Consider the following 72,089-nt stretch of genomic DNA (forward strand, 5'->3'; position numbering starts at 1 on the left):
AAATTGTTCTTGGTCTCTATCAGTTTTTGGCAGTAACAAATTCTTTACTAACCTGTCCTGCTTTTCTCACTCAAACTCCAGGTATAGGGCACTTTAAGTATCTTGGTTAAGTCAGTCTGACCTTTAAATTTTGCTTTCCTTATTTCTTCAAACCATTGGCCGGTTACTCCTTTCAACCATAATTTATCTGGATTTGTCTTCTTGACTTCCCTAAAATTGAAATCAGAGAAAAAAAGGTTGAACCTGTTACTTAAGCTAAATATTCTTTCCAGAAATATGAACAATTTCTATCATCCATGTTACCTTCATTATGCGTTTCAATAATTCTCATGTTTCTGTAGATGTAGGACATCAGATCAGAATAGCTCATGCTCACTAGTACAGTACTATCATCCAGAAAGTATCAGAAAACTGATATGTTGATTTTCAAATAACTTTCAGGGCTTTTGTTCCAAAAAGTAGACCATAAGTGACGTGACATTTTTTTTTTTTTTGAGGGGAAGGGAGAAGGAGAAACAGTTGTAGTCACAATGTTATCAAATATCTGTGGAATATTTTTCATATCAGAATTATGGTGTGCTCCTCCACTATCAGATGCACACATCAGTACCATGAGGCTAATAAAATCACTCCCAAACCATGATGGGCCATTTGCACTTCCTTGTTCCAGCACAGTTATGATACACTGCAAAACCATAGGTTTATAATAATACTAGCTGAAGTGCCCGGTGGGGGGAAGAGAGCGCGCGACCGGGGGGGGGGGGGGGAAAGAGAGCCAAACACCCCAGAGCGCGCTGCCCGGCGAAGAATGCGACCTGCTCGGGCTGCGGGCAAAAGGGACACTACGCCAGCGTCTGCAAGGCCAAAACCACCCCGAACGCCAGCAGCGCCGCGTGTGGGCCGGGCAAGCCGCCATCTTGGGCCCCCAACAGCGCCGCGTGTGGGCCGTCATCTTGGGCCTCCCCAGCCATGTGCGAACCACCGCAGCAGCAGCCATCTTGGACGACTCCAGCCACATGGGAATCTTGGACACCAGCCGGGACGCAGCAGACCGCCAACCCCCCCCCCCCCCCCATCTGATACCCGCAGCGACACACCGACCCCTACGCTGGCCTCTGTTACGCTGGACCAAACGAGACCGCACCAACTAGCTCGGTCCAAAATGGACGTTAAGGTAAACGGCCATGCAATAAACTGCCTTTTTGACTCCGGGAGCACAGAGAGCTTCATCCACCCCGACACGGTGCGGCGTTGCTCTCTCCCAGTCCTGCCTGCGCACCAGCGGATTTCTATGGCCTCCGAGTCCCAGTCAGCGGACATTGGCGGGTACTGCGTGGTGACACTAGTAGTAGACGGGACTGTGTTCAATAATTTTAAACTCCTGGTCCTGCCCGACCTCTGCGCTGCCGTCCTACTGGGGTTGGATTTCCAGTGCCACCTCAAAAGCGTTACGATGGCGTACGGTGGCCCCCTCCCCCCACTCACAGTCCGCAGCCAGCAGCCTCCAAATTGCCCGCCGCGCACCAGATGCAACCTCTCCACACTCAGAGTCCCACCCCCCCACTGTTTGCTAACCTCACCCCCGACTGTAAGCCCATCGCCACAAAGAGCAGGCGATACAGTGCCGGGGACAGGGTTTTCATCAAAACCGAAGTGGAGCGGATCCTGAAGGAGGGGATTAGAGGGCAGCTCCAGCCCCTGGCGAGCCCAGGTTGTGGTCGTTAAGACCGGCGAGAAACAACGCCTGGTCATCGACTACAGCCAAACAATAAACCGCTACACCCTGCTGGACGCCTGCCCACTCCCCCGCATAGCTGACATGGTCAACCAGATCGCGCAGTATCACGTCTTTTCGACCATTGACCTGAAATCAGCGTACCACCAGCTCCCCATCCGCCCTGAAGACCGCCAGTATACTGCTTTTGAGGCAAACGGCCGCCTCTATCACTTCCTTAGGGTTCCCTTCGGCGTTACCAACGGGGTCTCCGTCTTCCAAAGGGAGATGGACCGGATGGTCGATCAAAACGCGCTGCAGGCCACTTTCCCTTACCTAGACAATGTGACCATCTGCGGCCATGACTTGCAGGACCATGACACAAACCTCGAAAAATTCCTCCGCACCGCCCAACACCTGAACCTGACATAGAACACGGAGAAGTGCATATTCCGCACAGACCGCCTCGCCATCCTTGGCTGTGTTGTGGAACACGGGGTCATCGGTCCCGACCCGGACCGGATGCGTCCCCTTATGGAACTCCCACTGCCCCACTGCCTAAAAGCCCTGAAGAGGTGCCTAGGGTTTTTTTCCTACTACGCCCAGTGGGTCCCCTACTATGCAGACAAAGCCCATCCGCTGATCAAATCCACCTCTTTTCCCCTGACGGCAGAGGCCCGCTTGGCCTTCCACCGTATCAAGGAGGACATTGCCAAAGCCACCATGCACGCAGTGGACGAATCTATCCCCTTCTAGGTGGAAAGCGATGCGTCCGACTTCGCCCTGGCCGCCACCCTTAATCAGGCGGGGAGACCTGTGGCATTCTTCTCACGAACCCTCCAGGGCCCGGAGACCAGACACTCCGCGGTCGAGAAGGAGGCCCAGGCTATTGTGGAGGCTGTGCGTCATTGGAGGCACTACCTGGCCAGAAAACGATTTACCCTGCTCACTGACCAGCGTTCAGTTGCTTTTATGTTCAACAACAAGCAGAGGGGGAAAATCAAAAATGACAAGATCTTGAGGTGGAGAATCGAACTTTCCACCTACAACTATGAGATCTTGTACCGGCCTGGGAAGCTCAATGAACCCCCAGATGCCCTATCGCGTGGCACCTGCGCCAGCGCGCATTTCGATAGGCTGAGGGCCCGCCACAATGACCTCTGCCACCCGGGGGTCGCCAGGTTCTTCCACTTCATCAAGGCCCGCAGCCTGCCTTACTCCATCGAGGAGGTCAGGACCATGACCAAGAACTGCCAAGTCTGCGCTGAGTGCAAACCGCACTTTTATAGTCCAGACAGAGCCCACCTGATAAAAGCCACCCGCCCTTTCGAACGCCTGAGCGTCGATTTTAAAGGGCCTCTCCCCTCCTCCGACCGCAATGTGTACTTCCTCAACATCACTAACGAGTACTCCAGTTTCCCGTTCGCTATCCCCTGCCCGGACATGACCAGTGCCACGGTCATTAAATGTCTGAACAGCCTCTTCACCCTGTTCGGTTTCCCCAGCTATATCCATAGCGACCGGGGCTCATCGTTTATGAGTGACGAACTCCGCCAGTACCTGCTCGCTAGGGGTATAGCCACAAGCAGGACCACCAGTTACAACCCCCGGGGGAACGGACAGGTGGAAAGAGAGAATGCAACAGTTTGGAAGGCCGCCCTACTAGCCTTAAAGTCTAGGGGCCTTCCGACCTCCCGCTGGCAGGAGGTGCTCCCCGATGCACTCCACGCGATTCGGTCACTGCTCTGCACTGCCACCAATGCCACCCCTCACGAGAAAATGTTTGTCTTCCCAAGGAAGTCCACATCGGGGACATCGTTACCACCATGGCTGACGTCCCCAGGGCCGGTACTACTGAGAAGACATGTGAGGGCCAATAAAACGGACCCCCTGGTCGAGGGTCGACCTCCTCCACGCCAACCCCCAGTACGCTTACATTGCGTACCCGGACGGGCGGGAGGACACAGTCTCCATACGAGACCTCGCACCCTCGGGGACCGCTGTAGGACGGGAGGACACAGTCTCCATACGAGACCTCGCACCCTCGGGGACCGCTGTAACCCACTACCCATTACCACCCCCCCCCCCCACGACCCGATATCCAACCCCAGCAGCCGGCTCGCCTTGGACAGTCACCCACGAGGACTACACTCCCGGTTGCCAGGGTAACCGTCGACGCTCAGCAAGCCCCGCCCCCCCAGCCGAGCCAGAGAGAGACGCCGCGTCTCAGCTCCTGCTGCGCGCGCACCCTAGCGGCGCTGGGCTGAGGCTCGGCCCTCCAGCCTTCGAGTGGGGCCGGGAGGTGCCTAGCTCGGGCGCGGGTGCGGAGGAGACGCCGAGGCTTCTAGGCCTACCTGGAAAAACGGGGAAGGTAGGAAAATTAATGAGATTAGATAAGTTAATTACTTTCTAAATCATTTTCTTTTAAAAAACAATATGTGTTTTAAAAGCAACGTTTTTTTTTAAAGACGCAGAAAGCGGGAAAAAGGAAAAGTTTGGAATCAAGATGGCGGCGACTCACCTCGGTTCAGAACGATAAGGCCCGGCCACACACGCACCGATTGGCCCGGTGGCACACGCCAGCAACACGGCGTACGATTGGTCGAGCTCGAGGTCACTGTCGCTAATGAAGGTTTTTGGGGTACCGCGAGCGCGATTTTAGTCCGGCCGACACGTAAAGACGCTTCAAACCGTCTCGGATGAGAGATTGAGAGATATAGATATAGATACAGAACATATAGCTTTTCTATTACCTGCATGAAAGATTCAGCACAAGGCTTTTGTGAGATTAAACTCTAATTATGCACCTACAGTGCATCTTAAATTTAAACAGTAGTTTATAACCTATGATTTACAACTATTGTGCACTTCTTAATGGATCTTCCGTTTCAAGAATGGTAGCACACAAACATGTGGGTGGGAATTTTAACACAGGCAAGGAAGGGGCTCAGCACCGATCGACCTGTCAGAGAGCAGCAGCGGGAGGCCTGGACAATTTTAACAGCTGGGCTTCATTAACATGCAACTACCCACCCAAAACGGGAGGGTAATCGATGGGACGTGGTGGCCAGTCTCAAGATATGTGCGAGGATGGTCAGCGGTTTGTGAAGGGAAGGGGCGTGTCCAGGCAGGCTACACAATGGGATGGTGCTGCAGTTTAAAAAAAAATCACTTCCCACCTTAGGTTAAAACAGCTGCGTTTTGTAACTTGGGGATTTATATTCTGCCGCTATTGCTGGGCTTTGATGGCAGGATGTGAGAGTTAACAGACATTGCCAGACACGAGATAAAGTGAGCAATGTGTTGTGGGAAAAATAAGTGAAGCTGCATCAAGGAAATAAGATAGCAAAATACTGCAGATGCTGGCAATCCGAAATAACAACAGAAAACGCTGGAAAAACTCAGCAGGCCCGAGCTTCTGGTCGCCTGTCATTTCAATTCACCGCTCCATTCCCACTCAGACCTCACCATCCGCGGCCTCTTGCATTGTTCCACGGAAGCTCAGCGTAAGCTCGAGGAACAGCACCTCATCTTTCGATTAGGAACTTTACAGCCTTCCGGACTCAAAATAGAGTTCAACAATCTCAGATCCCAACCTCGGCCCCCATTATATTTTTATATATTTTTTATCCACACCTTTGGTTTGTGCCTTTTCCCTTTTTTTTCTCTCCCACACGGCAGCTGTCTTTCACTCTGCCAGCGCATTTCACACTTCATCTAGAGCCGTCTTTTGTCTCTTTACCTGTCCTATTACCATCTCGTCTCAGCTTGAATATCTCTTAATGTCTCTTCACCTCTCAGACCTTCCCTTTTGTTCTTTCATCCCCTCCCATTTCCCAGCCCCCAAACTGGCCTTTTCATCCCCTGCTTTTTTCTCAGTTCTGAAGAAGGGTTTCGACCTGAAACGTTAACTCGGTTTCTCTCTCTACGGATGTTGCCTGGCCTGCCGAGTTTTTCCAGCTTTTTCTGTTGTTATCAAGGAAATAATGTTTTCCAGCTATCGCTAAGAGTCTCATTGTCGTCTATGCACCGTAACCAACTTGGACTCCCAGAGCAGTCAGAGGAGAAGTTCATACCTCAATAAGATGAAATGTTGATAGGAATTATTGTTATTAATTTTTATTAATTATTCTAAATGATATGCCATTGGCTGTAAAGTGCTTTGGCACATCCAGTGGTTGTGAAAGGCACTATATAAATGTAAGTCATTCTTTCTTTTTAAGTTTGTTACCAGCCATAGTTTATGCACAGCTGTCAAGTTAACAAGTTTTAGCCTGCACATTTAAAATCAATTTTTATTTTCAGATACAGAGGGAAGTATGGGTTAAAATATAGTAGTTCTCAGAGACTCGTGTAAATATACAGCTCATGTTTATTCAGTTCTGCTCCAGGATTTCCTCCAGTGTGAAAGGAGGACTCTGTATATAAAGCTAAATTTCAAAATGTAGCAACTACTTTTAGTAAAGTCCTGTTAAGTGACAATTAGGAGTTAGTGTCGAATGTCCCTTTGAGTAAAGAATTAGCATTGTGGCTTCTTTAGGGTGGGTGTGGGGCAAAAATGAGAGTCCCACATTCAGTTGCCAGCAGCAAAGGAAGAAAATGGCTTAGGTATTAGGATTTTACCACTTTTTTAAAACTATACCTGCTGTGGCCTTTTAAATTCACTTCTGCCTTCAATTTAAGCAATGTTGGATGCTTGTTTTATACGGGCTGATTAATTTGCAGTGCAAAAATAAACACTAGAGATGAAAAATGGGTTGTATGATGTCACGTCATTACTGCCTCATGTGCACACCCACCGTCCCACAGAAGTGATGCTGGAAAGACAAAGGAATGGATGGCAATCCAGTTTAACGGGTCCCCACCCCATTTTCTGTCCCCGCCTGTTGATGTGGTGTGTGAAAAATCTTGCAATAATCAAATATAATTCTACCCTGCTGTGTACAATCTATCTGTTACGTGTATTCCTCTGTATCTGCATCTCCTTCACTAATTTGTTCTCTTGCCACACAAACAGACTGTCTGACTAGCTCTGTGGCATTGTTTTACAGCACTGCATGATTAACAGAAGAGCAGTAGCCATCTGCAAGAGAAAAATGGGATTTACATCCTGCTCAGCGTTCTAACCTGAGCTTTGGACTGTGACCAGCTGGATTGGAGTCCTTTTTGTAGTGTATGTGCCTTTAAGAGCCCCAGGTGTGCTGTAATGCCGGTAATTGCCACTCGGGCTATATAAGCCTGTATATTGTGTATATCCGTTAGAACCCCCCCCCAGTAAACACCTATGAACCAACTCCTGTCTTCAGTGTCTTTATCAACACACGGACACTACAGTGGCGACGAAGTGGAAACGGACTTACCTGCAATTCGGCAGCACCTCAAGGACATTGATTCCTCGGGCGTCCAGAAGACTCAAGGAAGTGAGAGAAGCTGGTGGCAGGTACTGCGCTAATCTTTCCTGGGCGTCAGGCTGGGGCTCCAGCGGCTGGCTCTACAGCTGAGACAGGCAAGCAATAACGGACTGGGAGGAAGCACTCGGGAGACGGCCGGCGCGGCAAGCAGGTCAGCGTTCAGACCTGGAGAAAGAGTCCGGCGGGAACGAGTCTCCAACTGTAAATAAATAAATAAATAAATAAATAAATAAATAAATAAATAAATAAAGAACGGAAACCGCGGGAAACAGCATTGTCATCGGCAGCAACGGCGGGAAAGCACCATATCTTTTCTGAAATGCCCAAGTCTGGCAATATTGATGCTTTTGATAGCGAAATAGAAGATTGGACCACATACGTGGAAAGAGTAGAGGTATATTGCACTGCAAATGGAATAGAAGATGAAAAAAAAGCTTCAGTACTGCTGAACCTAATGGGCGCAAAGGCATACGGGCTGTTACGAAATTTAATCACTCCAGCCAAACCAAAGGACAAGAATTTTAAAGAAATTGTTGATACCCTGCAGGAGCTCTTAAATCCAACACCGCTCCGAAGACCAGAAGAGCGATAGCGACTCTGAAAACAAGAGACTAAGCTGTCTCAAATTACATAATGTACTTGCCAAAGATGATTACCAAACCATTTGGGTTACCCTCACGATAGCAGGGTCCCCAGTTAAAATGGAGCTAGATACAGGATCAGCTCTAACCGTAATAAATCGACGGGATTACGAGAGGCTATTTTCGCATATACCTCTAAAAGACACATCCATTATCTTAAAAACATATACGGGGCAGAAAGTATACCCCAAAGGAAAAATAAGGGTGCCTGTTGTATACAACGGCAAAGAAATACAAAAGTTGTACTTATACATTCTACAAGATGGTGGTCCACCGTTGTTGGGACGTGAATGGATCAGAAAGATACGTTTAGACTGGCACTCCATTCAGGCACTGACGGTGACCAGTAAGAAAAAAAACAATGATGACATCATGCCTGAACGATTAAAAGACATCTTGGCCAACGCCAAAGAAGTGTTTCAAGAGAAACTAGGAACCTTGAAAGGCATCACCGCCTCAATAAAAGTGGAAGATGCAGCAATTCCAAAATTTTTTAAGGCAAGACTGGTGCCATACGCAATTCGTCCAGCAGTCGAGGCAGAGCTGGAGAATTTGGAAAAGGCAGGCGTATTATCCAAAATAGATTGGAGCGAGTGGGCAACACCCATCGTTCCAGTCATGAAAAAAGCATTGAATTGAATAATGATAAATCTGAAGAACAGAGAAAAATTTGCATCTGTGGAGACTTCAAGGTGACAGTAAACCCGGTCCTTCACACAGTACAGTATCCTCTTCAAGGATAGAAGATATTTTTGCCTCACTATCTGGAGGGAAACGTTTCACCAAAATTGACTTGGCACAGGCATATCTACAGATGGAGGTTGAGGAGGCCTCTAAAACGTATCTCACGATAAACACACACAAAGACCTGTACCAGTACAATCGACTGGTTTTTGGAGTTGCCAGATAGCTGGAGCTGATGCGAAGAGCTATGGAGCAAGTCCTGCAAGGGATTCCGGGGACTCAATGCTACCTAGACGACATCCTTGTAACAGGAGAAAACGACAACGAGCACCTTGCCGATTTGGAGCAGGTGCTCGCTAGGCTGAAAGAACGGGGCCTACGAGCAAATCGCCCCAAGTGCGAATTTTTCCAAAATCAGATATCATATCGTGGCCACATAATTAATAATGAAGGGTTGCATAAATCACCTGAAAAAACTGAAGCGGTCATAAAAGCCCCAGCACCTGAAAATGTTTCACAATTAAGGTCGTTCCTGGGATTAATAAATGACTATCATAAATTTTTACCGAACTTATCAACTATTCTACACCCTCTTAATGATCTTCTAGACAGGAGTGATTTGGAAATGGAACGAAGACTGTAAACGTGCCTTCCATAAATGCAAAGACTTAATCACATCCGGAGAAGTTTTGGCTCATTACAACCCATCACTGCCAATCAGACTGGCATGCAATGCATCCCCTTACGGCATAGGAGCAGTATTATCCCATAAATTTCCTGATGGCTCAGAACGGCCGATAGCTTTTGCGTCACGCTCATTAAACTCAGCTGAGTGTAACTATGCCCAAATCGATAGGGAAGCACTCAGCCTGGTGTGGGGAGTGAAGAAATTCAACCATTACCTACACGGACAAAAATTTACCTTGTTGACTGACCATCAATCCCTCATCTCCATATTCAACCCTAAAAAGGGTGTTCCCATCATGACAGCGCAAAGGCTACAGAGGTGGTCCCTTTTTCTAGGGGCACACCAATACAACATAGAATACAAAGGATCAAAACAGCATGGGAATGCTGACGGGTTATCGCGCCTACTGTTGCCAATGGTAGAAGAGGCACCTACAGTAGACCCAGTAGAGATGTTCCACTCTACCATAGTGGAATGTCTACCAGTAACAAATTCTGCCATTGAAAGGGAGACGAGAAATGACTCGACTCTCTCACGGGTCTACGATTTAACAGTGAAGGGATGGCCAGCACATGGCGAACCACTGTTGCCAGCATTCTCGCAAAGAAGAGAACAGCTGTCAGTGTGCCGAGGAACCTTGATGTGTGGATCCAGAGTGGTGATTCCACCCAAACTCCAGGATAAAGTGCTAAAGGAGCTTCACGAGGGGCATCTGGGTGGAGTGAAAATGAAGAACCTAGCTAGGGCGTTTGTATGGTGGTCAGGTATCGATGGAGACATCGAAGAAATGACCAAGAGCTGCCTAGGATGCCAGAAGGTCCAAAACGCTCCACCACAAGCCCCTCTACATCCATGGGAGTGGCCCTCATCTCCCTGGCAAAGGGTACATTTCGACTTTGCTGGTCCATTTATGGACTCAATGTTCTTAATCGCGGTTGATGCACACTCCAAGTGGCCGGAGGTAATAAAGATGTCCTCCACCACCACGGAAAAAACCATCACAGTATTAAGGACCATATTTGCCAGGAATGGGCTGCCGGAACAGATATGTTCTGATAATGGACCGCAATTTGTGTCCGAAGAATTCAGAAAGTTCTTAAAAAAGAATGGGGTTAAGCACTACACGTCCGCCCCATACCATCCCGCCACCAATGGATTGGCTGAAAGGTTTGTCCAGACCTTCAAGAAGGCCATAAAGGCCATGGGTAATGAAGACATAAAACTTCAGCACAAGGTGGATAACTTCTTATTCGCATACAGGAATGCAACATATATGGTTACCAACCAAACTCCCGCCATGATGTTCTTCAATAGAACCCTAAGATGCCGGCTGGATTTGGTCAAGCCCAACATCAGAAGGGACGTAGTGAACCGGCAGTTTCAAGGCATGAATGAAAGGCCAACTAGAACCTTCCAGATAGGTCAACAAGTTTTGGCCCGGGGCTACCGTACCGAGAAATGGCAGCCTGGAACTATCTGCACACGACTAGGACCACTGATGTATACCGTGGACATCGAAGAAAGCATAATAAGGCGCCATGCTGACCAAATCATAAAGTCATCCGAAAAGGGACAACCTACACCACAACTCTATACGTCTAACGATGAAGTAGAGATACCCATATCTACCTCCGATCCGGTGATACTGGAACCCAATACTGGCATTCAAGCCGAAATCAGCCTTGCCAACAGAACCTACTACACCACCAGAAACTACTACACCCCCGAGGCGTTATCCGGACCGAGTCAGGAAGCCTCCTGAGACTGACTTATAATTAATTAACTACAGCAATGTGTATATTAATTTTCTTATAACATGTAATTAATAATTACTTAAAATATGATGTACTGGTTAGCTAAAAGGGGAGGAATTGTAGTGTATGTGCCTTTAAGAGCCCCAGGTGTGCTGTAATGCCGGTAATTGCCACTCGGGCTATATAAGCCTGTATATTGTGTATATCCGTTAGAACCCCCCCCGGACTTTGCTTAGTAAACACTTATGAACCAACTCCTGTCTTCAGTGTCTTTATCAACACACGGACACTACACTTTTCACCATTGTCACCATTTTCTCAAAATGTAAAAATTGCTTTTTACGGCAAGTATAGTATAATTTACAGAAAGAAATTTGCAAAATGACAACTCTGCCACATAAAATAATTGGCAAATGAGCACTGTTCTATCATGCAAAATTTGCATTCTTAATGTTTTAAATAGAGGAAATCATTCTTATGGTAATCAAACCTCCGAATACCGTAAGATTGTACAAATAAAGAATACTGTTACAGAATATAAAAGGAGACTGGAACTAAACAAAAAAAGACAAAAAAACTAAGATAAAGTCCTCACCCAGTCCCATGAGACAATGGGAAACAAAAACTCAATTCTTCATTCATTCTCCTGAAAAAATCTCCCGAGTCCTGAATGTGATTCTTAAAACCAGCACAGTCCACCACATGAAATATACTTTTTCCAGGAATTGCACAAAAACAAATGAATGAACATAATGAAGTACAGAATGAGAAGGATTCAAATTTCTCCCCGTCTTGAGACAATCCAGTGAGGTTCGAGGACATTAACACATTACTCGGTGCTGACTAGCTGCATTCTGCAAATGGCACCTTTTGTTCCAGCAGCACAGGAGCTGTCATTTTCCACAGAACATTCGAGGTACCATGCCAAATGTCATAACTTCAGAGGCTGCACCCCCATAGTTCATCTCACCCATATAAAATGAATTCATGACGGATAAATGGACCTGGACTGCTGCTTTGAATCCCTCCAATCAGATTTCCGCACCTGCCACAGTACTCAAAGTCACAAATGGCATCCTATGTGCCTGTGACCATGGTAAACTATCCCTCCTCGTCCTTCTTGACTTGTCTGCAGCTTTTGACACGGTTGACCACACCATCCTCCTTCAACGCCTCTCCTCCATTGTCCAGCTGGGTGGGACTGCACTCGCCTGGCTCCATTATCTATCCAATTGTAGCCAAAGAATCACCTGCAATGGCTTCTCTTCTCTCTCCTGCGCTGTTACCTCTGGAGGCACCCAAAGAATCTATCCTTGGCCCCCTCCTATTTCTCATCTACATGCTACCCCTCGGCGACATAATCCGAAAACACATCAGGTTCCACATGGATGCTGACGACACACAGCTCAAACTCACCACCACCTCTCTCGACCCCGCCACTGTCTCTAATTTGTCACACTGCTTTCCGACATCCAGTACTGGATGAGCAGATATTTCCTCCAACTAAATATTGGGAAGACCGAAGCCATTGTCTTCAGTTCCCATCACCAACTTTGTTCCTGAACCACCAACTCCATCCCTCTCCCTGGCAACTGTCCGAGGCTGAACCAGACCATTTGCAACCATGGTGTCTTATTTGACCCAGAGATGAGTTTCCAACCACATATCCGCACCATCACCAAGACCGCCTGCTTCCATCTCCATAATGTCGCCCAACTCCTCCATGCTTTTGTTACCTCTAGACTCGACTATTCCAACACTCTCCTGGCCGGCCTCCGATCTTCCACTGTCCATAAAATTGGGCTCATCCAAAACTCTGCTGCTTGTATCCTAACTGGCAACAAGTCCAGTTCACACATTGCCCCTGTGCACAATGACTTACATTGGCTCCCGGTCTGATAACACCTCAACTTTAAAATTCTTATCCTTGTTTTCAAATCCCTCCATAGCCTCACCCCTCCCTATCTCTAATCTTCTCCAGCCTTACAACCCTCCGATATCTCTGCGCTCCTTAAATTCTGACCTCTTGCGCACTGACCCAATTTTAATCGCTCCACCATTGGCAGCTCCACTTGTGCGTTCAGCTGTCTGGGCCCTAATTTCTGGAATTCCCTCCCTAAACCTCCCCACCTCTCTCTCCTCCTTTAAGATGCTCCTTAAAATCTACCTCTTTTACCAAGCTATTGGTCATCTCTCAAGATCTCGTGGCTCGGTGTCAAATTTTATTCGATAACACTCCTGTGAAATGCCATGGGACATTTTACTACATTAAAGGTGCTATATAAATGCAAGTTGTTGTTAAAGTAGCTTTGTTTCTGTTGCTGCTATTTCTCTATTTCAGCTGTAAATACTTTCATACTTTTATCCATTGGCCTTTATGCTGAAATCTTCAGTTTGCAAAGCCACATTTTCTTGAAATCTTCCCACTTGCTACTGCAGTAAAAGTTCTACCTAACCAGGTCGATAGAATGAGAATCCCTTTGGTTATTTCATTGCACAAGTGGGCAACATCTACCAGGTCAGGAAACTCCTCAAATGGTATGTTTGTTGGTATTAATACCCAAGGACCAGTGTTTACAGACTCCTACCTGTTTATGTTAGAAGACCTAACTCAGACAGTCACTGAACTGTTCCAACTGCTGCAGACAAATTTACTGACAACCTCAAGGACTGCAATGGCTCTTTCCCTACCTGTGAAGGTCACGTGGCATTGACATGTGCAACAGGTTTCTTCCAGACCACCTCAAAAGATACCGCACAATTATGCCAATCTGCCTGTATAAAGCAAATGATTGACTAAGGTGTTACCATGTTTACCAAGGGAAATACCTTAATCACTTTCCACCATGGAATCAGCCATTTTGTTTCTTTAGCTTGGGAGCCGAACCTGCAACTGATTACCTACTTTCCAAAAGGATTGTCGTCATGGGACTAGTTGTTCCTGGGCGTTCAGCTTACAGGGAAACACTTTTTAAAAGTGCAATGTCAATGAATGAATGGACAGAAATACTTTAGGAAAGGAAGCACTGATTTCCACTGGTCTTGGAGATAAACAAAGAGTCGCATTCAAAATGTAATTAACAAAAATGTTGAACTATTCTGTTCTCCTTTAGCATGTTTATACACAAATGGTTATCAATATCTTAACTCACTATTTGCAGATTATGTTGTAAAAAAAAGAAATAGAATGCATGTTGGACTTATCAGTCAATACCAAAGTTGTTAGCATAGGACTCTGCACACCCTCAAGATAAACACTAAGCAAAGATCGAGAAGGTTCACACACCAAAAACTCACTGGTCTCTCACACTGCATTTACATGACAGCAATGTCACCAACAGCAGCTTGACTTCAGCACCATAAGATAAATGAGGCAGCATAACTGTCTAAGGTGCTGAGACCCACCAAATGAAATGTTTTAAAATCAGCATTTCTGGAGGCAGCAGCACGGTGGTGAAAATGCAAACACTGCCTCCAGCAATACAGGCCGTCATTTCTGGCCTCTACAGAGGCAATGCAGCTTCCTAGTTATGAGCCTGTATGAATCTTCCTTGGCCATTGGGGACTGAAGGCCAGAAATGAAGTTGTGAAGCATAATTTTCAAACAACTGGGCATTGGGAGCCTAGGGTATTCATATTCTTGAAACAGTTCCATAAATCAAAAGACATCACAAAATATGCAATTTAAACAAAACCCACTATTAGACACATCTGCTTACAAAATGTAATGGGGTTAAGTTTCCTCACTTCTTTAACTGGTGTAACCTGGAAGGGGGGGGGGGGGGCGCAGTGAAGGAAAATCAGGTAGGGAGCCATTCCACCATCTCCTCCGCCCTCCCCCCCCCCCCCCCCCCCCCAACAGCGAGCTTCTCTGCTAAAAGTGACATTGGGTGCCTAATACATCTGCCCAAACACGGGCAGGTGTACTATAACGGGACTCAAATGGCAGAATCATGTCATAAATATGTATTTCCCATCATTTGCCACCTAGCAACATGGGCGTAGTCGTTATATCCCTGGCAACCAGCGAAATTCGTGCACTGCAAGGGGAGCAAAAGCTGCCTCCTCTTCCAATTTCCCCTCCATGCATGGAAGTAATTTACTTTTCTTTAACAATTCACCACGGCTGAGACGTAGAACTCAGTATGGGGGGGGGGGGGGGGGGACACAAACCTGGCACTCAATTTACAATTTACAATTTTTTTTTACAATTTAAATCGCTTTATTGGCATGATAAGTTACATCTTATGTTGCCAAAGCATCAAAATACATTTATGGTTTAGCACATAAACGCAGTTCTATTCATACAGTGTATAAACAGGTATATCCCTGAGTGTATAAATATACATTCGCATTGTTTATATATATTTTTTTCTTAGTTTACTGGTTGTCCCTCTGTTCATGGCAAGCTGTAACATAGTGCGCCGCCAGTGTTATACAGCTTCTCTCCTCTCCCAGTAGGAATGGGAGTTTTTGGTTGTCATTCAGATTTCTGAAATCAGGGCATATTTGTGAGAATTTTTGGTAGAAATTCTCCCTGATGCCCTGATATTTTCCACAAGCTGTGAGGAAGTGCATCTCTGTCTCCACCACTCCCTGACTGCAGTGAGAGCATATCCTGTCCTCTCTTGGCAGCCTGGTCTGCCTGTGTCTGCCTTTTTCGATCGCTAGGCTATGTTCGCTAAGTCTGTACCTTGTCAAGGTTCTTCTCAGTTTGTTATCCTTTACCATGGTCAGGTAATCAGCTATGTTGTATTGTCTGTTTAGGGCCAAGTAGCAATTGAGTTTGCTTTGGGTTTTTGTTGTTTCTGCCCAATATGTCAGATATTTTTCCTTTTGCTTAGCGACGATTGTGTTGGGTCGAATTCTTTGTGTTACCCTGTCACTGTCCTGGGGCTGGTTATTGTTAGTATTGTTAGTAGTAATGGTCCGATATGTTATTATTGGTAGAGAAATGTTTTCCTAAAGCAAATCACATAACGATTACTTTTTTCTTTAAAGTTGCACGACCCGCATTCCGGAAACGGCGGCTGAAGTAGGGAGAACACTCACTGGAGGAGTTCCTGAAGCGAGAGTCAGTGCATCCAACAGCTGTCATTCTGGGTGTGGAGACTCGCTTTGCGCAGCCACAGCTACTCCTCTGAAGGTATGCGGAGACGGGCTCCAACTCTCTGTTAACACGCACCTTCAGTAAACATGCAACTCGGACCGAAGATGCTTGGATTGGTGAGATTATTCACGTTGTTAATACTGCCTGTATTCATATAATTTTTTTTACAACAACGTTTGTTAGTTTGGCAACGCCCTAAGATTAATTTCCTTTCTAATTGTGTACTGTAATAGTTTGGAACAATGATAAGTCTTCCCGACGGCAACGTTTTCTGACGGTAACTTTCAACAGCTATGGGTGATTCTGCTCCATACTCTCGGCGCTTTTAAACAGTTCCTTTCTGAGCCGTTTTATATTTTGTTAAATTTTGGCCCTACAGTATTCCAATAACGCCCTATCCTTTATTATTTTCGCTCCACCCCAACACGGATGTTCTAATGCAACTAAAGCTTCCTATCAATTGACTTTGTTACAAATTAAATACCACGGTGGAACTATGCCAGTAGTGAACTGTATTACCATAAAAACACATATTGCGCTTCTACTTTAATCATTCACATTTCGTGTATCGAAGCGAACAAGATCACTCAATTTCGAAATGAGAGTACGGGAATATTAAAAATTCCTTCTCGGGCAAAAGTAATCAATATAGCATTGTATTAGTAGTGTTTACATCATGCTAAAAATAAACCATTCACGACTTTGCTTTACACAGCTACAATCAGAAGCACAGTTCCACAAGCCTGGAGTCTCGGGCAGCGCGGTCAATGTCAGCTTTGGCACCTCCCCAACACTGACCAGTAATAGAAGCAGCACAGGGACTACATACTTCAACCTCTCATCATTTATCCTCCGAACCTCCTTATCCCGCTCCAGCACCTCCAGGACCGCGCTCACTTCTTCATTGTTCAAAAAGCTCAGATCCACTGAGTGCTTTGATTTTGACGTCCTTGGGTAAAACATTGGCGCTCTCTGTTGCAAGTCTCAGCGCCGGCTGAAAGTGCCCAGCTCTCCGGGGAACAGTGACGCCGCATGACAGGAGCCCCCTCGCAGCCAGTCACCGAGGCGGCCCGCGCCGTTACCGGGGAAACGTGCGATGATTGGCGTGGCGCAAGCACTCGATTGGTGCAGCTCTCAGACAGCCACCAATCAGCTCAGAGAAAAGCTGGGGCTTGACTCACCTTGACAAGGTGAGCTCGATTGTGCAAAGGAGGAACTTGCAGATGTAAAACAAGAGCAAAATACTGCGGATGCTGGAAATCTGAAACAGAAAATGCTGGAAACATTCAGCAGGTCAGGCAGCATGGTGGAGAGAGACAGAGTTAACGTTTCAGGTCGATGACCCTTCCTCAGAAATGGAAAAAGTTGGAGAAGTAACCAAGTACTTCAACTTTTTCCAGCCTGACCTGCTGAGTTTCCAGCATTTTCTGTTGTCGTTGCAGAAATAAAACTTCATTTTGTGGTCGGAGGAAATGCAAATTTAAATAGCTGTTAAACTGCAGATGTACATAAAACGGTGGTGTACATATTGCCCAAGAATGCATAGAATTACATAGAATTTTACAGTACAGAAACAGGCCATTCGGCCCAACAGGTCCATGCCAGATTTTATGCTCCACAGGATTTTCCTTTCATCGTAATTCATCCCTCCCAATCAACATAACCTATTCCTTTCTCTCTCATGTATGTATCTAGCTTCCCGTTAAATGCTAATTGCCTCAACCATTCCATGTGGCAGTGAATTCCATATTCTCACCGCTCTATTGAAATTCATTTGCCATTTACACACCTATTCTGCAAGTTTGTTAATGCCTTCTTGTATTTTGTCGCAATCTTCCTCAGTATTAACTATAACCAATTTGGTGTCATCCGCAAATTTTGAAATTGTACTTCAATTCCCGAGTCCAAATCATTTATGTAAATGGTAAACAACATAGGTCCCTGTGGAAAACCACATCCTACTGTCTGCCAGTCTGAGTAATTACCTTTAGTCCCAACTCTGTTTTCTGTTTTGTAGCCAGTTTGCTATCTATTGCCCCATATACTAGTCCCCTGACTTCACATGCTCTGACCATAGTCATGAGCAATATTCCCTCTTTTTTGGGGTGCATGGCCCATTCACAGTTTCACACATGCACAAAATTTTACATTGTAAAAGCTGGTCCCAGGCTGCGCAGAACCAGCAGAGAGGTGTGCGGCCGCATGGGAATGTTGGTCATGAGTCTACTATGCGGTACTTAAAGGTTTTCTGAAAGTCCTTGTATATTACATCCACTGCATTACCCTTGTCTACTCTTTCTGTTCAATTCTTTGAAGAATTGAATAAGGTTGGTTAAACATGACTTTCCCTTTTGAAATCCGTGCTGACTATTCTTTATTATAGTTTTGGTTTCTAGATGTTTTTCTATTACATCTTTGAGTAAAAATGCCAATATCTTTCCTACCAGCAGTGTTAAGCTAACTGGTCTATAGTTCCTTGAATTTGCTCTATCTCCCTTTTTGAATATAGGAACAACATTAGCTGTCTGCCAGTCCTATCCGCAGTATTGCCTTAGTGCATTTCTAACAAAATTCTGATAATTTGGAACTTCAGACTACTTCCATCACCTCCAAAAAAAATCAATTTTCAATTAAGGTTCTGCTCTTCAGATGTCTAAATAAACCACAAAATGTTCTAACCTGGAGATTGGAAATGCAGTTTGTATCAGAAGGGCTTCTTAGATATCATTTCCTAGGAAAGTTCCCAACAAATTTAGGATTTCAGGTTGATGTTACTCAGTAACAAAGGATTTGCGAGATGAAATGAAACAAGATCCATCAAGTTTGCCTTCTACCATCCTGGTAGTCGCACGATACAATGATAATGGAGCTGTTGACTAATCATAGCAATCAATCTCTATCAACTAAGCTACAACAGACCCAGACATGACGCAAGGAAAATCCCAGTGTTGAAGAGCTTTGTGAACCATAGGTCCAAAGTCACCTATTTCTTCTAAGCATGCTACTCTTGTCATATGTGGTGTCTCAAATTGCTCATATTTATTATTTATACCACATGCAAAATTATAACTTAAGGGCAGTTTTGAAATGAGAAAGAATGATGAAAAGAAAAATAGTTGCCCAGAAATTCAGCAAGAAAGTTTGGTGGAAAAACACAATTGCAGATGTCCACGACAACTGATTGGAAGACTTCAGGTGTTCTAGATCACAATCTAGAAAGCAGAACTTAATGCCAAACTCATTACTGAACATTTAAGTTTAAAATATCCAATGCACAGTTATTAAAAAGTGAGATCTAACTAGCCTTCTATCCAAGAAAGAACCAACTTTAAAGAGTTGCTTTTTCTGTGTCCTATAAGAAGTTAATGCAAACGTGTTGAAATCATGAATATGACGTGTTGTATATATGTGATAATATTGCAAATAAAAATTTTTAAAAATCATTTTACTTAAAAATTAATATTCAAGCGGTGAGCTAAGAATCACTTTAAAGCACCTTTAGCCAGTTTGGCAAAAGTGGAGCTAGGATCATTGAGCTCCTGTGCCTTTGATGTATGCAGGTAGGTGCCTGATCGAGCGAACGCGGTCTCCCACATTCATAGGGTGTAAGCAGATCAGAAAGAGATTCTTAGTCCGAGGAAGAGTCCCAAGGTAAGGCTGCCCACAGTTTGACAACTCAAATTAGATCCATGTCCATTGTATCCATGCCACAAGCACTGTGCCAGCAATGTAGCATGGGAAGCACTAGAACAACCTCTTACATGTTTCACACTTGCACTTCATATCCAAAATTTTTCAGTTTGAACTTTGTGGCTAACACTTAAAAATACTTGCAATGTCACATATCTGCTCCATGTTGTGCTATCAAATGCCATTTGAATCTACTCAAACACTTTAGTCATACATTCACACATGATGCCGTTCTAAATTATTTTTTAAAGGAGAAGGTTGCATACACCAAAGAGACAAACTAAACTGATGGCAGACCTAATAAGCTCTACATTCTGAATCAACATGAGAAAGTAGCCCTTCAAATCATGAGAATCAGGACTATAGGAAGTGTGGACCAGGGAGAGCTTGGCAGCTTGATGACAACCCTTAACAAGGCAGATGTCCTTTTTAATACCACCTTCTTGCTCCTCCTTGTAAAAAAAATGGTAACACATGTTCCTTTTCACTTTGTGTAGGAGCTTTTCAAAATTATGTACCTATCACCAGAGGCAAGCAGAATCTCAAGTATCCATCAGACACTCCTAGGCATGCAAGCATCAGCTCAGATATATCCATCTTTGGGGAATCAGAGAGAGAGGATCAGGAGGGAGCACTTGATGAAGCTTACAGCACAAGTTAAGAGAAGTAAGTAGGGGTAGCTTCAGAGGAGCAGACAACCTAATGGATGGCCTGCCCTAGATATTCCTATGCATCATAGGAATTCCTAAACTGGTGATGCCTGTATCCTTACTCACATCATGGCCTGTTCACCCATCACTGCTGTGCTCACTGACCTACATTGGCTCCTGGCCAGCAATGCCTTGATTTTAAAATTCTCATCCTTGTATTAAAATCCCTCCATGGCTTTGCCCATCCCCATCACTGTAACCTCCTCCAGTTCTACAACCTTTCGAGAACTCTGTGTTCCTCCAATTCTGGCCTCTTCTGCATCCTCGATTTCCTTTGCCTCACCGTGCCTTCAGCTGCCTAGGCGTTAAGCTCTGGAATTCCCTACCTAAAACTCTCCGCCTCTCCCACCTCCTTTAAGACGCTCCTTAAATGCTACCTTTTTGACCAAGTTTTTGGTCACCTGTCCTAATATCTCCTTATGTGGCTCAGAGTCAAATTTTGTCTGATTACGCTCCTGTGAAGCATCTTGGGGTGTTTTACTACATTAAAAGGCCATATAAATACAAGTTGTTGTTGCTGCAGTTCCACAGATTCTTAGCGTATGGGGGCTGCTTACAAAGAATAGCACATTAATGGGATGAAGTTCTTCATGCAGTCCTATGACAATCTTCAGAGCTCCCTGAACAGTATGTTGGAGGTGCTGATCTGACATCTGTGCAAGTATTGTAAAACTTGCAGGCCATCATAGGATCAGTAGCAACCCTACAGTCATTTGCAGGGAAACCCATGGAGATAAATGTGCAAAGTAAGTACTGATATAGTGTCCCTCATGAACACTGACTTTGGCTCTTGGTGGGTGTTGTAAATTCAGGTCTGCTGTAGATACCTTTGGGGGATAAGTAGCGTCAGTCACTCCTGTTAAGTGCTCTGGGTGTTTTACTTTTATGGCAGTAGACTCACACTGCCCAATATCAACTTGTAGAATAGTGCAATCCAGGTGTAACAATAGCATCCACATCCACTTGTGATCTGGACCAGATATTTGTGTCTTTTACATATATTTCTTCAATCTCTCCAAAGATGGGCCAAGTTAACATTAGATGAGGAAAAGTCAATTCATAAGCTGTTTTATTCCACAATAAGGTGAAATGTACAGAGCAATTGGTAAGAGCAGAGTGACTTAGTTCAATTGATACAACATACTCATGTAATGATACAAAATAAAGAACATGCAACACTACCCCCCATATCAGTGGGTCATCTTACTTAACTTGGAGAATAATCTTCCTTCATCTTGTCCTACAGTCCAGTGTAGAACCACTCGCCCTGTAAGCCCTTGTCTTTTGCAGTCTTTAGCTACTTATCTACATGTGCAATATTCTGTCTTCAAAAGCCCAACTCTGTTCTAATTTGAAAAAGCCTGTTACTGTGTCAAAAGCCTATTCTTCATCTACTCCCTTGCTCATAGACCAACAGAGATCAAAGATTTTCAAACACAATGGAGATATATTTTCCCAATACCCAGACAAACTAATGAATTATTTATTAGCTAGTTTCTTATGATAAGCAACTTCTGATTAGCATATTAACCATCTTTTGTCAAGATGCCTCTTTTTTTAAACTTATGAGAATAAACTTTCTTTAAAGCCTTCAATATTAAATGTAACTCTTTTTTCCCCAAATTCTTTCTGTAGAGAAATTATCAAAAAAATCCAGAAAAATTATAGTGGGCTTCACACTCTTAAGTGGTTGTCTAGAGATCTGTAGGAGAACAGATCCTCGTCACCTGCAGGAGATACCCAGCAGCCAGGGCAAGGTAAAAGGAAGCATCGATGAGGCAGCTACATTCACCCAACTCAGCCAGTCCTCGGAGGACAAAAAAGGTGCCACATAGTGGACAAGTATAGCCTGCCAGTAAAGGGGTCAAAAAGCTGATAGTAGTTGTGGGACCATCTCCTGACTCACCACAGAGGTACCGCACTGCAGTTCTGTCAAGCGGCCCGAACTGAAAAACAGCAAGCTGTCTCCACACTTCTCCCACTGAGGTAAAGCTTAGAAGGAGCATAAAATAGGTAAGAGATACCACACATCATAAAATCTCACTGCTATCGGAATGCCCAACGGAATTCCCATTCTGAACACCATGGTTCCTGCTAATGAGAACGCTTCTGATATTGTGGTAAAAGGTATCTGCAAAGGGAGTTACAAAAATTACTTCTGAAGTGCAATCACTGTTGTTTTGTAGGTAAACATGGCAGCCAATTTGCGCATGGCAAGATCCCACAAATAAAATGAATCGCCAGTTAATCTGTTTTGGATGCATTGGTTAGGGGGATAAAGGTTGGCCAGGATACCTGGAGAAATTTCTGTTCTTTGAATAGTACCATGGGAAATGTAATATACACTTGAACAGGCAGATAGGGCCCAGTTGAACATTTCATCTGAAGGACTGCATCTCCCATAATGAAACACTCCTTTAGTACTGCACTTAAGTGTCAGTTTAGATTATGTGTTTATTACTTGGAGTCAAATTTGAGTCCAGAAGCAAGCAATTACACTTAGACAGCAGAGGTCTGCAGAGTCGACTATCCATTACGGTGCTGTGTGGCTTCGTTCCAAGCATCAGAGCGTTCCACTGGACCATAACGGATCTGATATAGCCAGGTTAACTGAGGATGACCCTGTGGCCGCCTCCAATCTCCAAATTGATGGTGTCTCTTTCTGACCTCGATTTCGATTTTCAGTGCCTGATTTACAGGAAATTTGTCTCCGAGATGGTTGATGTGACCAAAGTGCCCGGCTGCAATGATTAATGATGACTTCAATCTTCTTCTTGTGACATCTGTGTTGCGGATGAAGTCGAACCATCTAATTTTCAGCTGTTGCCTCTGACTGCGCATATGAAATGTTTCCAGTCTCTATGTCTTGCTTAGCAGCGTCCATGTTTCAGATCCATACAAAAGTATTGGAAGGATGCAGGTCTGATAAATTTGTGCTTTTGTATGGATTTTCACCTTCTTTTGACTCCAGACACTGTGCAGGTGCTTACAACAACAACAACTTGTATTTATATAGTGCCTTTAACTTAAGCCAATTCTCCTCAGTATGTCTGGCTCGCTACGCTCATCTGATGAGAGTTTGCTGCCAAGCAGATAAAGTCATCCATTGCCTCCACATTTTGTCCAACAACTCGAATGTCTTGTATCACAGCGTTTGCACTGAATCTGGGCTTTTGTCTTTGCCGAAGAAACCAAAGGTGGAATTTGCGATGACTCAGACAATAGGCAGAGAGCAAATATGCAATACCTGATCCCGAGACATGCATCAATATATCACGATGGAAGTCTGTTAAGCTGTAAAAGAAGTTACAAAATAACCATGACTCTGCACCCAACTGTATAACACCCAAACCTCTCAAGAGCACCACTCAGTGCTACATCAACTCTTTGTTTGGGTTTGGACTTCTGTGATTGTGCCAGTGGCATAGAAGGGATCACTGGCCCTAAATTTGTGGTCGGAGGTGTACCTCCGGAGTATGCCTCCGACCTGCGAAAGATCTATGAACTTACCTCCTGGCTCCAAAGCTAGAGAGAGTTTGGGTCCTGAGCCTGCCGGTGTACGCCCGTGTAAAGGCCCACCGATCCCAGGGACGCTGGCGGCCCAATGAGAAAGGAGGATACCATTTGCGAACGGAATCCCCATAAACCCTATTGGAATGCCCAAATAATTAAACAATTTAGGCAACTGTAATAAAAATAAATGTTCTGATTTTCAAATTTAATTAAAAGTCCCTTCATTACAACAAATACAGTAAAAATTTAATATTTTGAAAAATAATTTTAAACATTTTAATCCTGGCCAATATTTGTATAAACTAATTAAGTGTTTGTGCATCATTTTTTATTAAAAAAATTTTAATTTAAGATTCGTAATAACCCTTACGCTGGTGAAAGCAGGCCCTATGCCTGCTTTTACTAGGCCTAAGGTTTGTGTGCAATTGTTGGGCAGTAGTTGGGCAAATAGTCCAACTCAGTGCCAGCGAAAGTGAATTTCTAGTCAGTTTGGATGATCTGTCAAGGCGTACATTAGAAAATATCAACGGGATTAGACAAAGCCAACATGGGTTTATGAAAGGGAAATAGTGTTTGACAAACCTACTGGAGTTTTTTGAGGATGTAACTGGTAGACTAGATAAGGGAGAACCAGTGGATGTGGTGCATTTGGATTTTCACAAGGCCTTTGATAAAGTCCCACATGTGCAAAATTAAAGCACATGGGATTGGGGGTAATATACTGGCACGGATTGAAAATTGGTTAACAGACCGGAAACAAGGAGTAGGAATAAATGGGTCTTTTTCGGGATGGCAGGCAGTAACTATTGGGGTACTACAGGGATCAGTGCTTGGGCCCCAGCTATTCACAATATATATCAATGATTTGGATGAGGGAACCAAATGTAATATTTCCAAGTTTGCTGACGACACGAAACTAGGTGGGAGGAGGATGCAAAGAGGCTTCAAGACAATTTAGACAAGTTGAGTGAGTGGGCAAATACATGGCAGATGCAGTATAATGTGGATAAATGTGAAGTTATCCACTTCAGTAGGAAAAACAGAAAGGCAGAGTATTAATTAAATGGTGATAGATTGGGAAATGTTGATGTACAAAAGGGACCTGGTACACCAGTCACTGAAAACAAACAGGCAGGTGCAGCAAGCAGTTAGGAAGGCAAATGGTATGTTGGCCTTCATTGCAAAAGGATTTGAGTACAGGAGCAAGGATGTCTTACTACAGTTATACAGGGCCTTGGTGAGACCACACCTGGAGTAGTGTGTGCAGTTTTGGTCTCCTTACCTAAGGAAGGATATACTTGCCATAGAGGTCAGGCCGCGAAGGTTCACCAGACTGATTCCTGGGATGGCAGGACTGTCGATGAGGAGAGATTGGGTCGACTAGGCCTGTATTCACTAGAGTTTAGAAGAATGAGAGGTGATCTCATTGGAACGTATAAAATTCTGACAGGGCTAGACATACTGGATGCAGGGAGGATGTTTCCCCTGGCTGGGGGGTCCAGAACGAAGGGTCACAGTCTCAGGATACAGGGTAGGACATTTAGGACTGAGATGAGGAGAAATTTCTTCACTCAGAAGGTGGTGAACCTGTGGAATTCTCTACCACAGAAGGTTGTGGAGGCCAAGTCACTAAATATATTTAAGGAGGTAGATAGATTTCTAGACACAAAAGGCATCAAGGGGTATGGGGAGAGAGCGGGAATAGGGTATTGAGATAGAGGATCAGCCATGATCATATTGAATGGTGGAACAGGCTGGAAGGACCGAATGGCCTACACCAGCTCCTATTTTTCTATGTTGCTATGTACCTTGACAGATCGCAAGTTCCGGGTTTTCGTGCATGCGGAGACTCAGAACTTGCAGGGCCTTTCAGAAGGCTTACGATGGTGTATGCTCACGGGGACTGTAAATTCCAGGCCAATATCTCACTCTGTAAAAGAAAAGGCCCACATAATGCATGTGGCAGTTATAGACCAAAAACTCTCCTTTCAGTTCCTGGAGATGTCTTTTCATATACCTACTTGCTCAGCTTCAGCCACTCCTAATGAAACACCATCACCCTGAGCCATCGGGTTTCACCAATGGGCAATCTACAATGGACACCATACTTGCTCACTGCCTATTGTCCGAGATTCATGGCAAAATATTTAATCCACAAAGATCAAAACTAATGCTGCATATTTGCTGTTGTTGCACCATCTAGTGTGGGATGTTAGCAAGTTCACCTTACCAGACTGCTACAGTGTCTCAAAAGCAAAATACTGCAGATGCTGGAAATCTGAAATAAAAACAGAAAATGCTGGAAATACTCAGCAGGTCAGGCAGCTTCTGTGGAGAGAGAAGCAGAGTTATCGGCCCGTAATTTCCGATGCCTACGGGTGTGTACATACCCATAGGGACCTCGCAAGTGCCGGTTTCAGGCATGCGAAGCACATGCGCTGCAAACAGGCACTTCCGATCTGTCAAGAATCCTCTTGACAGATCGCACGCCTGCCCTGGAGAAGGGCCTCTGTGGGGGAGAAGAGTTCCACTTTCTGCAGAACCTCCGCCCGCTGAAATCCCTTAAAAATCTTAAGCCTGGTAAAAGCAGGCGTAAGGTATGGCATGCTTTTACCAGCATGAGAGTTTAAAAAAGTAAAAAAATATTTTTTCCCCCCCCAACTCATTTATAATGCAAAAAATACTTTAACTCATTTTTAAAAACGTGATTTAAATTTTTTTTTAATGTTGTGTCTTTTTTCAGTGATCCCCATTCATATTTTTGACAGGGGGATTCCCTTCTCCCATTGGCTCGCCTGGCCCACGTGATCCCAGGGACGCTTGCGAACTGCCTGCGCCCCGAGATACCTGGGACTCCGTGCGTGCACGCACCAGGAGCGGAAGAGTCCGAACCTCGGGAGCCCTCAGATAAGGGCGTAGATTTTTCCCCGATAGGAGGCATCTGCATGCAGGATGCCTCCCATCAGAAATTACGGGCCAACGTTTCAGGTCGATGGCCTTTGTCAGGACTGGAAAAAGTTAGAGATGTAACAAATTTTAAGCAAGTGCAGGGGCAGGGAAGGAGGGGGGGGGGGGGAAAAGAGAAAGGGGAGGAACGAACAAAAGGGAAGGTCTGTGATAGGGTGTAAGGCAGGAGTGATTAAATGACAAAAGGGATGATGGTGCAAGGTGAAAGTAGATGGTAATGGGTCAAGTAAAGAAACAAAAGATGGGTCCAGAAGAGGTGTAAATGGTTATAGCAGAATCATCAACAGCTGCCATCTGAAAAAAGAGAGGCAGAGTTATGGTCTGAAATTGTTGATCTCGATGTGGAGTCCAGAAGGTTGTAAAAATACCTCTGGAGCTTTCAAGCACCAAGGTAACTCTCATCTCAGTGTAGTTGCTGTCCCTGAAGGACTTACTTCTAGTTACCACTCCCTTGCATTATTACCAAGTGGTGCTGGGCCCATGTCTGAAGCTCCTCAGGCGCTGGCCTTGGAGGGGGCCATGAAGTAGTAGGCCCACTGTCACTACCATGAGACACAGCAACATCTATTCCCACTACTTGCAACCAACTGGTGTAGGGCACAGGTTCAGATGTGCTACTGGTCAGTGATGGAAAGTGTCATGCGCAGATTGACCCTCAGAGCATCTACTGAAGCTGTGATAGCTTCCAATCCAGAAGCCACCATTATCTTAAAAACCATCTCCTGGTACCTTGCTGCTGCACAAATTTCCTGGACCGTCACTCTCTCCAGGGTGTTCTGCATGTCAAGAGAAATTTCCTGCAATATGTTGGAGATGCATGTAGTGGGACTCCTCCCAACTATCTACCATCTCAACGATATGCACAGAAACCATATCCACTGCCTGCATATGAAATCAATGCTCTCAAATCATTGCTCTTTTGAGAGCCAAAACCTGCATTCCTAAGCTTCTCAGCTAAGGGCAGTTATTTCTCCACCCTCTGGAGGGGAACAGCACATTCCCCATCTTCCACTCCCAGGTCCTCATTCTGACTAATACTTAGCGTTTCACCCAATGAAAACCTCTCTGATTCATTAACCACTTCCTCCCAAGTGAGTGTATCTGCCACTGGTGCTAGGGTAGGTAAGAGGGGCAAGGATGGGACAGGAGTTGACTCTTCATCTGAGGAGCTAGTTTCTTCCTCCAAATCATCCCCTAGCATTTCAAAATCACAGAAGCTTGTTTAACATTGTAAACACTTGCTTGAAGAAATAATGGCTGAGTGCATGACCATCTCTTACAGCCTCTCCTGTTTATCTTCCTGGAAGGTGCAAAATCTCCTCTTGTGCAGACTTGTGGGCCTAGAAATTGATCAACGCCCTGCCTACTTTATAGGTGTAAAATGGGTGCCAAAGTATGGCAAGCAGCGTGCGGGCACACATTCTATGCCTGGTGCGGTGACGACATATTGGTAAATGCAGAAAAGGAGGCATTGACTCCAGGGCCCACACCTGAAATAGGCATGCAAATAAGAGCCTTGCACCTGGCTGAGGCTCCCTTTGCAAAACTGATCTGACCTGAACGTAGCAGGATGTGGCTAAACCAGTGGTCCTTAAAAGGTGGAGGCCGCCACTAAAAAGATAAGTTTGTTAAAAAAAAAAACTTACCTGAATGTGGAGCTGAAGACAATTGTTATCTCCCGATCGGCCCCCTTCAGATCGACTCCCCACCAAAGGTCCCTTTAAGATGCACAGCTGCGCAATGCTCTGCCAGTCCCACGCAGCCGGTGATCCAGCTTTTAAATAGAAAATCTGAGCATGCGCAGAATTTTGAATGGCCCGAGCAGCCCGTTAAAGGGGCCTCGTGGGCCAAAACAAAATTAGGGGGAACATTGCTCCAAACTCCCTCCCAGGAGCTGACCCAAAAAACAAGGCCAATTTTCTGGCACGCTGCCTAGGGATGCCCAGCATGTGTCCATAGCTTGCCGGTCTCATTTAAATTCGGCCCAAGGCTCCATATCGGGCGTGTCTCGAGCCTACCCGTTCTGGCACAGGCATCATATCCTGCACCCAGGTCATGCCAGCCTGCCTACCAGTTTCTAGCCTGAAGTTTGAGGTTGCTGTTACTCTTCCAGTTGTGGTTTATGGCACTGGTTATGCGCGACCTTTACCTTGGTAATGAGGAAACACAGAGCTAAAAGAGTGTGACAGGCAAATATACTGATCACCTATATGGCTGCATGCGTACCATTCTTATTAGGTTTACGGGAGCAGCCGCTCTTTAACCACATCTCCTTCAAGACTAACAAAACCCATCGTGGCAGGCAATAAGAGTTTTCACAATGGTTTGTAGTTAACATGGTGCATTATTGTTTCCAGAGGTTTCCTCTCAATAGGTCAATTTTCCTTTCACCCAAGTAATGATACTGAGAGGACATAGAGGTAGGAGTCTTGCCTCTGTCATTCCAATACATTGTGCATGGAGAACTGTACCTTGTGCCACATACCTTGGCCAACTTTGAGGTGATTAAACCTTTTCCTTAACTGTGTAGCAATACTTGGGATGGTGGCGGTTACATTGACTGCCCCAGCCATTTCCATCCATTACGTTTGCAACACCTTCTTATGTTGCTTCTTATTCTCAGGTCCCAATGGCCCTTATTTCAGGTAGTAACACATTAATGGATGCATCAGAAAATGTGAAAGCCCTCGGAGGCTGACCACTCCTCTCTAATGCAGCTCCTTCCTCAGTCATTGTTGCTCCTTTAAGCTGCTCCATGCACAAAATACTTTTTTTGCCTGAGCTGCCACAGGAATTCCAGAGTTCCTGACCTTATATTTTGTCTTTATGACTTATGGGTGTAGGCGTCAGTGGACCGAAGAATAGAAAAACCAGTATTTTGAGTGCACTAGAAAAATTTAAGAGTGCCTAAAGGAATCTCTCAGTAGTTGGAGTTTAACAGTAGAAAATGTGTTCACTGCAGAATGCTTGTCAGCTAGGAAACAGCATTAAACTGGGTGACGGGAGAACTATAGTTTTTCTCCCTCATGGAGCTGGAGTACAAAATAACACAAATTAGTTTAGATGGTAGTGCACAGGATAGAATATTTCAATTGCCGTTTGTACATTCTCAGGAATCAGTTTGGGATATTGTCGTGAGCCAGAAGCTGAGGAGAACATTCATAAGAATATGGATAGAACCAAACAGGCTAACTGAAATTAGTACAAAAACAAGGGCAAATTTTAGAAAGATGAGGAGTGAGTTAGCGGAGGTGAAATGAAAGGAGAAATTGGCACACAGGACTGTAGATTAACAGTGGTATATTTTTGAAAAGGAAATTGCAAAGTTGCAGAATAAATATACTGTATACCACTAAAAAAGTAAACTGCTTCAAGGTTCACGATGCCTTGGATAAATAAAGAGGTTTGAATTAAACTAAAATGAAAGGAGAAGGCACATGGGGTTTATAGACGTCAACGTTAACTCTGTTTCTCTCTCCACAGATGCTGCCTGACCTGCTGAGTATTTCCAGCATTTTGTTTTTATTTTGGGGTTTATAGATATGATTTAAAAAAAATCAAAAATGATTTACTTGCAAGCAAGTAAACAGAGAGCAGCTTTAGATTACATGGCCAGTAGCAGACAGTTGGGCATGGCAAGATTCTTCTGGTCTTGGTATGAGGAAGTAACCAGTCCAATATCTTGATGGTCTGGAAACTTAAATCATTCATTTTAGAGTTTACTTTGATTTTATGAGCCCTAAATTTCCATAGGCTTTCTGCTGCAATCCCACCATAAGTCATGTGGGAATGCAGCAGAAGGACCATGAAACAGGCTGGGACCCAGAATACTGGGATCCCAGCCATCACTGCCAACAGCATGGGGCCTTGTTTGGGGCAGAACCACCTTTTACCCCAAACACATTTACCTGCCTCAGAGCAGACATGGCCAAGGAGTTTCCTTGGCCTCAGCCAGTGATCCACCAGCAAGGTGAAAGGAAACATACTGGCCCGCTGACTGGTAGAAATGCAGCCTGCTTGAATGGTGGCCTGAATCCGCAAAGATTGAGGCAATTTTTTCTCTTCAGTCCTCTCATTAAAAAAGGCCAACAAGGGTTAAGATTTGCTTACTTCTGAGCTGGTGATGCTAGTGTGGCAGTGATGTTTAGTCAGTTCCACATTTCCTACACCTCCTTCTACTGTTGGGCACTTGAGATGCACCTATAGTGTGCCTGCAAATGATAAGCTAATGAGACAACCTTCCTCTGACTCTGGAAGAATCCAGCAGGGTCTGTGAGAGGTTCCCAGAAGGGGCATCCCAGCACTCAATGTTGAACCTGCGGATTTTTGGTCTATGATCTCTAGTGTCACCAGCATATAGGCACGGAGTTTCTGCTAGGGGCGCAATCAGGAAAGTGTGCCCAGAATGCACTGGACACGACGTCAGTTTTGTCGAGGTGAAGTTATGCCCAATTTTCCACGCAAACTCATTAGCAAAAGACATAACATAAAATCTGCCATGAATCAGCACAATCAAGCTGCGTTATCGATCGCAACCGATTAGTGACTGGAACAGGGCATTCTCCACCATCACAAAGAGGAATGGGATTGCCAGGCAATGAGCCATTCTTCAATGGACTGATTTAATGCTTTTGGTCTTACTTTTTAAATTGGCTTCAATTGACTGCTGGTCACAGGTCATATGTACCAAAGGCAGATCAATTGACCAGACTAATTTGATGTTATTTGGGCCAAAATCATACAGAAACTCCATGCAATAATGTTGCATTTGTTAGCACTAGTTAGAATACATCAGCCTCATTCTGGCACTGTGCTAAATGGGATAGATTCAGAACAGACCTAGCAGCTCATAACTGGGCATCCATGAGGCACTGTGGGCCACCAGCAGCAACAGAATTATATTCCACCACAATCTGTAACCTCATGGCCCGGCATATCCCTCACTTTACCATCAAGCCAGGGGATCAACCCTGGTTCAATAAGGAGTGTAGAAGAGCCAGGAGCAGCACCAGGCGTACCTAAAAATGCAGTGCCAACCTGGGAAAGCTGCAACACAAAACTACGTGCATGCTAAACAGTGGAAGCAGCATGCTATAGACAGGGCTAAGCGATCCCACAATCAACGGATCAGATCAAAGCTCTGCAGTCCTGCCACGCCAGTCGTGAATAGTGGTGGACCATTAAACAACTACCGGGAGGAGGAGGATCCATGAATACCCCCATCCTCAATGATGGTGGAGCCCAGCACGTGAGTGCAAAAGACAAAGCTGAAGCGTTTGCAACCATCTTCAGCCAGAAGTGCCGAGTGGATGATCCATATTGGCCTCCTCCTGATGTCCCCACCACCACAGAAGCCAGTCTTCAGCCAATTTGATTCACTCCACACGATAAAGAAACGGTTGAGCGCACTGGATACAGCAAAGGCTATGGGCCTCAACAATATCCTGGCTGTCATGCTGAAGACTTGTGCTTCAGAACTAGCCGTGCCTCGAGCCAAGCTATTCCAGTACAGCTATAACACTGGCATCTATCCGACAATGTGGAAAACTGCCCAGGTATGTCCTGTCTGCAAAATGCAGGACATATCCAATCTGGCCAATTACCTCCCCATCAGTCTACTCTCAATCATCAGCAAAGTGATGGAAGGTGTCGTCGACAATGCTATCAAGCAGCACTTACTCACCAATAACCTGCTCACTGATGCCCAGTTTAGGTTCCGCCAAGACCACTCGGCTCCAGACGTCATTACAGCCTTGGTCCAAACATGGACAAAAGAGCTGAATTCCAGAAGTGAGGTGAGAGTGACTGCCTTTGACATCAAAGCAACATTTGACCGAGTGTGGCATCAAGGAGCCCTAGTAAAACTGAAGTCAATGGGAATCGGGGGAAAAAATCTCCACTGGCTGGAGTCATACCTAGCGCAAAGGAAGATGGTTGTGGTGGTTGGAGGTCAATCATCATAGCCCCAGGACATCGCTGCAGGAGTTCCTCAGGGCAGTGTCCTAGGCCCAACCATCTTCAGCTGTTTCATCAATGATGGTCCCTCCATCATAAGAGCAGAAGTGGGGAGGTTTGCTGATGGCTGCAGTGTTCAGTGCCATTCACAACTCCTCAGATAATGAAGCAGTCCATGCCCGCATGCAGCAAGACCTGGATGACATTCAGGCTTGGGCTGATAAGTGGCAGGTAACATTTGTGCCACACAAGTGCCAGGCAATGACTATCTTCAACAAGCAAGCATCTAACCACTACCCCTTGACATTCAACAGCATTACCATCACTATTGACCAGAAACTTAACTAACCACCCACACAAATACTGTGGCAATAAGAGGTCAGAGGCTGGGTATTCTGCGGCGAGTGTCTCACCTCCTGACTCCCCAAAGCCGTTCCACATCTACAAGGCACAAGTCAGGCATGTGATGGAATACTCTCCACTTGCCTGGATGAGTGCAGCTCCAACAACACTCAAGAAGCTCGACACCATCCAAGACAAAGCAGCCTGCTTGATTGGCACCCCATCCACCACCTTAAACATTCACTCCCTCCACCACTGGTGTACCATGTCTGCAGTGTGTACCATCTACAAGATGCACTGCAGCAACTCGCCAAGGCTTCTTCGGCAGCACCTCCCAAACCTGCGACTTCTACCACCTAGAAAGGACAAGGGCAGCAGGCGCATGGGAACAACACCACCTCCAAGTCACACAACAACCTGACTCGGAAGTATATCACCATCCCTTCATTGTCGCTGGGTCAAAATCCCTCCCTAACTGTGGGAGTACCTTCACCACACAGACTGCAGCGGTTCAAGGCAGTGGCTCGCCACCACCTTCTCAAGGGCAACTAGGGATGGGCAATAAATGCTGGCACTGTCAGCAACGCCTACATCCCATGAACAAAAACAAAAAGGTTGAAGTGCACATGCCTATGCTGAAGTAATAGGAGTATTGAGATCACATGCCCAATGGTGTGTCTTACTAATTTTTTAATTACTAATCAAAAATGCAATTCTACACATCTGGATTCCCAATCAGCCACATGTGGTTAGTGGCTAATGGAATGGACAGCATTGTTATCGCCCACATAAATACTTACAATAACGTAGTTTAAGCAAGTCCAGAAGTATAATTTACTTTGTTAGAGAGGCTGGAAAGACCTATAGGTTTTGCTGGAGCAATCCCGGATTACATTTTAGTTGTTTGTTGGGTACTCCCCAGCCCCTACTTTTGACGCTTCCCCCGTGGACCATACAACGTCCCCATGATCCTTTCTCCGAACCGTTTCGGAACAATGCTCCATAAAAGGAATGGTGTGGAGATGCCGGAGTTGGACTGGGGTGGACAAATGTAAGAAGTCACACAACACCAGGTTATAGTCCAACAGCTTTATTTAAAATCACAAGCTTTCGGAGCGCTGCTCCTTCGTCAGGTGAAGCCTTTAAATTCGTGTTGTAATACATTTAGAAAATCACCTGATTGCACGAGCAAACTTTATATAATAGAGATTGAACAATGAATTGAAATATTGGGTCATCATTAATTAACTCACTGTCACTCCCTTCTGTTTTCTCCTCGATGTAGTTCAGTCCCCACAGTGCAAAGTCCCGCTTAATCTTCAACGTGTAGACTTCAAACTTCGCCTTTGTCCAGGAGGAGTCGGGGAACCGCCTCTTCCCACGTTCACTGAACTCGCCAAACACTCGTAGATTTAAAGTTTGATTATGTGGCGAACCGCGTCGACCTCCGATTATAAGTGCCCGATGCGCTTGGTAGGAAGGCAGCTCAATTCTGCCCCCCTCCCCACGCCACAAAAAAACTTTGTCTGCTGGAACTAGGAGGAGCTCAGAAGACTGATTGATGTTTCACGACTGCGTCTCCAGGAATTAGAGAATCGCCGAGCCCCGCCCAAATGCAACTGGTTAAAACATGTCAAAAGGAGGAAGGTTTGATGTTCGGTGCGGTAAAGTTTGCTAATGCTGTATTGATCTTACCGCAGTTTGCTCACCATGTTCCTAATCATTTCCAACACAAAATGTAAAAATTTTAAATAAAAAAAAAGACAAAAAAAATCATTTCCAACACCAATTAAAATATAATAGATGGATTATGTACTGGGAAGCTACAGAATTTGTAAAATGTGCAGCTGTCCGAGTGAGCTCATTTATAACAATATAAAAAAAACAACCGCGCCCTAACTCCGAATAAACCCTTATTCATTCACGTGTGTTTTTTGGCCAACGAAACAAACTGTTGATGTCAGAAGATACAAGTACTTCCCAGCAGACTGCAAATGTTCATAGTGAAACCATCGTGCCCAGGAGTTCCTTCCCACCATGTCCATTAGGGAGCAGCCGACTTATGCTATTTCAATTCTGAAGATAGTTTATTTTTGTTGCGCAGAGGAAATAAGACATTTGTAAGAATAATTTCTTGACTATCATGAGGTGATGTTAACGTTTATTAACTAAAAAGGACAAAAATCGAAAAAAACATGCATTTTTGTGAATTTAATAGAAGTATGTAAGGCATAGTTTACACTGCTGTGTCGTCAGGGGAAAGCAGTGTTGTGCACGCCGACTTAAATCCGCGTGCAAAGCTTTGCTCACCACGATCCCATTGTTGGTTGAATTTTTCATGTTAGAAAACAGCTAATGGGAATTTTAGCCGTTTTTAGGATTATAAATTTAGGATTATAAATAGTTAAGACTATGCCTTGTTAATCCAACGAAATCCTCTGACTCCGTTCGCAAAACATTTCTCAAACTCCAGTGAACCATTCTTTCAGTAGCTCAGGAGAGTCCTGCGCAAAGTATGTTCGCGAGAAAAAAAAGCATTCGCTTTGATATGCAGCCTTTCAACTCCGTGATAAAGATCAGCGTGGTGAAGTTGTTCCTTTACAGCAGGTATTGTTTTGTCACTTGATTCCTGCTGTGAGAGTGGTGCAAGCAGACAAGTTTTACTGCCCACTTTACACTGCTGTGTCGTCAGGGGAAAGCAGTGTTGTGCACGCCGACTTAAATCCGCGTGCAAAGCTTTGCTCACCACGATCCCATTGTTGGTTGAATTTTTCATGTTAGAAAACAGCTAATGGGAATTTTAGCCGTTTTTAGGATTATAAATTTAAAGGGCCACTGGGCAATGGTTTTGAATGCAAAATTCTAAATTGACACCAGTTTAGCTGCAGTGAGCCTTGTGTTGCTGCAAAGTAGAAACTGCTTCACCATGATCACTATAACAGAATATTATATACAGTGCAACCTCTTTCAGACTTTTCCCCCTTACGATTTTCACTCTTACACTATCTACTTCAACCTTCATTTAGATATTCTCACTGCATTAGTTCCCCATATTTTACAGATTTCAGTCTACCATGGGTCGAAATATCTTTCCCTCAGCTACCTCATCTGCTGTCTCGAATGCCTTCCTAACCTTGATAACTTTATAGATGTTAAGATTTTTGGCAAGCTAATTCAAATCTATTAACTTGAACTTCTGCTCTGCAGAAATCACCATTCTTGGTAACGTCATTGGTAACTAGTAATGGCTCTGCATCTTCTACTGATCAGCTTGGCACTAATACTGAATTGTTTGATTACCTAGTCAATCAGCCTACCCATAATTCTGATTGGCAGAAACCTCCTGCTGTTTACCACCTACCGCCCTCCCTCAGCCTTCGAATCAGTACGTCTCCATGTTGAACACCACAGGGACGATGCACTGAGGGTTGCAAGGGCACAGAACGTACTCTGGATGGGGGACTTCAATGTCCATCACCAAAGTGACTTAATAGTATCATCACTGACTGAGCAGCCCGAGTCCTGAATGACACAGCTACCAGACTGGGCTTGTGGCATGTGGTGAAAGAACCACCATGAGGGAATAACCTACTTGACCTTGTTCTCACCAATGTACCTGTCAGAGATGTGTCTGCCCATGACACCATTGGTAGGAGTGACCACCACATAGTCCTCGTGGAGACAAAGTCTTGTCTTAACACTGAGGACACCATTCATTGTGTTGTGTGGCACTACCACTGTGCTAAGTGGGATAGATTCAGAACAGCTCCAGCAGCTCAAAACTGGGCATCCATGAGGCACAGTGGGTCATCAGCAGCAGCACAATTGTATACCACCACAATCTGTAACCTCATGGCCCAGCATATCCCTCACTCCTCCATTACCATAAAGCCAGGTGACTAACCCTAATTCAATGAGGAGTGTAGAAGAGCATGCTATGAACAGCACCAGCAATACCTGAAAAAGAGATGCCAACCTGGTGAAGCTACAGCACAGGTTTTCGAGCTGCTATATGCATGCTAAACAGTGAACGCAGTATGCAATAGAGAGCGGAGCAATCCCACAACCAACAGATCAGGTCAAAGCTTTGCAGCCTTGTCACATCCAGTTGTGAATGGTGGTGGACAATTAAGTAACTTATGGGAGAAGAGACTCCTTGAACAGCCCAACCTCAATGATGGCGGACCCCAACTCGTGAGTACAAAAAACAAGGCTGAAGCATTTGGTACTACTTTCAACCAGAAGTGCGGAGTGGATGGTCCTTCTTGGATTCTTCCTGAGATCCCCACAATCATGCAGTTTACAGCCAATTCGATTCACTCCATGTGACACCAGGAAACAGCTGAGAGCACTGAAAACAGCAAAGGCTATGGGCCATGACAATATTCTGGCTGCAGTGCTGACGATCTCTGCTTCAGAACTGGCAACCCCTAACTAAGCTGCACCAATACAGCTACAACACTGGCATCTACTCGACAATGTAGAAAATTACCCATGTATGTCCTGTCCACAAAAAGCAGGACATAGCCAATCCAACCAATTGACCTGCTTCCAATCATCAGCAAAGTGATAGAAGGAGCATCATGAGTGTTATCAAGTGGCATTGACTCACCAATAACCTGCTCACCGAGGCTCAGTTTGGGTTCCGACAAGAACACTCTGCTCCAGACCGCATTAGAACCTTGGTCTAAATATGGACAGAAGAACTGAATTCCAGATGTGAGGTGAGAGTGACTGCCCTTCACATCAGGACAGAAACATAGAAGATAGGAGCAGGAGTAGGCCATTCGGCCCCTTGAGCCTGCTCCGCCATTCAATGAGATCATGGCTGATCATCCAAATTCAGTACCCTGTCCCTGCTTTCTCCCCATATCCCTTGATCCATTTAGCCTTAAGAAATATATCCAACTCCTTCTTGAATATAGTTAATGAATTGGCCTCCACTGCCTTCTGTGGTAGAGAATTCCACAGGTTCACCACTCTCTGGGTGAAGAAATTCCATCTCATCTCTGTCCTAAATGGCTTACCCCTTATCCTTAGACTGTGACCCCTGGTTCTGGACTCCCCGGCCATCGGGAACATCCTTCCTCCATCTAGTCTGTCTAGCCCTATTAGAATTTTATACGTTTCAATGAGATCCCCTCTCATTCTTCTAAACTCCAGCGAGTATAAGCCTAATCGACCCAATCTCTCCTCATACGTCATTCCTGCCATCCCAGGTATCAGTCTGGTGAATCTTCGCTGCACTCCCTCCATGGCAAGAACATCCTTCCTCAGATAAGGCGACCAAAACTGCACACAATACTCAAGGTGTGGTCTCACCAAGGCCCTGTACAACTGCAGCAAGACTTCCTTGTTCTTGTACTCAAACCCTCTCGCTACGAAGGCCAACATACCATTTGCCTTCTTAACTGCCTGCTGCACCTGCATGCTTACCTTCAGAGGATTTGACAAAATGTGGCACCATTAATCCCAGTAAAACTGAAGTCAATGGGGATCAGGAGGAAAACTCCCCAATGGCTGGAGTCATACCTGGCACAAAGGAAGATAGTTGTGGTTGTTGTAGGCCAATCAGGACATTGATGCAGGTGTTCTTCAGGCCAGCATCGCTATTTTGAGCTGCTTCATCAATGACCTTTCCTCCATCATAAGGTCAGAAGTGGGGCTGTTTGCTGATATTTGCACAGTGGTCAGCTCCATTTACAATTCCTCAGATAATGAAACAGTTGTTAGATAGCATGGATGGATTGCAAGTGGGTGTTTTGAGGAATGGTTGATGACATTGGTTAGAAACATAGACAAATAGGAGCAGGAGTAGGCCATTCGGCCCTTCGAGCCTGCTCCGCCATTCAGTATGATCATGGCTGATCCTCTATCTCAATACCATATTCCCGCTCTCTCCCCATACCCCTTGATGCCTTTTGTGTCTAGAAATCTATCTATCTCCTTCTTAAACATATTCAGTGACTTGGCCTCCATAGCCTTCTGTGGTAGAGAATTCCACAGGTTCACCACCCTCTGAGTGAAGAAATTTCTCCTCATTTCAGTCCTAAATGTCCTACCCCGTATCCTGAGACTGTGACCCCTCATTCTAGACCCCCCAGCCAGGGGAAACATCCTCCCTGCATCCAGTCTGTCTAGCCCTGTCAGAATTGTATACATTTCAATGAGATCACCTCTCATTCTTCTAAACTCTAGCGAATACAGGCCTAGTCGACCCAATCTCTCCTCATACAACAGTCCTGCCATCCCAGGAATGGTGAACCTTCGCTGCACTCCCTCTATGGCAAGTCTATCCTTTCTTAGGTAAGGAGACCAAAACTGCACACAGTACTCCAGGTGTGGTCTCACCAAGGCCCTGTATAACTGTAGTAAGACATCCTTGTTCCTGTACTCAAATCCTTTTGCAATGAAGGCCAACATACCATTTGACTTCCTAACTGCTTGCTGCGCCTGCATGTTTGCTTTCAGTGACTGGTGTACAAGGACACCCAGGTCCATTTGTACATCTACATTTCCCAATCTATCACCATTTAAATAATACTCTGCCTTTCTGTTTTTCCTACTGAAGTGGATAACTTCACATTTATCCACGTTATACTGCATCTGCCATGTATTTGCCCACTCACTCAACTTGTCTGAATCGCCTTGAAGCCTCTTTGCATCTGCTTTTTTGGGGGGGAATGTAAGTTGTGAGGAGGATGCAAAGGAGGAGGTTTTTAGAGCCTGAGGAAATGACAATGTCAGCTAGCATGGGGGTCAGGAAGGGAAGTTGAATGGTAAGGATTTTAGTGGGGAAGGGGCAATGAAGCAAAAGATGAGCCTCATGGAGTAGAAGATGAGCATGGAGATAGTTTTGAGGAGAAAGCCTGTAGAGTGACAAGGCTGGAGTAAGTGGAAGAATGGGGGATGTATTTATGGCGGAAGCCATAAACAATGGAGGATCTTGGGGCATGGATGGACTCATGGGCTAGTTGGTAATTGGTTGGGAGATGGGAGCCAGAGAGTAGGGATAAAAGGAATGCACTCTGATTGGCAAGATGTGACTAGTGATTTGTGTACCTGAACATTCAAATCCCTTTGCTCCTCCACAGTTTCTAGTCTTTCGCCATTATAAGTGGTATATAAAAAGGAAGAGACTAGCTAAAGTAAACGTTGATCCCTTCGAGGATGAGACTGGGGAATTTATAATGGGAAACAGGGAAATGGCAGAGACTTTGAACAAATATTTTGTATCAGTCTTCATGGTAGAAGACACTAAAAGCATTTCAATAATAATTGATAATTAAGGGAACTTAAAACAATCACTATCACGAGAGAAAAAGTACTAGGAAAACTAATGGGACTAAAGGCTGACAACTCACCTGGACCTGATGGCCTGCATCCTAGGGTTTTAAAAGAAGTGGCTGCAGAGATAGTGGATGCGTTGGTTGTAATCTACCAAAATTCCCTGGATTCTGGAGAGGTCCCAGTGGATTGGAAAACCACAAATGTAACTCCCCTATTCAAGAAAGGAGGGAGACAGAAAGCAGGAAACTATAGGCCAGTTAGCCTAACATCTGTCATTGGGAAAATACTGGAATCCATTATTAAGGGAGTGGTAGCAGGACATTTAGAAAATCATAATACAATCAAGCAGAGTCAACATGGTTTTATGAAAGGGAAATCGTGTTTGACAAATTTACTAGAGTTCTTTGAGGATGTAACGAACAGGGTGGATAAAGGGGAACCAGCAGATGTAGTGTATTTGGATATCCAGAAGGCATTTGATAAGGTGCCGCATAAAAGGTTACTGCACAAGATAAGAGCTCACGGTGTAAGGGGTAATATATTAGACTGGATAGAGGATTGGCTAACTGACAGAAAACAGAGTCGGAATAAATGCGTCATTTTCAGATTGTCAAACTGTAACTAGTGGGGTGCCACAAGGATTAGTGCTGGGGCCTCAACTATTTACAATCTATATTAATGACTTGGATGAAGGGACCGAGCGTACTGTAGCCAAATTTGCTGACGATACAAAGATAGGTGGGAAAGCAAGTTGTGAGGAGGACACAAAGAGTCTGCAAAGGGATATAGATAGGTTAAGTGAATGGGTAAAAATTTGGCAGATTGAGTATAATGTGGGAAAATGTGAGGTTATCCACTTTGGTAGGAAGAATAGAAAAGCAAAATATTATTTAAATGGAGAGAGACTACAGAATGCTGTGGTAAAGGAGGATTGGGGTGTCCTCGTACATGAAACACAAAAAGTTAGCATGCAGGTACAGCAAGTAATTAGGAAGGCAAATGGAATGTTGGCCTTTATTGCAAGGAGGATGGAGTATAAAAGTAGGGAGGTCTTGCTACAACTGTACAGGGTATTGGTGAGACCACACCTGGAGTGCTGCGTACAGTTTTGGTCTCCTTATTTATGGAAGGATATACTTGCTTTGGAGGCAGTTCAGAGAAGGTTCACCAGGTTGATTCCTGAGTTGAAGGGGTTGTCTTATGAGGAAAGGTTGAGCAGGTTGGGCCTATACTCATTGGAGTTTAGAAGAATGAGCGGTGATCTTATTGAAACATAAGATTCTGAGGGGGCTTGACAGGGTAGATGCAGGGAGGATGTTTCTCCTCATGGGGGAATCTAGAACTAGGGAGCACAGTTTCAGAATAAGGGGTCGCCCATTTAAAACAGAGATGAGGAGCAATTTCTTCTCTCAGAGAGTCGTGAATCTTTGGAATTCTCTACCCCAGAGAGCTGTGGAGGCTGAGTCATTGAATATATTCAAGGCGGAGATAGACAGATTTTTGAAAAACAGGGGAATCAAGGGTTATGGGGAGCGGGCAGGAAAGTGGAGTTGAGGCCAAGATCAGATCAGCCATGATCTTATCGAATGGCGGAGCAGGCCTGAGGGGCCGAATGGCCTACTCCTGCTCCTATTTCTTCTGTTCTTATGAAAATATTCTGATTTGTCTTTTTTTTTGGATCCAAATTGGATTAGCTCACACTTCCCCACATTGAACTCCATTTCTCACTGTTTTGCCTACTCACTTAATCTGTCTATGTTCCTTTGTAACATCTCCCATTTACACAACCTACTGTGCCTCCTAATTTAGTGTCAGCTGCAAATTTGGATATACAACTCTATAATTCTTCATCCAAGTCATTGATATATATGAGCTGAGGCCCAAGTACAGCTCCCTGCTGATCTGTTGACCTGTTTGTTAACTTTTCTGTCCAGTTAAGTTGGATCAGATCCCCTCTCACTGAAGTTTGCCTTTTCCAGTCCAACACCCTTATCTTTGGCTCTTCATTTTCTTTTTGTATCCTTACATTGAAGCTAACTACCCTGGTTGTTATTTCCCAATTATTTTCCTACTCTTACATCAATTATTTGCCCCACTTCATTTCCCAGACTATATCAAGCAATTCTTTTCTTGTTAGAGTAGAAACATGCTGATCTAGGAAGCAGTCCTGGTTGCATTCGACAAAGCATTTCCCACATTGACCACATGCATTGCTTTTGTTCCAGTCTATTTTGGGATGGTTAAAATAACCTAATTTAATTGCCTTTATGACCTTGTATACCTCTCTGAACTTTGAACTGTCTGCCAATCTCTCCCTCTATCACATCTCCACAGGTTGGGGGCCTGTAATGCACACCAACATAATTTTGCTTCCTAGTTCTTAACTCTATTTATATGGATTCTGTTTTAACACAACCCCCAGATCTTCCTTACATACTATCACTGTACTAGAATCCTTCTACCAGCACTGACATCCACCCCCATTATTCCGTCCCTATTTCCCCTAAAAATGTTACAAGGAATATTAAGTTCCCAGTCCTGTCCATGCCTGAGCCATGTCTATGTTATAGCTACAATATCATTGGCTCCAAGGGAAAGTGGCAAGTTGGAACCAAAATTGGCTCAGTGGCAGGAAGCAAAGGGCAATGGTCGACAGGTCTTTTTGTGACTGCAAGGCTGTTTCCAGTGGGGTTCTGCAGGTCCCTTGCTTTTTGTGGATATATCAGTGATTTAGACTTCAATGTAGGGGGCATGATTAAGAAGTTTGCTGATGATACAAAAATTGGCTGTGTGGTTGATAGTGAGGTAGAAAGCTGTAGACTGCAGGAAGATATCAATGGACCGGTCAGATGGGCAGACAAGTGGCAAATGGAATTCAATCTGGAGAAGTGTGAGGTAATGCATTTGGGGAGGGCTAACAAGACAAGGGAATACACAATAAATGACAGGATTGTGAGAAGTGTAGAGGAACAGAGAGACCTTGAAGTACATGTCCACAGATGCCTGAAGGTTGCAGGACAGGTAGATAAGGTGGTTAAGAAGGCATACGGGGTACTTGCCCTTATTAGCAGAGGCATAGAATATAAGATCAGGGAGGTTATGCTAGTAGGTATGGAGTAAAAAGTAAAGTACTAAAAAGGGAAAAAACAGGAACTAAGTGTTACAAAACATATTTGAAAGTTCTTTATCTGAATGCACGTAGCATTCGTAACAAAATGAATGAGTTAACGGCACAAATAATGACATATGGGTATGATCTTGTGGCCATTACAGAAACATGGCTGCAGGGTGACCATGACTGGGAATTAAACATACCAGGTTATTTAACAATCAGGAAGGACAGGCAGGAAGGGAGAGGAGGTGGGGTGGCTATGTTAATAAAGGAAGGAATCACTATAATACAGAGAAATGATATTGGGTCAAAGGAGCAGGATAGTGAAACAGTTTGGGTGGAGGTAAGGAATAATAAGGGGAAAAAAACACTAGTGGGTGTAGTCTATAGGCCTCCGAACAGTTGCAACTCTGTTGGACGGAGTATTAATCAGGAAATAGTTGAGGCTTGTAATAAGGGAACAGCTATAATTATGGGGGATTTTAATTATCATATTAACTGGACAAATCAAATTGGGCAGAGCAGCCTTGAGGAAGAGTTCATTGAGTGTATTAGGGATGGGTTTCTTGAGCAGTATGTAACTGAACCGACCAGGGGGCAAGCAACCTTAGATTTGGTCCTGTGTAATGAGACAGGATTAATTAAAAATGTCCTAGTAAAGGATCCCCTTGGAATGAGTGACCATAACATGGTTGAGTTCCATATTCAATTAGAGGGTGAGAAGGTTGGATCTCAAACAAGCGTGCTGAGCTTGAATAAAGGAGACTATGAAGGTATGAGAGCGGAATTAATGAGAGTGGACTGGGAAAATAGATTAAAGGGTAAGACGGTACATGACCAGTGGTGTACATTTAAGGAGTTATTTTACAACTTCCAAGAAAAATATATTCCACTGAGGAAAAAAGGGTGTAAAAGAAAAGATAGCCATCCGTGGCTAAGTAAAGTAATTAAGGATAGTATCCGACTAAAAACAAGGGCATATAAGGTAGCCAAATCTAGTGGGAGGATGGAAGATTGGGAAGTCTTTAAAAGACAGCAAAAAATAACAAAAAGATTGATTAAGAAAGGGAAGATAGATTATGAAAGTAAATTAGCAAAAAATATAAAAACAGACAGTAAAAGTTTCTATAGTTATATAAAAAGAAAAAGGGTGGCTAAAGTAAATGTTGGTCCCTTAGAGGATGAGACCGGGAAATTAATGGTGGGAAACATGGAGATGGCAAAAACACTGAACAATTATTTTGTATCAGTCTTTACAGTAGAGGACACTAAGAATATCCCAACACTGGACAAACAGGGGGCTCGAGGGGGGGAGGAACTAAATACAATTAAAATCACTAAGGAAGTGGTACTTGGTAAAATAATGGGACTCAAGGCGGATAAATCCCCTGGACCTGATGGCTTGCATCCCAGGGTCTTGAGGGAAGTAGCGGTAGGGATTGTGGATGCATTGGTAATAATTTTCCAAAACTCACTGGACTCAGCAAAGGTCCCGGCAGATTGGAAAACTGCTAATGTAACACCATTATTTAAAAAGGGTAGTAGGCAGAAGGCTGGAAACTATAGACCTGTTAGCCTAACATCTGTGGTTGGTAAAATGTTAGAGTCCATTATTAAGGAGACAGTAACGGGACATTTGGATAAACACAATTTAATAGGGCAAACTCAGCATGGTTTCATGAAGGGGAAGTCATGTTTAACAAATTTGCTTGAGTTTTTTGAGGAAGTAACATACAGGGTGGATAAAGGGGAACCAGTGGACGTAGTGTATTTAGACTTCCAAAAGGCATTTGACAAGGTGCCACACAAAAGATTATTGCTCAAGATAAAAAATCACGGGATTGGGGGTAATATTCCGGCATGGGTGGAGGATTGGCTATCTAACAGAAGGCAGAGAGTTGGGATAAATGGTTCGTTCTCAGATTGGCAACCAGTAACTAGTGGTGTTCCGCAGGGGTCAGTGCTGGGTCCCCAACTCTTTACAATCTATATTAACGATTTGGAGGAGGGGACCGAGTGTAACATATCAAAGTTTGCAGATGATACAAAGATGGGACGGAAAGTAGTGAGTGAGGAGGACATAAAAAACCTGCAAAGGGACATAGACAGGCTAAGTAAGTGGGCAGAGATTTGGCAGATGGAATACAATACTGGAAAATGTGAAGTTATGCACTTTGGCAGGAAAAATCATAGAGCAAGTTATTATCTTAATGGCAAGAAACTGGAAAGTACTGTAGTACAAAGGGATCTGGGGGTCCTGGTGCACGAAACTCAAAAAGTTAGTATGCAGGTGCAGCAAGTGATCAAGAAGGCCAATGGAATGTTGGCTTTTATTGCTAGGGGGTTGGAATATAAAAACAGGGAGGTATTGCTGCAGTTGTACAAGGTATTGGTGAGGCCGCACCTGGAATACTGCATACAGTTTTGGTGTCCATACTTAAGAAAAGACATACTTGCTCTCGAGTCAGTACAAAGAAGGTTCACTCGGTTAATCCCGGGGATGAGGGGGTGGTCATATGAGGAGAGGTTGAGTAGATTGGGACTCTACTCATTGGAGTTCAGAAGAATGAGAGGCGATCTTATTGAAACATATAAGATTGTGAAGGGGCTTGATCGGGTGGATGCGGTGAGGATGTTCCCAATGATGGGTGAAACTAGAACTAGGGGGCATAATCTTAAAATAAGGGGCTGCTCATTCAAAACTGAGATGAGGAGAAACTTCTTCACTCAGAGGGTGGTAGGTTTGTGGAATTTGCTGCCCCAGAAAGCTGTGGAAGCTACATCATTAAATAAATTTAAAACAGAAATAGATAGTTTCCTAGAAGTAAAGGGAATAAAGGGTTACGGGGAGCGGGCAGGAAATTGGACATGAGTCTGGGTTCGGAATGGTCATGGCCCTGTGGGTAGTGGAGCGGGCCCAGGGGCCGTGTAGCCTTGTTCTGCTCCTACTGTGTTCTAATTCTGTTAGATTTCAGGAGATGGTTTTATTCCTGTTCCTGGCTGGGGTGGAGATCGCCTTTACAGAAGGTAAGTACTGTAGAAAATATAGGGACAGAGTGATCTCCTGGAAGAATTTCGATCGCCTAGATGGGTCGGAGAGGAATTTCCCAGATTTTTTTCTCCCAAATTGGCCATTGGGTCTTTATCTGGTTTTTCGCCTCTCCCGGGAGATCACATGGGTTCGGGTGGATGCAGAGTGATAGAAGATTTGAGGTTAGGATCAGATCAGCCATGATCTTATTGAATGGTGGAGCAGGCTCGAGGGGCCGATTGGCCTACTCCTGCTCCTATTTCTTATGTTCTTATGTTCTTATGTTAACTGTATAAAACACTAGTTAGGCCACAGCTAGAGTACTGTGTACAGTTCTGGTCACCACATTACAGGAAAGATGTGATTGCACTAAAGAGGGTACAGAGGAGATTTACGAGGATGTTGCCAAGGATGAAGCATTTTAGCTATGAGGAAAGATTGGCTAGGCCGGAGTTGTTTTCTTTGGAACAGAAGAGGCTGAGGGGAGACTTAATTGAGGTGTATAACATTATGAAGGGCCTAGATAGAGTGGATAGGAAGAACCTATTTCCCTTACCAGAGAGGTCAATAACCAGGGGGCACAGATTTATAGTAATTTGTAGAAGGATTAGAGGGGAGTTGAAGAGAACCTTTTTCACCCAGTGGGTGGTGGGGGTCTGTAACTCACTGCCTGAAAGGGTGGTAGAGGCAGAAACTCTCATCTCATTTAAAAATGTGAGAAGTCACACAACACCAGGTTATAGTCCAACAGCTTTATTTGAAATCACAAGCTTTCGGAGCGTTGCTCCTTCGTCAGGTGAAGTGAAGAGATGCATATAGACACAGCACATATAGTCACAGAACACTGCCAGATGATTACAGGTAATCTTTCTAATTGCCCTTTATCACACCTCGGCAGAGAGATAATCACAGCAATCAAAGGTGTGAATGGTGTCCAAACAGGTCAGTCAGGAAAACATTACATCAAAGAACAATGAGGTGGGGTCACAAGGGGTCAAATGTCAAATGTTGCAGATGCTGGGGTCTGTATGAAAAACAAAGAACAAGCAAAATACAATATATAAAAAAAAAACTATTTTTTTGCTGGAAATCACAGCAGGTCCGGCCGCATCTGTGTAGAGAGAACAAGCCAACGACGACTCGAGTCTGGCTGACTCTACGTCAGGTGGGGTTACATGTAGCGTGACATGAACCCAAGATCCTGGTTGAGGCCGTCCTCATGAGTGCGGAACTTGGCTATCAGTTTCTGCTCGACGATTTTGCATTGTCGTGTGTCTCGAAGGCCGCCTTGGAGAATGCTTACCCGAAGATCGGAGGCTGAATGTCCTTGACTGCTGAAGTGTTCCCCGACTGGGAGGGAACACTCCTGCCTGGCGATTGTTGTGCGGTGTCCGTTCATCCATTGTCACAGTGTCTGCATGGTCTCGCCGATGTACCATGCTCTGGGGCATCCTTTCCTGCAACGTATGAGGTAGACAACGTTGGCCGAGTCACATGAGTATGTACCATGTACCTGGTGGGTGGTGTCCTCACGTGTGATGATGGTATCTGTGTTGATGATCTGGCTTGTCTTGCAGAGGTTGCCGTGGCAGGGTTGTGTGGTGCCGTGGTCGCTGTTCTCCTGAAAGCTGGGTAATTTGCTGAGAACGATGGTCTGTTTGAGGTTAGGCGGCTGTTTGAAGGCGAGTAGTGGAGGCGTGGGGATGGCCTTAGCGAGGTGTTCGTCGTCATCGATGACATGTTGAAGGCTGCGAAGAACATGGCGTAGTTTCTCCGCTCCGGGGAAGTACTGGACGACGAAGGGTACTCTGTTGGTTGTGTCCCGTGTTTGTCTTCTGAGGAGGTCTATGCGATTTTTCGCTGTGGCCCGTCGAAACTGTCGATCGACGAGTCGAGTGTCATATCCCATTCTTACGAGGGCATCTTTCAGCGTCTGTAGGTGTCCATCGCGTTCCTCCTCGTCTGAGCAGATCCTGTGTATTCGCAGGGCTTGTCCCTAGGGGATGGCTTCTTTAATGTGGTTAGGGTTCAAGCTGGAGAAGTGGAGCATCATGAGGTTGTCCGTGAGCTTGCGGTAGAGTGAAGTGCTGAGGTGTCCGTCTTTGATGGAGATTCGTGTGTCCAAGAATGAAACTGATTCTGAGGAGTAGTCCATGGTGAGTTTGATGGTGGGATGGAACTTGTTGATGTTATCGTGTAGTCTTTTCAGTGATTCTTCGGCGTGGGTCCATAGGAAGAAAATGTCGTCGATGTATCTGGTGTATAGCGTTGGTTGGAGGTCCTGTGCAGCGAAGAAGTCTTGCTCGAACTTGTGCATGAAGATGTTGGCGTATTGGGGTGCGAATTTGGTCCCCATGGCTGTTCCGTGTGTTTGGGTAAAGAACTGGTTGTCGAAGGTGAAGACATTGTGGTCAAGGATGAAGCGGATGAGTTGTAGGATGGCGTCTGGAGATTGGCTATTGTTGGTGCTGAGTACTGAGGCTGTCGCAGCGATGCGGTCATCGTGGGGGATACTGGTGTAGAGTGCCGAGACATCCATCGTGGCAAGGAGTATTCCTGGTTCAACTGGTCTGTGGGTGCTGAGTTTCTGTAAGAAGTCCGTAGTGTCGCGACAGAAGCTGGGGGTTCCCTGTACGATGGGTTTCAGGATGCCCGCGACATATCCAGAGAGGTTCTCACACAGGGTTCCGTTGCCTGATACAATAGGACGTCCGGGTGTGTTGGCTTTGGAGTGGAGAAACTACGCCATGTTCTTCGCAGCCTTCAACATGTCATCGATGATGACGAACACCTCGCTAAGGCCATCCCCACGCCTCCACTACTCACCTTCAAACAGCCGCCTAACCTCAAACAGACCATCATTTGCAGCAAATTACCCAGCTTTCAGGAGAACAGTGACCACGACACCACACAACCCTGCCACGGCAACCTCTGCAAGACATGCCAGATCATCAACACAGATACCATTGTAGTGGCGCTTCATAATTTCCAAACATGCAGCCACTGAGCTTTGAGGCTTTAGCAACGAGTAGACACGTGTCGAAATAAAACGTTCCAAACCATAACTTTGTCTTTAAACTGTTTACTGTAACACTGTGGCGACACGCCACCATTGGACATAATCCGCTCACGGCGGCACGGACAGTTTACGCAGGCGCACTGCCGGCAGCAGCCGCCCCCAGCCGGGGGCCCTTTCCTCTGGCAACTTGTTTCCCGCAGGGACAGGCTGCCGGGAGCACTTCCTGTCTGGGGAGTATTTAAGTGGTTGCGCGGGCTTTTCAAGCTCTCTTTTTGCCATGATGTAAATTAAAGCAGTTGTGTTCCATCAACTCTGGTCTCGACTCCCACGTTTGCTGCGGTATCTCAACAACACCTTACAAACAGAATTACAAAGCAAAACACGTTTAAACGAACACGGTCAAAAACTGTATTGCTCCAGCCCTCAAAGCTTCTGCCTCCTCCAGCCTCGTGGTGCTTTTTCTGTAAAATGGCTGGATACCATGTGACAAGCTTAAGGACTGTACCATTGTAGCAAGAATAAAGGGAGTATCTCAGACTATACTATTGGAACAAGAAAATAGGGGGTTTCTCAATACAATAAGTCAGCCAGGTAAATTAACTGTATTATACTATTTAACCAATATTTTAAAGTATTTTCTTTCTTAAACTTTCATGACTCTTACATTCCATCCCCTAATTGACTAGGCACGTGAAGCATATCAATTATTCAAACATTCTTAAGAGTCATTGATGTGCCTTCAATAACCACAAAACTAGAAGTTATAGACTTTAACAAGTTGGCTTTTAATCACTAAGATCAGAGCTAACATCTCAACACACTGACTGGCTCACAGGAATGAGTCATACAGATCCTGGGATCTTTAAGTAAGAGAGGTCAGGGGCGGAGCCAAGAGCCAAGACCTGGAACCTTCCAGGTTAGTCAGGGAAGAGGAAGTGAAACTTTACACCGTGTGGGGGAGGGTAATATACATGAGTGCAAAACGAATACAGGCAAGACAAACAGATTTCATTACATTCACCCCTTCTTTAGATTTAGTCCATCGGGGTGATGTTTCTTAAAAGTTGGTATAAGTGAGTCTGTCAGGAGGTTTTGCGGTTCTCAGTGATCAGCGCAAAGCTGGTTGGGGTGCCTCTAGGGGAGTGGATTCTGGTTCCTCCGCTGTCCGGGCCTCCGCAGTGTCTTCCAGGTTATCTGCAGTGTCCTCCAGGTTAAAGTTGGGTATTGATACCTCTGGGTGTCCTGTCTCTTTTTGGTGTAGGTCTTCCTCGGGTAGTCTCTCATCGTTCTCTCCGCTCCCCGAGGGAGCGAGGTCTTTTATGGAAACAGTGTCCTCTCACCCGTCAGAGTATTCGATATAGGCGTACTGAGGGTTTGCATGGAGGAGCTGTACCTTTTCCACAAGGGGGTCCGTTTTATGGCCTCTCACGTGCTTCCGCAATAGTACTGTCCCCGGAGACGTCAGCCACGCGGGTAGAGATATGCCTGAGGTGGATTTCCGGGGGAAAACGAACATCTTTTCGTGAGGGGTGGCGTTAGTGGCTGTACATAACAGAGACCTTATGGAGTGGAGCACGTCTGGGAGGACTTCCTGCCAGCGGGAGGTCGGAAGGCCTTTTGACTTTAAGGCTAACGTGACAGCCTTCCAAACAGTAGCATTCTCCCTTTCCACTTGCCCATTACCCCGGGGGTTGTAGCTAGTGGTTCTGCTAGTGGCTATCCCCTTTGAGAGCAAGAACTGGCGCAGTTCGTCACTCATAAATGACGTCCCCCTATCGCTGTGTATGTAGTTCGGCATGCCAAACATGCAGAATAGATTACAGAGACACTTGATGACCGTGGCACTGGTCATGTCTGGGCAGGGAATGGCGAAGGGGAAGCGGGAATATTCATCGATGATATTGAGGAAGTATACGTTACGGTCGGCAGAGGGAAGGGGTCCCTTGAAGTCCAGACTTAGGCGCTCGAATGGCCGTGTGGCTTTGATAAGGTGTGCACGGTCAGGCCTGTAGAAACGAGGCTTGCATTCCGCACAGGTGCGGCAGGCTCTGGTCATTGCCCTGACCTCCTCGATGGAGTGGGGCAGATTGCGGGACTTTATAAAATGGTATAGTCGGGTGACCCCTGGGTGACAGAGGTCGTTGTGGAGACCCTGTAATTTGTCCGTATGAATGCTGGCACACATTCCCTGTGATAGGGAGTCTGGGGGTTCATTAAGGGCTCCCGGCCTGTACATAATATCATAGTCGAACGTGGATAGTTCGATCCTCCACCTGAGTATTTTGTCATTCTTGATTTTCCCCCTTTGTTTGTTATTAAACATGAAAGCCACCGACCGCTGGTCGGTGAGCAGGGTGAAACGTTTGCCGGCTAGGTAGTGTCTCCAGTGCCGCACTGCCTCCACTATAGCCTGTGCCTCCTTCTCGACAGAAGAGTGCCTGATTTCAGGTCCCTGAAGGGTTCGGGAGAAGAAGGCCACAGCTCTCCCAGCCTGATTGAGGGTCGCAGCTAAGGCAAAGTCTGACGCATCGCTTTCGACTTGAAAGGGAATGCTTTCGTCCACTGCACACAGTGCAGCCCTTTCAATGTCCTGTTTGATACTGGTGAAAGCCTCCCGAGCTTCAGCTGATAGTGGGAAGGACGTCGATTTAATGAGGGGTCGGGCCTTATCAGAGTAATTGGGCACCCATTGGGCATAATACGAAAAAAATCCCAGGCACCTTTTTAAAGCTTTGGGGTTGTGTGGCAGGGGCAGTTCCTTTAGGGGGCATAATCGGTCAGGGTCCGGTCCAATTACCCCATCTTCCACCACACAGCCGAGGATACAGAGACGGGTTGTGTTGAAGACACATTTGTCTTCGTTGTAGGTTAGATTCAGCTTTAGGGCAGTTTTTAAAAATCTCGCAAGATTTAGATCGTGGTCTTGCTGGTTGTGCCCGCAGATAGTGACATTGTCCAGATAGGGGTAGGTAGCTTGTAGTTTATTCTCGTCAACCATGCGGTCCATCTCACGTTGGAAGACCGAGACCCCATTGTTTCCCCGAAGGGCACTCTGAGAAAATGGTAGAGGCGTCCGTTCACCTCAAAGGTGGTGTATGGGCGGTCCTCCGTTCTAATGGGGAGCTGGTGATACGCGGATTTGAGGTCGATAGTCGAGAAGACTCGGTATTGCGCAATCTGGTTGACCATTTCTGATATGCGGGGTAAAGGGTGATGTACCTATCAATTCGTCCAATGAAAAGCGACGAGTTAAGAAAGTAACTATAGGTTTTTATTGACTAAATAACAGAGCCCACCCTCGTGGGTGATCGGATCCAAGAAGGAGGAATACCAGCCAGTCGACCACCTTTATACCCGGGCAGGTAGGCGGAGCCATGGGCGGAGTCGGCAGTGGTCAGCCCAGGTATAGCAGCATGACAAGAGGTGACCTCGTACAGTGATACAACAATGTGAACAGTGATAACTATAGGGAAACGATCTAACAGTGATAACTATAGTGTAACGATAGTGAACGGTAAAAGTGGTTTACCACATTCACCCCTTGTTTAGATTTGAGTCCGGCGGGGTGAAGTGTACTACCAGTTCTGGTATGTCAGTCTGTCCGGAGGCCTCGTAAGCCTGTCTGATCGTCGCAGCGGCGGTGTTCCGTTCTCCGGTGTTAATGCTGGCGTCTGCGAGGTAGGCGAAGGCTCTTGGGGTTCCGGCGTACCGTCTACCTGGGCTTGAATTGGGGGGGTGGTGGGGGAGGGTAGCGGTGGTGTCTCCGGAGTGCCCGAGGGTGCGAGGTCTCGTAAGGAGACTGTGTCCTCCCGCCCGTCTGGGTATGCCACGTAGGCGTACTGGGGGTTGGCGTGCAGGAGGTTCACCCTCTCGACCAGGGGGTCCGTTTTATGGGCCCTCACGTGCTTTCGCAGCAAGACAGGCCCCGGAGAGGTCAGCCAGGTTGGTAGCGTGGTTCCCGTAGTCGACTTCCTGGGGAAAACAAACATTCGTTCATGGGGGGTGGCGTTAATGGCAGTGCAAAGTAGTGACCGGGTGGAATGCAGCGCCGCCGGGAGGACCTCCTGCCAGCGAGAGGTTGGGAGGCCCTTAGACTTTAAGGCTAAGAGGACGGCCTTCCATACCGTCGCGTTCTCTCTTTCCACCTGGCCGTTCCCTCGGGGGTTGTAGCTGGTGGTCCTGCTAGTGGCGATGCCTCTCGCTAGTAGGAACTGACGGAGTTCCTCGCTCATGAAGGAGGCGCCCCGGTCACTATGTATATAGTTTGGGAACCCGAACAAGGCAAAGAGGTCGTTCAGGCATTTAACTACCGTGGTGCTGGTCATGTCTGGGCAGGGGAAGGCAAAGGGGAAACGGGAGTACTCATCAACAATGTTGAGGAAGTACACATTACGGTCAGAGGACGGGAGGGGCCCCTTAAAATCGATGCTCAAGCGCTCGAAGGGGCGGGTGGCCTTGATCAGGCTTGCTCTGTCCGGCCTAAAGAAGTGCGGTTTGCACTCGGCACAGGTCTGGCAGTTCCTGGTCATGGTCCTGACCTCCTCGATGGAGTAGGTCAGGTTGCGGGCCTTAATGAAGTGGTAAAGCCTGGTGATCCCGGGGTGGCAGAGGTCGTTGTGGAGGGTCTGAAGTCTATCAATTTGCGCGCTGGCGCATGTAATTCACGATAGAGCGTCAGGGGGTTCGTTCAGCTTACCAGGCCGGTACAAGATATCATAATCGTAGGTGGATAGCTCGATTCTCCACCTCAAGATCTTGTCCGTTCACTATCGTTACACTATAGTTATCACTGTTAGATCGTTTCCCTATAGTTATCACTGTTCACATTGTTGTATCACTGTACGAGGTCGCCTCTTGTCACGCTGCTATACCTGGGCTGACCACTGCCGACTCCACCCATGGCTCCGCCTACCTGCCCGGGTATAAAGGTGGTCGACTGGCTGGTATTCCTCCTTCTTGGATCCGATCACCCACGAGGGTGGGCTCTGTTATTTAGTCAATAAAAACCTATAGTTACTTTCTTAACTCGTCGCTTTTCATTGGACGAATTGATAGGTATATCAATTTTATTGACTAAATAACAGAGCCCACCCTCGTGGGTGATCGGATCCAAGAAGTGGTAGAGGCGGCCATTCGCCTCGAAGGCGGTATACTGGCGGTCCTCGGGGCGGATAGGGAGTTGGTGGTAGGCCGACTTAAGGTCGATGGTAGAGAATACCCGGTATTGAGCAATCTGATTGACCATATCAAATATGTGGGGAAGGGGGTATGCGTCCAGCTGGGTGTACCGGTTTATGGTTTGGCTGTAGTCGATGACCAGGCGGTTTTTATTGCCGGTCTTAACAACTACAACCTGGGCACGCCAGGGGCTGCTGCTCCCCTCGATGATGCCCTCCTTCAGGAGACGCTGCACCTCAGAGCTAATGAAAGCTCTGTCCCCGGAGCTGTACCGCCTGCTCTTGGTAGCGACGGGTTTGCAGTCGGGGGTGAGGTTAGCGAACAGGGAAGGTGGCGGGACCTTGAGGGTGGATAGGCCGCAGGTGTTACGTGGTGGGCGATTTAAAGGCTGCTGGTTGTCGACTGTGAGCGGGGGGAGGGGTCCACCGTATGCTCGAGTGACGCTTTGGAGGTGGGATTGAAAATCCAGCCCTAGTAGGACGGCAGCGCATAGCTGGGGCAGGACGAGGAGTTTAAAGTTTTTATACTCCGTGCCCTTAACCGACAGGGTCACAACACAGTAGCCGCTGATGTCCGTGGGACCTCGGTGCCATCGAGATCCGGTTGCGCGTTGGCTGGACAGTGAGGGAGTAGTGGCTCACCGTGTCTGGATGTATGAAGCTCTCCGTGCTTCCGCTGTCGAACAGGCAGGTCGTGGCGTGGCCGTCTACTTTGATGTCCATCATTGACTTGGACAGATGATGCGGGCGAGCTTGGTCTAGTGTGACGGAGGCTAGTGTGTGGCTGAGCGGGTCGCTGTAGTCTGTAGGTGAAGCGGTCGTCAGGTCTGGAGGTAAGGTGGCGGTCGAGCGTGGTGGGTAAAATGGAGGCGCCCACGAGGTGGGGCAAAATGGTGGAGAAGATGGCTGCCCCCACAACCCACATGAGGCACTGCTGGCGTCGGTTGCCTGGATCAAAGATGGCCGCCCCCATTGCTCATCTGTGGCCTTGATAGAAGATCGCCGCCCCCACAGTTCGCATGAGGCACTGCTGGCCTCTGCTGCTCTCCCTCTGCAGGCCTTCGCGAAGTGGCCTTTCTTCAGGCAGCTGGAGCACGTCGCGTTTTTGGCTGGGCAGCGCGACCTCGGGTGTTTCGCCTGCCCACAGAAGAAGCAGCCGGCGGCCCGGTCGCGGGGGTCCGAAGTCGCAGCCGGTACCGGGGGTGGCGGTCCCGATCGGGTCCGGGACGCCGACGCTGAGGTAGGTCCCGGGGGCGGCGCTGCGAGGGGTATTGCGGTCGGGGTCGGGCCCGAGTCCCAGAGTCGCGAACTGTACCTGGAATACACCTCGAGGTCCCGCTGGGTCACTTCTAGGGAGTAGGCCAAGGCTGCAGCTGTGTTCAGGTCGAGGTCCTTTGATTCCAGCAGTCTCTGCCGTGAGTAGTCGGACCGAAGGCCTTTCACGAAGGCATCACGGATGTTATCTTCAGTGTTTTCTGCAGCCGATACTGCTTTAAAGTCACAGTCCCTGCCGAGTGTTCGTAGCGCCCATAAAAATTCAGCTACAGACTCTCCTGGCTGTTGCGGGCGGGATCTTAGGAGGTGTCTGGCATACATGGAATTTACCGGGCTCCGGTACTGCTGTTTCAGTAGGTTGATAGCGGCCTCGTAAGTAGTAATGTCCTGGATGAGTGCGTATACTTTAGGGCTCGCTTGGGCGGTCAGAACTCTCAGTTTGGATCTCTGAGGGACGCCGGATTCTTCCAGGTAGGATTCGAAGCAGCACAGCCAGTGTTTGAAGTCGAGGGCTGCGTTTGTTGCTTGTGGGTTTAGATCCAGGTACGGTGGTTTGAGGGCTCGCAGCCAAGCCGGCTGCTGTGGCTGTTGTAGCTGGGCGTCTGGCTGGTCGTTTGGCTGCTCCGTTGACTGGTTGTTTGGCTGCTCAAGTGACGACATTTTAAAATTTAGTCAATAAAATTGATATACCTATCAATTCGTCCAATGAAAAGCGACGAGTTAAGAAAGTAACTATAGGTTTATATTGACTAAATAACAGAGCCCACCCTCGTGGGTGATCGGATCCAAGAAGGAGGAATACCAGCCAGTCAACCACCTTTATACCTGGACAGGTAGGTGGAGCCATGGGCGGAGTCGGCAGTGGTCAGCCCAGGTATAGCAGCGTGACAAGAGGCGACCTCATACAGTGATACAACAATGTGAACAGTGATAACTATAGGGAAACGATCTAACAGTGATAACTATAGTGTAACGATAGTGAACGGTAAAAGTGGTTTACCACAAAGGGTAGGCGTCCAGCTGGGTATAAATATTAACAGTCTGGCTGTAGTCAATTACCATCCGTTTCTTTTCGCTATTTTTAACTATGACTACTTGGGCACGCCACGGGCTGGTACTGCATTCAATAATGCCTTCCCGCAGGAGTCTGTCCACTTCCGCCTTGATAAAGTGTCTGTCTTCCAGACTGTACCGTCTACTTTTGGTCGCTATGGGCCTACAGTTCGGAGCGAGATTAGCGAATAAAGAGGGCGGACTGATTTTTAAGGTTGATAGGCCACAGACTGTGAGTGGCGGCTGGGACCCGCCATATGCTAGCGTGACACTTTCGTGGTGGCACTGGAAGTCCAGGCCCAAGATTACATTAACACAGAGTTCTGGCATCACGAGGAGTTTAAAATCCTTGTAGTCCGTGCCTTTTACAGTCAGTGTTACCACACAGTAGCCCAAAATGTCCGAAGTGTGGGGCTTAGCAGCCATAGCAATTCTGCTCCGTGTAGGGGTTACCGTTAATGAGTGCTGCCGTACCAGGCTAGGGTGGATAAAACTCTCGGTACTCCCACAGTCAATTAAACATTTCGTTAAATTCCCGTTTACCTGTATGTCCATCATAGATTTTGTCAACGGGTGTGGCCTGGATTGATCCACCATGATCGAAGCCACTGTTGGGCCCTGGGCGGCCGTTGAGTCGGGAAAAGATGGCGGATCCCAAGATGGCAGCCCACACGAGGCGGTGACGGAGTTGGAAATCGGATTCCCCCTGCAGACTTTGCTAAAATGCCCCTTTTTCTTACATTTGAAGCATGTAGCGTCCTTCGCTGGGCATCGTTGTCTGGGATGCTTGGCCTGGCCGCAGAAGTAGCATTTCGGGCCTCGAGACATTGCCGCTGTAGTAGGACTCCTGGGTGAACTTCTGTGTGGGGACTCCGGCGGTGTAGAGCTGGTCTGAGACTTGGATGGGGAAGATGGCTGATTCCAAGATGGCGGCCCGCTCGGCGCGCACGAGGCGGCAAGGGCCGCATGGCCGGAAGAATAAGAGTCAGAGTTTTTCTGGGCCACGTCCAGCGATCGCGCAGTGGCCACTGCCTTTTTTAAGTCCAGGACCTCCTTCTCCAGCAGTCTCTGCCGGATATAATTCGATTTGAGGCCCGTGATGAAGGAATCGCGGACCAATTTGTCAGAGTACACGTTGGCCGTCACGGCCTTGCAGTTACAGTCCCGGACCAAGTCCTTTAGGCCCTGTAAGAAATCGTCCATTGATTCCTCAGGTCGCTGCCTGCGTGTAGCCAGCAGATGTCTGGCATACACTTCGTTTACTGGCCTCTGGTATTGGGCCTTCAGGATAGTGATGGCCTCCGTGTAAGAGGTGGCGTCCAGGATGAACGAATAAATCCGATGATTAATGCGAGTAGTCAGTAGACTCAGTTTATCTACCTCGCTAGCGGATGAGGCCCTCGCGAAGAGTTCGAAGCATTTGATCCAGTGTCCAAATTGATTTGATGCTTCAGCAGAATGTGGATGCAAGTCCAGACGCTCTGGTTTTAGGAGTCGATCCATCCTAGTATTCTTTAGTGATTAAAATTGATGTGCCTTCAATAACCACAAAACTAGAAGTTATAGACTTTAACAAGTTGGCTTTTAATCACTAAGATCAGAGCTAACATCTCAACACACTGACTGGCTCACAGGAATGAGTCATACAGATCCTGGGATCTTTAAGTAAGAGAGGTCAGGGGCGGAGCCAAGAGCCAAGACCTGGAACCTTCCAGGTTAGTCAGGGAAGAGGAAGTGAAACTATACACCGTGTGGGGGAGGGTAATATACATGAGTGCAAAACGAATACAGGCAAGACAAACAGATTTCATTACAATCATAAACTAATGAGTTCAATATATTTACAATATAAATGTCCCCTTTTTTTTCGATCGGGAACCTTTCACACTGCTTCTTGTAGCAGGCAGAGCTTTGTGATCGGTCTTTCCAGGGTACTGGTCTTGGTTTACAAACAAACGCGACGAACAACGCCTCTGGAGTCTGGCATGGTCTTAATTATTTTTCCCATCAACCAAGAATTTCTGGGGCTGAATCATCCACGATTAAGACGATGTCTCCGACAATGAAGTTCCTCTTTACTTTGGACCATTTTTGACGCTCCTGTAGCAGAGGTAAGTATTCTCTTGTCCATCTGGTCCAGAAAAGGTCTGACATATACTGAACTTGCCTCCACTTCCGACGTGCATACAGATCTTCCCTTTTGAAGACTCCCGGGGGCATGACTGGCTGTGTTTTCAACAACAACAGGTGGTTCGGGGTCAGGGCTTCGAGGTCATTGGGATCATCAGATGTCTTAGTTATCGGTCGGTCATTAATGATGGCTTCAACCTCACACAGAAATGTTTGAAGTCCCTCGTCGTCAAGCGTTTGCAGCTTCAGTACAGAACTGAGTAGCTTTCTTACGGTGCGTATCTGTCTTTCCCAGACACCTCCGTGGTGGGATGCAGCCGGTGGATTGAAGATCCACTTAATTCCCGTTTGCATCATGACTTTCTGTATTTTGAGCTGATTCCAACCTTCAATAGCTTCCTGTAGTTCTCTCTCTGCTCCGACAAAATTAGTGCCATTATCAGAATGCATAACGGACACCTGTCCTCTTCTACAGACAAAGCGCCTCAGGGCGTTAATACAGGAATCAGTGTCAAGCGTGTGTGCCACCTCAATATGAACTGCTCTGATGGTCAAACAAGTGAAAAGCACACCATATCTCTTGACAAGGCTCCGTCCTCGCTTTACCTCGAAAGGCCCGAAATAGTCCACCCCTACGTTTGTAAATGGGGGCTTGTCTGGTAACAAACGGTCTTCAGGCAGGTCTGCCATTTTCTGCTCCCCAGCTCTAGCATGTAACCGTCTGCAAACAATGCATTCAGAGTGTATTTTTCTTATTACAGAATTGGCTCCTGGAATCCAGTATCTTTGTCTTAGCTTCGCAAGCACGTGGTTCCTCCCACTGTGTCCAATACTCTGGTGTATATGCTGAAGAATGAGAGTAGCAACCCGGAGGTCCTTAGAAAGGATAGCAGGATGCTTGGCCTCCTCTGGCATAGCAGATTTGTTTAGTCGCCCTCCCACCCTCAGTACTCCATCTTGGAGTGTAGGGTCCAGCTTGTAGATATGACTACCTTTCTTGATTGGAGTATTTCGCTGTAAAGCTTCGATTTCTTCTGGATATCTTTGTCTTTGGCTGAAGCAAACTATCTCCATCTCAGCCTTGGCCAAATCCTCCACGGTCAATGAATTCCTACCCAATGTGGTTTTGTGCTGGTGCATATACTGCTTTAGAAGCATTCTCTGCTTATCAGGGTTACTTTCAGACTGACTGATAGTGGCTCGATACTTTTTTCCCTTACCGCTCAGGTGTAGCAGCAACTCTTTCAACCTTAGAAACCATGCAACTGCTTTCCTCAACTGGTGCCATCCTGAGAAATGGTAAACAAGCTTGTTCACTGTGTCAAAGTTCTCTTTCGTAGTTATGAGATTTGCTGTGACTGATCTCTTGACTTCGCCGTCGTCTTCAGCAATCTCACTTGGCCTATCTGGTCTTTCTGGCCATGATCTCTCTGTTTCCAGCAGATAACTTGGGCCTTGTATCCAAGTTTCGCTCCTCATGAAGTTTCCAGCCTTCAATCCCCGTGAGGCTTGATCTGCTGGGTTTAATGAGGTGTTTACATACCTCCATTGAGATGGTTGTGTAGCTTCTCTAATGGATGAGATTCTGTTTGCTACGAAGGTCTTGAAGCGTATCTTCTCATTCTCTATATACTTCAGCACTGTAGTGTTATCCGTCCAGAAGACAGATTCTTCTAGTGGGAGCTGTAACTCTTTCCGCATCACCTGGTCAACTTTAACTGCAACAACCGCTGCCGTCAACTCCAGTCTCGGGATGGTGACCTGCTTCAGCGGAGCCACCCTGGATTTCCCCATGAGGAAGGCACAATGTTTCTGGCCCTGTTGATTTGTCAGCAAGAGGTAAGTAGCCCTGCCATAGCCGTCCTCACTGGCGTCCGAGAAATGATGTAGTTGAGCCGTCTTTGTAACTCCAAAACTCACAGGCTTGATGCATCTACTGACGTTGAAGCTAGAAAGTTGTTGCAAATCTGTCAACCATCTGAGCCATCTCTGAGCTTGACCTTCTGGGATATCTTCATCCCATCCTCTCTTGTCTCTACACAGCTCTCGTAGGATCAGCTTCACCAGCAGAATGAGTGGTGCCAGGAATCCAAGAGGGTCGTAGATGGAACTGACCACGGAGAGAATCCCTCATCTTGTGGATGGTCTTTCGTTCGCCATTATTCTGAAGTTGAACGTGTCTGACTCAATGCACCATTGTACACTAAGAGCTCTCTCAATAGGAAGGACATCGTGGCTCAGGTCCAGATTTTTGACTTCAGTGGCTCTTTCCTTTTCTGGGATAGAAGCTAGAACTGCTCTGCTGTTGCTTATCCACTTAGTCAGATGGAATCCTCCATTCGAACACAGAGTTCTAAGGTCTCTTGACAGTGCAATGGCATCGTCTTCTGTTGACACGGACTTCAGACAATCATCGACGTAAAAGTTTCTGAAGATTGTCTCCACAGCCTCTGATGGTGCCTTGCCTTTGCCATCTTCTGCAGTTTTTCTGAGAGCGTAGCTTGCACAGCTGGGAGATGATATGGCTCCGAACAAGTGTACAGCCATTCTACATTCCACCATAGCTTGACTAACGTCGCCATCTGGCCACCAAAGGAAACGCAGAAGATCAGCATCTTCATCAGGGACTCTGACTTGGTAGAACATTGATTCTATATCTGCCATCATGGCAACGAGCTCTTGTCTAAACCTCGTCAAGACGCCAATGAGGGTATTAGTAAGATCAGGACCTTGAAGCAGCTGGTCATTCAGTGAAGTTCCTCTGAATGAGGCGGTGCAGTCAAACACTACATGGATCTTTTTCTTCTTTGGGTGATACACCCCGTGATGAGGAATGTACCAGACCCTTCCATCTTCTCTGTTCAATTGTTCCTCGGGCACTTTTACAGCATAGCCTTTCGCCATGATGTTTCTCATGAAGCCTTTGTAGTCTTCGTGAAAGTCGGGGTTCTTGTTCAGCTTTCTCTTTAGACTGATGGCACGCTGCTCTGCTATGCAGCGATTATTCGGCATCTTCGCGGTCTGTCTTATCAGTGGCAAACCAATGTGATAGTGTCCATCAATGAACTGTGTAGACCTTGTCATCAAATCCATGAACTGATGGTCTTCTTGTGACATCTCTGTCTTTTCCTCACAGCTGCGTTCTGAAAAGTCTGCGTTGAACTGCTGTATCAACAGCTCTTCAATGCTTGCAATAGAGATGCGATTAACTGTGACATTTTGTCGTTCCTCCTTGTTCGACTTGTTGCCATCATCTCTCCTTACCGGTCCATTGACTACGCATCCAAGGGCTGTCCTGACGGCGTAGGGTCCGTCATCCTTGCTGTTTATCACCTGCCATGGCTCCATAGTTTTGTAGGCATTGGTTCTAATTAATAAGCCAATTTCCGCTTCAATATATGGGAGACGCACCTTTTCCAGGTAAGGCCATCTCTCCACATCCTTCTGCAGGGCTAAGTTCCCTATTTTAACAGGAATCTCCCTCTGTGTGAAAACATTAGGCAGGTCTATGAAGTCCTTCTCTTCGAGTCCACACACTTCTAAGTCTGACAGGATATAACTTTGCATTGACTTCTCATGACCCATGGTGCGTAATCGGATTTCTGTTCTTCTGCCTCTAACGTTCAGCTGTCGCATGAGTGTTTCGGTGCAGAACGTTGCTGAACTACCTGGATCCATGAAGGCGTAAGTCTCCACAAACTTCTCACTCCTCTTAGACTTGATCTTTACAGGTACGATGGCAAGAATACAATCACTGTCACTGGCCCCAGTGAATCCACAAGTCTCTGGTTCTAGCGACACCAGAGCACTTGAAACAACCTTCTCGTCGGTATTGTTTTCTTCACTCTTCTTAGAGACTTGTTCTTCTTTATCGATATGCAGCAGACTGGGATGTTTCCAAGTGCACTCTCTGCATGTTGTTCTTTGCTTACAGTTTCTACTCAGGTGCCCCTGAGAGAGACATCCTTCTCACTCCTCTTAGACTTGATCTTTACAGGTACGATGGCAAGAATACAATCACTGTCACCGGCCCCAGTGAATCCACAAGTCTCTGGTTCTAGCGACACCAGAGCACTTGGAACAACCTTCTCGTCGGTATTGTTTTCTTCACTCTTCTTAGAGACTTGTTCTTCTTTATGGATATGCAGCAGACTGGGATGTTTCCAAGTGCACTCTCTGCATGTTGTTCTTTGCTTACAGTTTCTACTCAGGTGCCCCTGAGAGAGACATCCAAAACATAGGCCATTGTCCTTCAGAAATTCAATTCTGTTTTTATGTGACTGTGCTTTGATGTCACTGCAGAAATCCAATGTGTGATTCTTCTGGCAGAATAAACATGGCTTCTGAAAGGCATTAGCAGGCGTCACTGTGCTGCACTTTTTGGGAGATGAGTTCTGAGACCTTTCTTCCCCCGCTTGAGTGACGATAGTTGCAAAGCTGCTTCCCTTGGAACCACCTTTCCTGAGAGTCTTTGATTCAGCAGGCTTGACTTTCACTCTTCCATCAATAGTTGGGCTGACATCCTTGATGTTTCCGAACAATGGGTCCATAGCAACTTTAGCCTGTTTGTCTATGAAATTCACTAAGTCTGCAAACCTGGCTCTACTTTTCCATCTCTCCATTATCTTAAAGGCTTTTCCTCTCCATTGTTCTCTCATCCTGTAAGGAAGCTTAGAGATGATGATTCTCATATTCGTAGGATTGTCCATCTCTTCCATGAATTCAACATCCTCCATGGTGTTGCGACATCCTATGAGAAAAAGAACATATGTGTTCAATGCCTCCCCGTCCTCCGATCTGATCTGTGGCCACTTGGTAGCCTTTTCAATATATGCAGTGGCTATCTTCAGCTCGTTGCCATAGTGCTCCTGCAGCAACTTCCTGGCTTCTATGTATCCCCGGTCCGGTCTCATGTGTTCACAGCTTCTGACCAGGTCTTGTGGTTTACCACTGGTGTACTGTCCCAAGTAGTACAACTTATCACTGCTGCTCTCTGCTTTGTAGTCAATGGCTTGTTCGAAGGATCTGATGAAGGGCTTATACTTGAGTGGGTCGCCTTGGAACACTGGTATGTCTCTTTGAGGGAGTCGAAACAGATTCTGTTGTTTTACAAGCATCTCTGTAATTTCGTTCTGACGTTGCATCACGGTATAAGCTTCTCTCTGTGTCTTCAGGCCTCTGGTGGTCATCAGCAGGGTCTAGTCTAGACCGTCTGACGTCTGGGGTAGCATCACGTGCTCCTGTTAGTGGAAAGGCTTCTCTTCCACGCTGTAATGCCGGGAGATGTTCTTCAGACTCTCTTTTAACCTTTGAAGGTGCCCTGGATCCAACTCTGTGTGACACCATTGACTGGCAGTAGTCGTTCATGCCATCCTGTGAGCCTTCATAATCTTCAAACACTCTCAACTTGGCATTTGCGATCGCAATAGCTGTTTTTAGTTCTAGCTGTTCTTTCTTAGCCTGCAGTTGGGCCTCTTGGGCCTGCAGTTGGGCCTCTTCCCATTCAAGAGCTCGCTTCTCCAGTAAAGATGCTGCGCGCGCCATCAACGCTGCCCGTTCAACCTCGACTTTCATGTGCTGCGACGAGCATGTGGTAGAAGCGACTGACCTGTGTCTAGAAACAGAGCTACCTTCTTTTCGATTTTTGCTCAGTCTGGCTGAAGTCTCTGAAATGCTATCATCTGGTCCAACTTCATCGTCATCTTTCTCTTTCTCTGCTGTATCAGCATCTTGACGAGTCTTTAACATCCACTGTTCTGTGGCCTTGACATAGTCCTTAATGTTAGATGATTTAAGATCAAACCAGTTGTGCTGATCAGCGTTTTCCTCATCTTCAGACAAAAGTGCTAATACATCTTCATTGAGTATAGTAAATTCTTCAAACAACTTGGAGAAATCATAATGCATTATGTCCTCAACTGTCTTAATATTAGCATTATCTTCCATGAGACAATCAATTATCTTCATTTTTCCAGTTATCTGAGCTAATTTAGCCCTCCTTGCACTTATGCTTCTATTTAACTTCTCTTCCATTGCCTTTGGGGTGAGCTTTACTTCCCTCTTTTGGCCAACAATCCTTCGTACAGCCTGGGGAAGCTCCTCACGGCTCCATAAGGCCTCGTCCATTTTACCCGCAGCTCTTATTTAGCTTCTCAATAGAATGAACAAGGCAAGCAACAGTCACTGTACCTTTGCTTTCTTATATTGCCGTCTGGCTCCGTGACCATTCCTGTATACGTTCGCCGACAATTCCATCCTTTCCTTCTTAGGGAGCTAGTTTTTGACTAATGTAGTGGCGCTTCGTAATTTCCAAACATGCAGCCACTGAGCTTTGAGGCTTTAGCAATGAGTAGACGCGTGTCAAAATAAAACGTTCCAAACCATAACTTTGTCTTTAAACTGTTTACTGTAACACCTTACAAACAGAATTACAAAGCAAAACACGTTTAAAGGAACACGGTCAAAAACTGTATTGCTCCAGCCCTCAAAGCTTCTGCCTCCTCCAGCCTCGTGGTGCTTTTTCTGTAAAATGGCTGGATACCATGTGACAAGCTTAAGGACTGTACCATTGTAGCAAGAATAAAGGGGGTATCTCAGACTATACTATTGGAACAAGAAAATAGGGGGTTTCTCAATACAATAAGTCAGCCAGGTAAATTAACTGTATTATACTATTTAACCAATATTTTAAAGTATTTTCTTTCTTAAACTTTCATGACTCTTACAACCATCATCACACGTGAGGACACCACCCACCAGGTACATGGTACATATTCATGTGACTCGGCCAATGTTGTCTGCCTCATACGTTGCAGGAAAGGATGCCCCGGAGCATGGTACATCGGCGAGACCATGCAGACACTGCGACAACGGATGAACGGACACCACACAACAATCGCCAGGCAGGAGTGTTCCCTCCCAGTCGGGGAACACTTCAGCAGTCAAGGACATTCAGCCTCCGATCTTCACCCCAGTCCAACACCGGCATCTCCACCTCATTTAAAAAGTACTTGGATATGCACTTGAAGTGCAAAACCTACAGGACTACGGACCAAGAGCTGGAAAGTGGGATTAGGCTGGTTAGCACTTTTTCGGCCAGCACAGACACGATGGGCCAAATGGCCTCCATCTGTGCCGTATATTTCTATGATTTCTATGATCACATTCCTGAAGAGTTATTAATGCATCCAATTCTCCACTTTTGTTTTGTTTTGAATGATTTGTATATTCATATACATACCACTCAATCCTGACTCCATTTTTTTGGAACATTGACCCTTATTCTTTTTCCTGGTTTTCTCATTTCATTTTTTGATATCCCTTGCCCTTTCTACAAGAGTGCTTTTAACTCTCGCTACCTCATAATGTCTTTCTTTCCCTTGTTCCTCTTTATTTTAGCTAAGCCTTCTGCCCCATTCCAATAGTTTTAGTAAATCTGCTCTCCTTTTCCAGTCTCAAACCTAGACTTGCCTCCCCCTTCTGCCAGTTTAAATCCTCCCTCGGCTTATTCATCCTCTCTGCAAAGACACTGGAGCTACTTCAGTTCAAGTGAAGGCCGTCCCTTTGGTGTAGCCTTCCCTTGTTCCACAACTCGTTCAATGCCCCAAGAATGTGAATGGTTCCCTCCTGCACCAGCCCTGCTGTCGCCATTGACGTTTTTTTGTATCTTTTGTTTGATGTTAACCTACCTTTTCCTCCTGTTCTACTACAGAATTCATTCACATTGGATGACAGTGTTCAGCTGAAGTATTTTGTAGGGTTTATCCACCATTCCATTCACACTCTCCTCACAAGTAAAAAATAAAACATTTGCAGAACTTTCTCAGTTTTCAGCAATGGATACACCAGTTTGTTTTAGCCAAGAGAGTTTCTACTTCTTAATTTGACTGGGGCAAACATGTCTAATTTGTAAATGGTTGTGCTCTATAGGCCTCTGTTCATTTTCCTTATAGCAACATATATTTTTATACTCATCTCTGTTTCTGCTTTCCAGTGGCTTATTCTGGCTCACTTCTTTCCATTTAAGAAATTTACACTTTTTCAAGTCAACAAGTTTGAGCCATCTCCGCGTTCTCTGGTGACACAAACTCCATAATGTATCATTCTTTTTATACTATGTTCACTTAGAAAGAATAAAGAAAGAACTTGCAATTATATACCGCCTTTCACATCATCAGGACATTCAAAGCAGTCCACAGCCAACAAATTCTTTTTGAAGTGTAGTCATTATCGGAAAACACAGCAGCCAATTTTCACACAGTATGATCCTACAAACAGCAATGAGACAACAATCTAGTTAATCTGTTTTGGTGGTGTTGGTTGAGGGTTACATGTTGGCCAGGACACTGGGAGAACTCCCTTGCCTTACTTTGAATGGTGCAATGGAATATTCTATGCCTACCTGAACAGGCAGATGAAGCTTCGGTTTAATGCAATGATATCAATGCGATGAGACAGAGACTGTCCACAGTAAACTGGGCAAATCTGTTAATGGGTAAAATGACAGAAGATCAGTGGGAGGTGTTCAAAAAAGAATTTAATGTGATGCACAGTTCTACTTGCCAAAAAAATAACCATGGATGACTAAAGAGATAAGAGACAACATAAAACTAAAAGAAAAAGAAAAAAATAGCACGGATCCTGGCAAATGGGAAAGATACAAAGAACAGCAAAGGGTGACAAAACAGAGAGTAAGAGCTACAGAAAGCGAGTATGAAAAGAAATAGCCGGACTCCAAGGGTTAAACTACAAGGAGAAATTACACAAACTAGGATTGTATTCCTTGGAATAAGAAGGTTAAGGGGTGATTTGATCAAAATTTTCAAGATATTAAGGGGAACAGATAGGGTAGATAGAGAGAAACTATTTCTGCTGGTTGGGGGAGTCTAGAAATTGGAGCCAGACCTTTCAGGAGTGAAACTTGGAAACACGTCTACACACAAAGGGTGGTAGAAGTTTGGAATTTTCTTCCGCAAATGGCAATTGATGCTAGATCAATTGTTAATTTTAAATCTGAGATTGATAGATTTTTGTTAACCAAAGGTATTAAGGGATATGGGCCAAAGGTGGGTATATGGAGTTAGGTCACAGATCAGCCATGATCTCATTGAATGGCAGTACAGGCTTGAGCGGCTAAATGGCCTACTCCTGTTCCTATGTTCCTAACATCTCAACTGAAGGACTTAAATAAAATAATTCCACAGGATGCAGATGTTCTAAAGTTTCCATAACAGTGCTAACAATACCATGGTTCTGAGTTTCTGGGAAAAAATCATTACACATTTCTGAAACTTAGGATCCAGTATAACTTCAGGTCCTACAGCATAAACCCAGTTCATCCTTGTTACATTTTTGATTTTATCCCATACATTTCCAATTCAAAGTAGCAGAATTTGGTTAGCCTTGAATGGTTCAATCATACTTTTTGCAAAACTCTTAGGGGGAGAAATTCAGTTGTTAGCGCCACCCGTTAGTGCCTTAAGAGGGCGATAAGTGGGGTGCGAGGCGGCTAGCGCCCGGGCGCGGCGAGACCTGTGCCTCTCGTGAAATTGAGTGGACATTTAGTGACGGCGCAAAACCGCAATGCCCGCTCAGCTGCGCGCGCAGATCCTGACGTCATTACATGGTGCAACGCCCTTGGGGCGCCCCGAACCGGAACTTCAGTGGCGCCCCCTCCTTTCCGCCTGGCGCTCCCAGCGACTGGTTGACTGGAATGGTTCCCAGTCACTGTGGGGCTGGGGGGGCGTTATTTAAAGGGGGCTCTTCCTAGCTTCTTTGTGGTAGCCATTTTTGGACCACTCCTTCTGCGAGAGAGAGAGAGATTTGCAGAGAGACAAAGGGAGAGAGCTTTCTGCATTGAGTCAGCGCTCGCACAGGTACTTCTGGCTTCGGCCCAGAACTTTGTAGTTGGTTTGCTTTTTCACTGGCATAACCTTGAGTGGCCACATACTATAGGGGCTGCAATGGGTGGAAACGTTGGGTTTCTCCATTGCATTGAGAGGGCTCAGAGACACCGAGAGAGAGTGCCAATCATGGCCAGACAGAGGAGGGCCAACAGGCGTCGGCACAGAATACCTTACCCTCCCAGGGTATTCCGCCAACAGTTCTCATACCTCATCATGTCTGAGGAGCAGTGTTTTCGGAGGCTTCGATTCAGCAGGGAGGTGGTCACTGAGCTCTGCCACCTGCTTCAGCCAGATCTGCAGCTTCAACTGAGGAGCAGGACGTCTCTGTTGGTGGCAGTGAAGGTGACAGTGGCTCTCAACTTCTATGCCACTGGCTCCTTCCAATCCACTACTGGGGACATTACCAATGTCTCCCAGTTCGCGGTGCATTGCTGCATCCGCCAAGTCATGAATGCCCTCTTTAAAAGGAGACGTCAGTACATTTCCTTCCCCATGACCCTGGACAAGCAGCAGGAGTGCACAATGGGATTTGCAAGAATAGCGGGCTTCCCCATGGTCCAGGGCGCCATTGACTGCACGCATGTGGCTTTGCGGGCGCCGCAAGAGAATGCCGAGGATTACCGCAACCGGAAGGGGTTCCATTCGTTGAACGTCCAGTTGGTGTGTGACCACAGACAGCTGATACTAGCTGTCAATGCCCGCTTTCCAGGCAGCAGCCACAACGCCTTCATCCTGCGCCAGACTTCTGTGGCAGACCTTTTCGAAGCCCCGGCTCACCCAGAAGGCTGGCTTCTCGGGGACAAGGGCTATCCTCTGTGCACCTGGCTGATGACCTCGCTCCATGCGCCCAGCACCCCTGCTGAAGAACGATACAATGAGAGCCATCAAGCGACCAGGAACATCATTAAGCACACAATCGGCGTGCTAAAGCAATGGTTCCGCTGTCTGGACCATTCCGGGGGAGCCCTTCAGTACTCACCCGAGCGAGTCTCCCATTTCGTTGTAGTGTGCTGCCTGCTGCATAACCTGGCAATCCTCAGGACTCAGCCACTGCCACCAGACATTGGAGCACCAGCAGAGGGGGAGGAGGAGGAGCACCAGGACGGGAGGGAGGCACAAAGTGCAAGGGCCGTCCGTCAGCAGCTTATTGCAAGTTGGTTCTAGACCCCCTCTGAGGGAATGGCTTGTGCCATTGAAAGAACATGAATGGAACCGTTCTGCAACCCCTGAGCCGGTCAAGGCAACAAATAGTTCAAAGAGCAAACATGCACAATTTGAATAAAGACACTTCTTTATTTAACAAACTGTGTGCCCTTCCCGCATGACAAAGTAATAGAGAGAAACCCCAAAAAAAGCAATCAGACACATAACTGGCTCTCACAACCTGGAGACAATGAACAAAAGAGTAACCAAAAAATGACCACGATCCTCGGCCTTCACTAAAAAAAATTAACAGCATTTTGCCACACCTCCTACTTTTTGCCCTTCGAGGGTGATCTGCTTCGCTTGTGAGATTGGCCCCTTCCCACCCTGCAGCGCTTCCGCAATGGGACCCCAGTGGCTGCAGCAAGGCTGGGGGAAGGCTGCTGAGTGTCAGAAACTGAATCGGCAGATGCCCTTGAGGTACGGCCTGGACCAGCTCTGGGCCTGGAGGGCCCAGCTGCTGACTGCTCCAACTCTGCATGGGCGGCAGCAGTCTGTCCTACAGGTGGTGGCAGCTGCAGTGGAGAAGTGACAGTGTTGGCAGCAGGAATGCTGCCATCCTGACAGAGGACAGCCACTCCCTGGTCGGACAACACACTGGCACTCCCACGGGGCAGCACTGCAGTATGCGGAGCAATCTGCTGAAGCACAGACTGCTGGCCTGCTGCGGCGCGGTGAGAGCCCCGGCGATTCATGCCCAATCCAGCGAGGGTGGCAGCAGTCAGTGCTCGTGTGGCCTCAATCTGCATCTGCATCAGACCAGCCACTGACTGCATTGCACCACTAAGTACTTGCGTGGAAGCCGCCTGTGCTGCACCGAAGTCCTGCAGACTCCTTGCCTGTGCTGCACCGAAGTCCTGCAGACTCCTTGCCAGTGCTGCGCCGAAGTCCTGGACACTCCTTGCCAGTGACTCAATGGATTCAGGCATCCTTGCCACTGCAGCCATGAGCTCAGTGTGCCTGTGCTCCGCCTGGGCGCCCATTTCAGCGAGGAGCCGCACCTCTTCTGTGCTCACTGTAGCAGGACTGGAGGCCAGACTCTCCCTCCGGGGAGAAGGCCGCCGAGCTTCCCTACCCCCCCCGCGTTGCTGCAGCCCGCTGGGCCCCGGAGCTTCACCCTCCTCAGACCCTTCCTCCCTGCTCCCCTCCAGGGAAGACGTGTCCTCATTATGGCCATGGGCTGCCTCGGCTGAGGGTGGCACTGATGGTCCGGCTTCCTCTTCCTCCTCGCCTTCAGAATCACTCACAGTGGCAGCTTGAGGGCCCGCCTCCTCACCTGGTGAATCAGCATCCGAAAGCAGGGAGGTACAAGAGTTGCTTTAGCGTGAGGACAGGGCGGCAGCGAGGGAGGCATGAGTGCTGCAATGCATTGTATTGGTTCGATAGTGGCAAAGGATGCTGGTGTGAGGCACAAGTGGAAGGAGAGAGGTCAAAAAGGTGATGACCTTACCATTGCTGTCCAGAACGGGGTCGGCATCTCCAGTGGCGACGGGGCCAATCATCCGGCCTGCCATAATCCGCTGGACTCACTGCTCCAGATCGCTGAGGTCTTGAAGGTGAGGCCGGCCTCCCCCAGTCCGTTGCTGCTGCCTCCTGTTATGGGCCAGCTTGCCCTGCAAGAGAAAGGACGGTGTAGTGTATGTACCTTTCAGGGGAGAACTACTTTTTACAGCTCCTGTATACTGTAGTACCGGCAGTGACCACACCTGTATATA

General features: G+C 46.2%; 1 protein-coding gene and 1 long non-coding RNA gene across 2 annotated transcripts in view; one reads left to right on the forward strand and one right to left on the reverse strand.

Moving 5' to 3' along the window:
* LOC147111830 (uncharacterized) overlaps positions 1-17,002 on the reverse strand; it is a 340,177-nt gene extending 323,175 nt beyond the window's left edge. The window contains exons 1-2 of the mRNA XM_085999107.1: positions 16,832-17,002; positions 53-210 (exon numbers count right to left, since the gene is read on the reverse strand). Of these exons, the coding sequence (XP_085855233.1) occupies positions 53-210; positions 16,832-16,965 (292 nt within the window). The 5' untranslated portion in view covers positions 16,966-17,002. The remainder of the gene's footprint in view (positions 1-52; positions 211-16,831) is intronic.
* A 16,952-nt stretch (positions 17,003-33,954) lies between these two features.
* Positions 33,955-35,623, forward strand: LOC147111832 (uncharacterized). The gene is made up of 2 exons (XR_015079753.1): positions 33,955-34,230; positions 34,465-35,623. It is a non-coding gene; the product is annotated as an uncharacterized LOC147111832 (long non-coding RNA).
* Positions 35,624-72,089: the final 36,466 nt, after the last annotated feature.

This window comes from Somniosus microcephalus, chromosome 10 (genome assembly GCF_052327205.1).
Source record: "Somniosus microcephalus isolate GS21.2 chromosome 10, FLI_Smic_1.0, whole genome shotgun sequence".
Classification (NCBI taxonomy): Eukaryota; Metazoa; Chordata; class Chondrichthyes; order Squaliformes; family Somniosidae; genus Somniosus; species Somniosus microcephalus.